Source organism: Ranitomeya imitator, chromosome 5 (genome assembly GCF_032444005.1).
Source record: "Ranitomeya imitator isolate aRanImi1 chromosome 5, aRanImi1.pri, whole genome shotgun sequence".
Taxonomy (NCBI): domain Eukaryota; kingdom Metazoa; phylum Chordata; class Amphibia; order Anura; family Dendrobatidae; genus Ranitomeya; species Ranitomeya imitator.
This window is the reverse complement of record NC_091286.1, coordinates 680,809,175-680,881,263: the sequence shown is the minus strand read 5'-3', so window position 1 is coordinate 680,881,263 and position 72,089 is coordinate 680,809,175. Positions and strand designations below refer to the sequence as shown.

The following is a 72,089-nucleotide window of genomic DNA, read 5'->3' as shown; positions in this document are numbered from 1 at the left end:
TGGCCCCTTGGTAAAATGAATTGCCCACCCCTGCCTTTGATGATAGTGTAATTATAGAGTTAATGTTTGGGACTAGTCCATGGGGGGTGGGGTTGATGTTACAGCAAATGACTGCATCATGCGAGTTAGGTAACATAGAAGACAACTGGCATTAGCAGGACTGAGAGATGGGTGCTGGTGAAGGGTTTAGGAGCGGTAGCTGCAGGGTACCAGTAGTAGAAGAAATAGGAAGCGGTCCTGCTGAGCGAATGACCCAAGGGACAGTGATGTATTACAACTGCAGACGGGGCTTTGGTTTCGTCATTAAAAAAAAACAAGCTGGAAAATATGTATATGTAATGCTGGCTCCATTCAGGGGGCCTATTTTTCAGGAGTGTGATTGTGTCCAGTTCCTGAAAGAGAACGAACCACTTGGCTCGGTCACAGTCTCTTATATCCAGACCGAGCGAAAAGGAGAAATGGCGATCATCCAGCCTCGAGAAGCGGAGAAATCGCTCAGGATTGCCACACCCTCGAGGGCCAGGGTCCGAAAACCCAGTGGGGGAAAAGGACCCACACTATTGTGAAGCTTCCTCCGATGGCAGAGCTTTGGGACTGTTGGAGACATAGAGCAACCCAGCGGTGATGGACGTGGACCAGGGAGCGTGCTTGGCTGTGTAAGTAAGAAGAGTAAACCCACAAAAAAAAAAGTTGCTCAAAGAATTAGGCAAAAATCAATCCAATTGATTAAAAGACATTCAATTTTATTAACACACACCTAGTGTTGAGCGATACCTTCCGATATTTGAAAATATCGGTATCGGATTGGATCGGCTGATATTCGAAAAATATCGGATATCGCCGATACCGATACCCGATACCAATGCAAGTAACATAGTAACATAGTTAGTAAGGCCGAAAAAAGACATTTGTCCATCCAGTTCAGCCTATATTCCATCATAATAAATCCCCAGATCTACGTCCTTCTACAGAACCTAATTGTATGATACAATATTGTTCTGCTCCAGGAAGACATCCAGGCCTCTCTTGAACCCCTCGACTGAGTTCGCCATCACCACCTCCTCAGGCAAGCAATTCCAGATTCTCACTGCCCTAACAGTAAAGAATCCTCTTCTATGTTGGTGGAAAAACCTTCTCTCCTCCAGACGCAAAGAATGCCCCCTTGTGCCCGTCACCTTCCTTGGTATAAACAGATCCTCAGCGAGATATTTGTATTGTCCCCATATATACTTATACATGGTTATTAGATCGCCCCTCAGTCGTCTTTTTTCTAGACTAAATAATCCTAATTTCGCTAATCTATCTGGGTATTGTAGTTCTCCCATCCCCTTTATTAATTTTGTTGCCCTCCTTTGTACTCTCTCTAGTTCCATTATATCCTTCCTGAGCACCGGTGCCCAAAACTGGACACAGTACTCCATGTGCGGTCTAACTAGGGATTTGTACAGAGGCAGTATAATGCTCTCATCATGTGTATCCAGACCTCTTTTAATGCATCCCATGATCCTGTTTGCCTTGGCAGCTGCTGCCTGGCACTGGCTGCTCCAGGTAAGTTTATCATTAACTAGGATCCCCAAGTCCTTCTCCCTGTCAGATTTACCCAGTGGTTTCCCATTCAGTGTGTAATGGTGACATTGATTCCTTCTTCCCATGTGTATAACCTTACATTTATCATTGTTAAACCTCATCTGCCACCTTTCAGCCCAAGTTTCCAACTTATCCAGATCCATCTGTAGCAGAATACTATCTTCACTTGTATTAACTGCTTTACATAGTTTTGTATCATCTGCAAATATCGATATTTTACTGTGTAAACCTTCTACCAGATCATTAATGAATATGTTGAAGAGAACAGGTCCCAATACTGACCCCTGCGGTACCCCACTGGTCACAGCGACCCAGTTAGAGACTATACCATTTGTAACCACCCTCTGCTTTCTATCACTAAGCCAGTTACTAACCCATTTACACACATTTTCCCCCAGACCAAGCATTCTCATTTTGTGTACCAACCTCTTGTGCGGCACGGTATCAAACGCTTTGGAAAAATCGAGATATACCACGTCCAATGACTCACCGTGGTCCAGCCTATAGCTTACCTCTTCATAAAAACTGATTAGATTGGTTTGACAGGAGCGATTTCTCATAAACCCATGCTGATATGGAGTTAAACAGTTATTCTCATTGAGATAATCCAGAATAACATCCCTCAGAAACCCTTCAAATATTTTACCAACAATAGAGGTTAGACTTACTGGCCTATAATTTCCAGGTTCACTTTTAGAGCCCTTTTTTAATATTGGCACCACATTTGCTATGCGCTAATCCTGCGGAACAGACCCTGTCGCTATAGAGTCCCTAAAAATAAGAAATAATGGGACCAAAATATCGGAATTAAAATAAACCCTTTCTTTCCTTGTAGGTTAATTCTACATGAAAGAAAACAACTAAGAATAATGCAGGATGTATTTGGGGAGGTGGAGGAGACATTAAAGGCCTAGAGGTTTAGCCCAATCAAATGGAATAGAAGGAATTCAAAAATTTTTTAAGACATTCGGAGTTACAAAGATATTGACTATGTTAAGATTTTTTTATATTTTGTCAGATATTGATGTTTCACTAATTCCATGCTCTTCACCTTCTTTTTTACTTCTCCGACACTTTCTTCTTCTTCATCCTCAGCAGCAGCATCTTTTCCATCAACTTCTTCTTCACCTTATTAATCTTCTTCTTCACCTTCTTCCTATTATTCTTTTTTGTTACATTCTTCATATTCTTTTTATTAAACTATTATTCTTCTTCATATTCTACTTCATCATATTCTTATTTGTGACAGGCATTCCTGTAGTTGTTATCTATAAAAGTTTTAAGATTACACCTTCCGATCTGCCTGTCACAAAAGAGTTACAACAGGATTTGTCCGCATTCAGTTTGGCCTGCAGCAGGCTTTTTCCAGGGGCACCATGAGGAGGAACAGACTCACCCCCATACACTGCTTAGTCTTCTTCTGCTTATAATTTAGATAATATCTTTTGCTCTGATGTTTAGTCTTATGCTTAATGTTCTTCTGCTCTTTGTTCTGCAGCTTCTTGTTCTTCTGCTTCTTGGTCTTCAGGGTCGTCGTCTCCAGGGTCGTCGTCTCCAGGGTCGTCGTCTTCGGGGTGGTCTTCAGGGTTGTCGTCTCCAGGGTCGTCGTCTCTGGGGTCGTCGTCTTAGGGTGGTCTTCAGGGTCGTCTTTAGGGTCTTGAACTTGGAAATGTAGCAGAAGGTACAAGTAGGCTGAGGAAATGCCGAGAACCAGCTGACGGTACTGGAACCCGGATGGCTACCCGAAGGTCCAAGAGTTAAGGGAACTACCAAAGACCAGCTGACGGTACTGGAACCCGGTTACTAAGCAGGAGGTACCCGTGCCAGAAAGCACTACCAAGGACCACCTGAGGTTGGTGGAACTCGGATACCCAGTAGGAGGCACCAAAGCCAAAGGCTCTGCCCGGAACCAGCTGATGGTACTGGAACCAGGATGGGGAGCAGAAGGTATAAGAGCCAAAGACACTGCAGAGAACCAGCTGACGGAACTGGAACCCAGATGGGTAGCCGAAGGTACAAGAGCCAATGGAACAACTGAGGACCAGCTGATTTTACTGGAACCCAGTTACTAAGCAGGAGGTACACGTGCCAGAAAGCACTACCAAGGTCCACCTGATGTTGGTGGAACTTGGATACCCAGAAGGAGGCACCTAAGCTAAAGGCTCTGCCCAGAACCAGCTGACGGTACTGGAACCAGGATGGGGAGCAAAAGGTACAAGATCAAAAGACACTGCCGAGAACCAGCTGACAGTACTGGAACCCGGATGGGTAGCAGAAGGTACAAGAGCCAATGGAACAACCGAGGACCAGCTGACGTTACTGGAACCCGATTACTAAGCAGGAGGTACCCGTGCCAGAAAGCACTACCAAGGACCACCTGACATTGGTGGAACTCGGATACCCAGAAGGAGGCACCTAAGCCAAAGGCTCTGCCCGGAACCAGCTGACGGTACTGGAACCAGGTGGACCTATTCAAGATTGTCTTCCTAAGAACCAGCTAATGGTGCTGGAACTCAGATAGGCAGCAGAAGGTCCACAGGAAAAACAAAAGTTGCTAGGCCGCGAGCCGGCCAAAGTTACCGAAAATCCACAGTCCTACAATGGGAGCTTGTCCTATTGGCACTACGGAACCAGCCTTGATTGCCAGTTCCCACAGCCCACATAGGAAGCACCTAAACTGCATGCACTATAGAGTCGGCTAACCTGACCGCAACATGACAGGACAAGGTATTGGAGGCAAAGTGACCTTGACACCACCTGGCGTGCTGGAACCGGGCTGGGGAGGAGGGAGTACCCGTGCCAAAGACACTTCAGAGCAGCAACTAGCGGTGTTGGAGCCCAGGGATTACATGACAAACAGAGTGTAGGCTGAGGCCTAATTGGAGCAAATTGAAAGGGAACCTTTAACCCCCCCCCCCAGGCTTTAGCAACTAGAAGAGCCACCTTGTGCAGCAGTAATGCTGCACAAGGAAAAGGTGGCTCTTTTAATTATGCTCCTTGCACACGCTGAACAAAACACTTATAAAATTTGGCCCCTCATACCGTGAAACCGTCCCGGAGGCGGGACTTTCCTACTTAATGAGACGCAGCATAGCTGTCATTCATACCCCCTTGGTGCCGGGCGCAGCCTCCTGAGCATTGTTTGTTTGTGTACCGGAGTCTGCGCTGTTATGTTATCCCTTGGCCATGCGCAGTTAGCGCTGCTCATTTTCTGACATCATTTGATGTCAGCGTGACTGCGCCTGTGCGGTCGCGCTGCCCTAGATCCCGCCCTGCAGTATCTTCTGATTTATTCACACTGCGGGGCTGGGATTCATGGCCTTGCACAGTGCATATCTTCGCCTCTCAATCATCTCCTTCCGCCTTCTTCAGACTGTGCGGCATCAGCTGATCCCTAATCACATGCCACGGCCGTGATGCCGCACAGTCTGAAGAAGGCGGAAGGAGATGATTGAGAGGCGAAGATATGCACTGCGCATGCCCATGAATCCCAGCCCCGCAGTGTCTTCTGATTTATTCGCACTGCGGGGCTGGGATTCATGGCCTTGCGCAGTGCATATCTCCGCCTCTCACTCATCTCCTTCCGCCTTCTTCAGACTGTGCGGCGTCAGCTGATCCCTAATCACATGCCACGGCCGTGACGCCACAGAGTCTGAAGAAGCGGGAAGGAGATGAGTGAGAAGCGAAGATATGCACTGCGCATGCGCATGAATCCCAGCCCCGCAGTGTGAATTAACTAAGATACTGCTGGGCGTGATCTCGGGCAGGGCGGCCGCACAGGCGCAGCCAGACTGACAACAAATGATGTCAGAAGATGGGCATCGCTAACTGCGCATGGCCAAGGGATAACATAACAGCGCAGGCTCCGGGACAGATTGAAACAACACTGAGGAGGCGGCGCCCGGCGCCAAGGGAGTAGGAATGACGGCTGTGCTGCATCTCATTAAGAAGGAAAGTACCATCTCCGGGACGGTTTGAAGGTAGGAGGGGACACATTTTATAAGTGTTAACTTCAGCGTGTGCAAGGAGAATAACTAAAAGAGCCACCTTGTCCAAATGCAGCATTAGTGCTGCACAAGGTGGTTCTTCTAGTTACAAATGCCTGGGGGGACAGGTTCCCTTTAATTTCTGTTGTGTCAGCGTGGAGGTCGCAGGACACATTGCCGGATATATAGCAGGGGAGCAGCTGACGCTACTGAACCCTAATAACACGGCACTTCTAGGCAGCAACTGGCAGTGTTGGAGCCCAGGGATTACATGAGAAACACAGTGTAGGCCGAGGCCTAATTTGAGCAAGTTTCAAATCTGTAGTAGTGTGAATGTGGAGGGAGCAGGTGAAATTGCCGCACACACAGCAGGGGAGCAGCTGGTGTTACTGAACTTCAATAACAGAGGAGCAACTGTTGACTGTGCAGACAGCACTTCCGAGCAGCAACTGGCGGTGTTGGAGCCATGGGACAGCAGGAGGAGCAGACTTGAGTTATTGCCGCACACACAGATGGGGATCAGCTGGCGTTACTGAACCCCAATAACAGAGGAGCAACTGTTGACTGTGCAGACAGCACTTCCAAGCAGCAACTGGCGGTGTTGGAGCCCAGGGAATGCAGGAGAATCAGAGTGTAGGCCGAGGCCTGCACTTGAGGCAGTTTAATATCTGTTGTAGTGTCAGCGTGGAGGTAGCAGGCCACATTGTCGGATACACAGCTGACGTTACTGAACCCCAATAGCACAGCAGCAAGTGTTGACTGTGCAAACGGCACTTCCAGGCAGCAACTGGCTGTGTTGGAGCCCAGGGATTACATGAGAAACACAGTGTGGGCCGAGGCCTAATTTGAGCCAGTTTCAAATCTGTAGTAGTGTGAATTGCCGCACACACAGCAGGGGAGCAGCTGGCGTTATTGAACCCCAATAAAAGAGGAGCAACTGTTGACTGTGCAAACGGCACTTCTGAGTAGCAACTGGCGGTGTTGGAGCCCAGGAACAGCAGGAGTAGAAGACTAGAGTTATTGCTGCACACACAGCAGGGGAGCAGCTGGCGTTACTGAACCCCAATAACAGAGGAGCAACTGTTGACTGTGCAGACAGCGCTTCCGAGCAGCAACTGGCGGTGTTGAAGCCCAGGGACAGCAGGAGGAGCAGACTTGAGTTACTGCCACACACACAGCAGGGGAGCAGCTGGCGTTAATGAACACCAATAACAGAGGAGCAACTGTTGACTGTGCAGACAGCCCTTCCGAGCAGCAACTGGCGGTGTTGGAGCCCAGGGACAGCAGGAGGAGCAGACTTGAGTTATTGCCGCACACACAGCAGGGGAGCAGCTGGTGTTACTGAACCCCAATAACAGAGGAGCAACTGTTGACTGTGCAGACAGCATTTCGGAGCAGCAACTGGTGGTGTTGGAGCCCAGGGACAGCAGGAGGAGCAGACTAGAGTTATTGCCGCACACACAGCAGGGGAGCAGCTGACGTTACTGAACCCCAATAACAGAGGAGCAACTTTTGACTGTGCAGACAGCACTTCCGAGCAGCAACTGGCAGTATTGGAGCCCAGGGAATGCAGGAGAAGCAGAGTGTAGGCCAAGGCCTGCACTCGAGGCAGTTTAATATCTGTTGTAGTGTCAGCGTGGCAGTCCCAGGACACATTGCCGGATACACAGCAGGGGAGCAGCTGACGTTATGGAAACCCAATAACACGGCAGCAAGTGTTGACTGTGCAAACGGCACTTCCGGGCAGCAACTGGTGGTGTTGGAGCCCAGAGAATGCAGCAGAAGCAGAGTGTAGGCTGAGGCCTAATTGGAGCATGTTGAAAGGGAACCTTTAACCCCCCAGGCATTTGTAACTGAAAGAGCCACCTTGTGCAGCACTAATGCTGCACAAGGAAAAGGTGGCTCTTTTAATTATGCTCCTTGCAAATGCAGAACTAAACACTTATAAAATGTGTCACCTTGTGCATTAATGCTGCACAAGGTGGCTCTTTCAGTAGCAAATGCCTGAGGGGGGGGGGACAGGTTCCCTTAAATTTCTGTTGTAGTGTCAGCGTGGAGGTAGCAGGACACATTGCCGGATACACAGCTGGGGATCAGCTGATGTTACTGAAGCCCAATAACACTGGGTCATGTGTTGACTGTGCAGACGGCACTTCTGAGCAGCAAGCGGCAGTGTTGGAGCCCAGGGATTACAGTTCAGGTGGTAGAAACATGAACAGAGCCCAGAGATTACAGTTCAGGTGGTAGAAACATGAACACAACAGGAGACCTGGATACTGTAGCCAACCAATTATTTAATCTGGAAGAGGAGTGGCAAATTCTTGCGAGATCCAGGCCTGGTTCATTTTCAGAAAAGTAAGCCGATCAACGTTATCGGAGGATAGTCGCATGGGACGGTCTGTTAGTACACCACCTGCGGCACTAAAAATGCGTTCCGATAATACACTAGCAGCAGGGCAAGCCAGCACCGCCAATGCATACTGGCTAAGCTCTGGCCATGTATCCAGCTTAGAGACCCAAAACTTGAAGGGGGAAGAGCCCTCTGGGAGTACACTGAGAGGGCAAGACATGTAGTCTGTCACCATCTGACAGAAACGTTGCCTCCTGCTGACTGGAGCCATCTGTGATGGTGTAGACATTTGTGGCGAGCACGCAAAACTTTGCCACAGTTGGGCCATACTGGTCTTGCCTTGTGCTGAGGCACAGCTTCTGCTCCCTCTTTGTGAAGAGCTTCCTCCACTGCCTCGACGCACTGAGCTGCTTTGTAAAGCACTAGCAGCACTGCTCTCGGTTGGACTGGAGAAGATGATGGACTGCACCAGTGAGTCTTGGTACTCCCGCATTTTACGCTCCCGGTTCAATGGTGTAATGAGGCTTTGAAAGTTGTCCCGGTAGCGAGGATCTAGGAGGGTGTACATTCAATAATCAGCCGTGTTGAGAATGTGGGCGATGCGGCGGTCATTTCTCAGGCACTGCAGCATGAAATCCACCATGTGCTGCAGACTGCCAAATGGCCAAGAAACGCTGTCCCCTGCTTGAGGTGTCATCTCTGCCTGCTCTGCATCACCCCACCCTCGCTCTACACACTGACTACTGGAGAATTGTGTAACTCCCTCCTCTGGACAGATGTCTTCCTCCTCCACTGACTCCTCCTCATCCTCCTCACAAAGTGTCCCCTGCCTAGGCCTTTGTGAGGAACCACGTTGCGCTGACTGTCCAGAAGCAGATGGCTTTTGTGACTCCTCATCCTCCACCTCTTCCACAACCTCATCCCTTAGCGCTTGCGGTGTTTGTTGAAGCAGGCAGATAAGGGGGCAGTCATGCTGACTAGTGCATCATCTGCACTCGCCATTCGCGAGGAATCATCGAAGGCACGCAAAACCTGGAAGACGTACTTCATAGTGGCCCACTCAGTGGTTGTGAAGTCTGAATGGTGCGCAGTACGAATTCTTTGCGTCTGATGCAGCTGGTACTCCATTACTGCTGGCTGCTGCTCACACAACCGCTCCAACATATGTAACGTGGAATTCCACCTGGTGGGTAGGGCACATATGATGTGATGTTCCGGAAGGCGGAATCGGCGCTGCAGAGCTGCAATGCGCGATCTTGCCATGCTGGAATGCTGCAAGTGAGCACACTCTAGGTGGAGTGCATCAAGATCCGGATAGTCCCTCAAAAAACTCTGCATGACCAAATTTAGCACATGTGCCAGACATGGGATGTGAGTGAGGTTGCCTAGGCCCAGAGCTGCCACCAGATTTTAGCCATTGTCACACACTACCATGCCTGGCTGGAGATTCGCTGGCACAAACCACATGTCGCTCTCCTGCTTGATGGCATTCCAGAGCTCCTGCGCTGTGTGGCTTCGATTCCCCAAAGAAATTAATTTCAATATGGCCTGTTGACGTTTAGCCACGGCTGTGCTCATATCAGTCGTAACAGGTAAACGTTCATGGGTCCATGTGGAGGTGGACTGTGACGGCTTCTGCAGCGCTGATTCAGAGGAACTTGAGTATGATGAGGAGTCAATGTGTACAGACAGGATTCCTGCAATCCTTGGAGTTGGCAGAACACGTCCTGCGCCACTCGCATGATCTGTACCCGACTCCACAACATTTACCCAATGGGCAGTGAGGGAAAGGTATCGCCCCTGTCCATGGTGACTGGTCCACGCATCGGTGGTGAGGTGGACATTGGTACTGACGGCGTTCAGTAGCGCGTGTTTAAGGTTTCCCTCCACATGCTTTTGCAGGGCAGGGACGGCTTGCCTGCTGAAATAAAAGCAGCTGGGCACATTGTATTGTGGGACTACCAATGCTATCAAGTTACAGAAGGTGTCAGTCTCCACCAGCCTGAATGACAACATTTCAAGGGACAGTAGTTTTGCAATGCCAGCATTCAGAGCCTGTGCTCGGGGGTGGTTTGCCGATAATGGCCGCCTTTTCTCCCATGTCTGTGCTACTGATGGCTGTAGATTGGGCTGGGAGTGTGAGGATGACTGGGAACGTGGTGCTGTGGGTGGAATTACACTGGGTCTCTGGACAACAGTGCCAGAGGTTCTTCCATGGCGATCCTGGAGGAAGCCGAACCAGCTGTGTGTGAGCTGGAGGAAGAGGCAACACGAGCTGAAGAGGTGGTAGGTGCCGCTGTAGGTTGGCCTAGGTCTTCAGTGTGTTTTTGTAACTCCACCGCTTGCTTGGTCCGCACATGTTTCCACATATTTGTGGTATTGAGGTTGCTGACACTTTTCCCTCTTTTGACTTTCTGATGACACACCTTGCATTTGACAAAGCAAATGTCATCTGCAACTGTGTCAAAAAAGGACCAGGCACTGCAAGTCTTGGGAGCATCCGCTTTGGCTTTTGGAAGAGGCATGCTCCTAATGAGTGCCGAAGTGGAGGCTACAGGCACCGCAGTCTTCCCCCTCCCTCTCCCTCTTTGGGCCATTCAGGGAATCTCTTCCTCAGAGCTGCTCCCACCTCCTTCCTGTACCTCATGCCATGATGTATCAAGGACCTCATCATCTACACTACCCTCTTCCACCAACTGCTTCTCCTGGGTAGTCTTGGCAGCACAGTACGCACCTGAAAGTGGCACCTGAGTCTCATTATCAGATGTGTACTGAGGTGTGCTGACCGGAGGCACTGGCCCACCCGTCTCTTCACAGTCAGAGAGACAAAGCTGTTGGGCATCACTGCATACTGCCTCTTCTTCCATTTCTCCAATGCTGCTTGGCTGGCCCCCTCTTTCCAAGCCAAGAGATTCAGAGAACAGAAGTTGAGATGGCTCCTGTCCTGAACTCTCTGACTGCCTGGGCAATTTGGCAGGTGGTGAAGAGACAGATGGGTGCTCTTCAGTGCTCTGTGCCTGAGAGGATGTGGCACTAATTGAAGTCGATGCGTTAGTTGCCATCCATCCGACAACAGCTTCAATTTGTTCGTCCCGCAGCAGCGGGGCACGGCAAGCTCCTACAAAGCTGCGCATGAAGGACTGTTCCCTGCTAAAACTGGGGGATGATGAGTCACCGGTGCCCGCAGCAGGCACAGAATCCCCATGTCCTCTCCCTGCTCCACCTCCACGCCCACACGCCTTACTCCCTGCCTTCTTCATCTTGGTAGACTGATAAAGATAGGCAGAAAAGTACTAAGGGCTTAGTGTGCTTATTCCTGAACAGCTGCTAACAGGTATATGGAACAATAATTTTATCAAGTGTGGACTAGACTTTAGCTCATATTAATGTAGCCTACACAACTCTAAAGTGGAGTGTTTGGTGAACTTTATAAACTTTTTGTTTTTCCTCAGAACAGGCTACAGAGTGAGCTGCACTCACACAGAGACCGTGCAGACAGCCATAAACGGCGCTGCAAGGCCAAAAAAAGCTCCTCTATGTATTCCTATATAGTGTTTTTCCACAATCTAGCAGGATACGGATGGAAAGCCACTAATAGGATAAGTTTGAAAAAATGTGCAGCAGGCTGCACTAATTGAGAAACGGACAATAGAACGGTATGAGGCAGTGACGCACCCTGAGCTGACTACATCCGGCTGTGGCGGCAGAACAGACTACAGAGCGATGTGCACTCACACACAGACCATGCAGACAGCCGTAAACGGCGCTGCAAGGCCAAAAAAAAGCTCCTCTATGTAATCCTATATAGTGTTTTTCCACAATCTAGCTGGATACAGGTGGAAAGCCACTAATAGGATAAATTTGAAAAAATGTGCAGCAGGCTGCCCCAATTGAAAAACGGACAATGGAACGGTATGAGGCAGTGATGCACCCTGAGCTGACTCCAACCAACGGTGGCTGCAGACCAGACTACAGAGTGAGCTGCACTCACACAGACAACTTGCAGACAGCCGTGAACAGCGCTGCAAGGCAAAAACAAGGTTCTCATACAGCGGTTGCTAAATTAGCCTGGGTAAAGCACAATGAAGCAAATCACTATCTCAAAACTGGCCCTCAGTCAGAACACAGCGTCCTGTCCCTAACTGAATTCACAGCAGAAAGAACCCAAAATGGTCTTGACCATGAACAATCGCTGTTCTAAAGTTAAAGAAAAAAAAAAGTCTTTTCTTTTTATAGTTGCATTTGGAATTTGGAACCGAGAAACATTTACTGAGACAGGAGTGATTTGGAAAACCATAGTAATTGGCTGGAGGTGGATTATACTCTAGTTTGGGGTTAGATTTAGTGATATTTCCTGAAGTCAAGGGTAAAAAGTGGAACCTGAGGCCATGTGCACACGCTGCGGATTCCATTGCGGAATTTTCCGCAGCGGATTTGCAAAATCCGCAGTGAAAAACCGCTGCGATTTTTACTGCGGATTTATCGTGGTTTCTTTTTCGGTTTTCTCTGCGGATTTTCACCTGCAGATTTCTATTGGAGCAGGTATAAATCCGCAGCGGAAACCGCACAAAGAATTGTCATGCGTAAAATAAACCGCTGCGTTTCCGCACGTTTTTTTCCTCAGCATGTGCACTGCAGATTTCGTTTCCCATAGGTTTACATTGTACTGTAAACTCATGGGAAACGGCTGCGGATCCGCAGCAAAATCCGCAGCATGTGCACATACCCTCAGGGCCGGCTCCAGGTTTTTGAGGGCCCCGGGCGAAAGAGTCTCAGTGGGCCCCCCCCTTTAACACATACCCCGATTTATGATGCACAGATACGGCAGAGAAATGTATAGTACAATGCCAGATTTCACTTCTTACATGAGTGACAGCTATTGTAACCATGTATAAGTATATAAGGGGACAATACAAATATCTCGCTGAGGATCTGTTTATACCAAGGAAGGTGACGGGCACAAGGGGGCATTCTTTGCGTCTGGAGGAGAGAAGGTTTTTCCACCAACATAGAAGAGGATTCTTTACTGTTAGGGCAGTGAGAATCTGGAATTGCTTGCCTGAGGAGGTGGTGATGGCGAACTCAGTCGAGGGGTTCAAGAGAGGCCTGGATGTCTTCCTGGAGCAGAACAATATTGTATCATACAATTATTAGGTTCTGTAGAAGGACGTAGATCTGGGTATTTATTATGATGGAATATAGGCTGAACTGGATGGACAAATGTCTTTTTTCGGCCTTACTAACTATGTTACTATGTTACTATTGTAGATTCTGCAGTGTATATATACAGGAGGAAAGGCTCTGTGCAGTGTATATATACAGGAGGAAAGGTGCTGTGCAGTGTATATATACAGGAGAGGTGCTGTGCAGTGTATATATACAGGAGGAAAGGTGCTGTGCAGTGTATATATACAGGAGAGGTGCTTTTCTGTTTTGAGTTTTTCTATGAAACAAAGACTTTTCTACATAAACAACGTTGTTTGGTTTTGCGGCCCCAACAGATCTGTGCTACAAAGTAACAGGCGGCTCGGGCATTAATGAGGGACCTGATGCTGAATCCTTTCCACAAACCCTAATGACCCAATTAGTGCCCTGTCATTAGAAGCTCATTAAACGCCTCCCTGTCCCGAGCAGTCATGTACAGTATGGGGGGATCCTGCAGCCCACCCCCTGACTGCTCCATACCATACACTGCCCTCTGTCGCTCTCACTATTATCCTGTGCATTTCTCCGTCATCGGTACCCCATGTTACACTTGTCACCCCCCACTACTGAGTAGCAGGGCAGCCAATGTCACCCCCTCCCGGACCCTAATGGCAGCAGGAAATGTCTGCTCCTCTATTGGGTTGGAACCTGATTTAATCAAGGAATAATGTGGATTTGATGCCGGTGGCTGCAGGGGAAGGGTTAAGTGATGCCATGTCCTTGGTGGAAGCAGTGGCAGCTGCTGGGACCTGGACAGAGACAACCAATGTTGCTGTGACTGCACAGTGTGATGTGGAGGAGAGAAGCTGAGACTCCAGAGCAGAAATCACCCACATGCCAGCACTGGGCAGAGTCCCTCCAGTCACCAGCCTGGGGCCCCGGGGCCCCAACGTACAGCCCACAGCTCAGTTTTATCCATGGCAGCAGCTCCCCTTCCTCCTGGCATCTGGTTAACCCCATTTATGCGGGTCGGATTGTTATCTTTAAGGTTCAGCAATAACCTTCATACAGATGGGAAGGGGTTAAGCTTCTTCCTACCCCACTGGTGCAGGTTTGGTGCAGCATGCATGTATTCTGGGTGAGCTGGGCGGCTAAAGGCTGCACCCCACCAGCTGCTCCTCCAGACATCACCCACATTTTTAGGCAGTGGAGAAGGACAGCAGCAGACTGAGCCACAACTGCAACCACTGCTGGATACCATAACACTCACTCAGGCACTAGTAGGACGGAGCTCCGGAATCTGCCTGATAAACTTCAGCACTGTCTGCAGCCACCCAGGGGGGAGAGCAGAGAACGTGCTCTCTCCGCCCACAATGTCACACTGGCTGCCTTCTGTTAACCCCTATGTGTGCCTGCCTGGCTGCACTGACTGAGTGAGAAGATGCTTGTGTCAGAGCTGGCACATAGGGGTTAAGAGAACGCAGCCAGCAGTGACTTTGTGGGGGGAGAGAGCATGTTATCTCCTGCTCTGCTCTCCCAGCTGTATCTATGACAGCTAAGTGGGCCCCCCCCTCTCCCCAGGGCCCCGGCATTTGCCCGCTGTGCCGGCTGCTGACGCCGGCCCTGCATACCCTGACACGAACCTTGTGTTGAATGCGAACTGTCCGGCAATGTGTGCGCTCTCCATTATGGACTGAAAATGGACTCAATGGTGTAAGTGGCACCAAGGTAGGAAAAGCATAGTCGAGAGAAATCCAAGTAGAGGATTCTCGGCACTGACACCAAAGCCACAGATATCGGGAGAGCCCGGTTAGGACAGCATAGCTTTGCAAAATATGGTTGAATAGGGTTGCCAACTGCTCAGAAATTCCAAGACAATCTGTAAAGCAAATTGGGCATTTTTTTGCCCTGTCCATAAAAAGCACAATCCAGAGAAATCCAAGCAGACCTTTGCCCAAGGTCGCAAGATTTGGCCCAACTGAGCCTATGATTATTAAAACAAAGCAGTACTTCAGCGAGACCACTAAGTCTTCAGGGTAATTTTGCAATGCATCTCTGGGAACGGAAGCTGGCGGCAGCCGCGCGTGCCTGGGCGGACTTCGGAAGGTGAGAATAGCAGGTTTTTTGTTTTTTAATTATTTTTAACATGACATCTTTTTACTATTAAAAAGTTGGGGACACACAGGGTTAATAGCAGCGTTAACGGAGTGCATTACCCGTGGCATAACGCGGTCCGTTAACGGTGGCATTAACCCTGTGTGAGCGCTGACTGGAGGGGATTATGCAGACGCCGGGCCCTGACTGCAGGGGAGTAGGGAAGGACTAATTCTCGGCCGGACTGTGCCCGTCGCTGATTGGTCGTGGCAGACAGGACAGGCAGCTGGCGAGACCAATCAGCAATGCGGGATTTCCGTGACGGAAATTGCCGACAGACAGACAGAAGGACAGACAGAAATATGGAAGTACCCCTTAGACAATTATATAGTAGATATATATACATACAGTACAGACCAAAAGTTTGGACACACCTTCTCATTTAAAGATTTTTCTGTATTTTCATGACTATGAAAATTGCACATTCACACTGAAGGCATCAAAACTATGAATTAACACATGTGGAATTATATACTTAACAAAAAAGTGTGAAGCAACTGAAATTATGTCTTATATTCTAGGTTCTTCGAAGAGAATGCCCAGAGTATGCAAAGCAGTCACCAAAGCAAAAGGTGGCTACTTTGAAGAACCAATAATATAAGACATAACAAAAAAGTGTGAAACAACTGAAATTAAGTAGATAATTCCACATGTGTTAAATTCATAGTTTTGTTGCCTTCAGTGTGAATGTACAATTTTCATAGTCATGAAAATACAGAAAAACCTTTAAATGAGGTGTGTCCAAACTTTTGGTCTGTACTGTACATACACATACATACATACATACACATACACACACGCTGCTCAAAAAAATAAAGGGAACACTAAAATACCACATCCTAGATATCTCTAAATGAAATATTCCAGTTGCAAATTTTTATTAATTGCATAGTGGAATGTGTTCAGAACAATAAAACATAACAATTATCAATGTAAATCAAAATGAATATCCCATGGAGGTCTGCATTTGGAATGATACTCAAAATCAAAGTGGAAAATCAAATTACAGGCTGATCCAACTTCAGTGGAAATGCCTCATGACAAGGAAATGATGCTCAGTAGTGTGTGACCTCCACGTGCCTGTACGACCTCCCTACAACGCCTGGGCATGCTCCTGATGAGGCGGTGGATGGTCTCCTGAGGGATCTCCTCCCAGACCTGGACTAAAGCATCTGCCAATTCCTGGACAGTCTGTGGTGCAATGTGACGTTGGTAGATGGAGCGAGACATGACCCAAACATGTCCCAGATGTGCTCAATCGGATTCAGGTCTGGGGAACGGACGGGCCAGTCCATAGCTTCAACGCCTTCATCTTGTAGGAACTGCTGACACACTCCAGCCACATGAGGTCTGGCATTGTCATGTATCAGATGGAACCCGGGGCCAACTGCACCAGCATATGGTCTCACAAGGGGTCTGAGGATCTCATCTCGGTACCTAATGGCAGTCAGGCTACTTCTGGCGAGCTTTGGGCAGAAATATGCAACAGGTCCAACAATAGGGATGTTCAATAATAAACCATCAGCCTAAATACTCTTTTTTTACTCTAGTCTGTATATGATTATGATGTGCAGAGGAATATTTCTATATATGACCTCTAAGCAACTGTGCTTACTATATATCAGAGGTGTCAAACTGCATTCCTCGAGGGCTGCAAACAGGTCATGTTTTCAGGATCTCCTTGTATTGCACAGGTGATAATTTAATCACCTGCACAGAATGATTCCAGCACCTTGTCCAATGCTAAGGAAATCCTGAAAACATGACCTGTATGAAGCCCTCAAGGAATGCAGTTTGACACCTCTGCTATATATTACTGAATTTGTTGTACCCAGATCCTTGTTTGTTAATGGTCCTTATGCATATGCACTTTACCACTTGTGTCACTTTCGAGCATTGTGCAATTTATTTCTGATGGTTTATTATTGAATATCACTATTGTTGGACCTGTTGCATATTTCTGCCCAATGTTTGCTTGTCCTTTTTGTACAAATGTCATCCCTTTTTTAATTATATTTTAATATGGCTTAATAAAAACTACTTTTATATGATCTCTTTTCTTTGGAGGACAATTTTGTAGGTTGACCTTATTCTCACGGTCCTCCATGGTTGTAATTGAGGGCTTATTTGGTATGCTACCTCTGGCGAGCATATGTGTTATGACCTGGTGGTCAGGACAATAATGGACCTGGTGGTTAAGAGCACACGGAATGACCTGATAGTTTCTGATAATAAAGGATGAGCTCTGGGACGTGGGAACTCTGCTGACCGCAATCCCTAATCCTATCAAACACACTAGAAATAGCCGTGGATTGCGCCTAATGCTCCCTATGCAACTCGGCACAGCCTAAGGAACTAGCTAGCCCTGAAGATAGAAAAATAAAGCCTACCTTGCCTCAGAGAAATTCCCCAAAGGAAAAGGCAGCCCCCCACATATAATGACTGTGAGTAAAGATGAAAATACAAACACAGAGATGAAATAGATTTAGCAAAGTGAGGCCCGACTTACTGAACAGACCGAGGATAGGAAAGGTTACTTTGCGGTCAGCACAAAAACCTACAAAAAGACCACGCAGGGGGCGCAAAAAGACCCTCCGCACCGTGAGTCGGTGCGGAGGCGCTCCCTCTGCGTCCCAGAGCTTCCAGCAAGCAAGACAACAATAAGAATAGCGAGCTGGACAGAAAAATAGCAAACCCAAGAAATACAAGCTGGAACTTAGCTTTTGCTGGGAAGACAGGTCACGAGAACGATCCAGGAGTGAACTAGACCAATACTGGAACATTGACAGGTGGCATGGAGCAAAGATCTAAGTGGAGTTAAATAGAGCAGCCAGCTAACGAATTAACCTCGTCACCTGAGGAAGGAAACTCAGAAACACCCACCAGAGGAAGTCCATGGACAGAACCAGCCGAAGTACCATTCATGACCACAGGAGGGAGCCCGACAACAGAATTCACAACACATATGGAGGGCTGTGTGGCCCTCCAAAGAAATGCCACCCCACACCATTACTGACCCACTGCCAAACCGATCATGCTGAAGGATGTTGCAGGCAGCAGATCGCTCTCCACAGCATCTCCAGACTCTGTCACATGTGCTCAGTGTGAACCTGCTTTTATCTGTGAAGAGCACAGGGCGCCAGTGGCGAATTTGCCAATCCTGGTGTTCTGTGGCAAATGCCAAACGTCCTGAACAGTGTTGGGCTGTGAGCACAACCTCCATATGTGGATGTTGGGCCCTCAGAACATCCTCATGGAGTCGGTTTCTAACCGTTTGTGCAGACACATGCACATTTGTGGCCTGCTGGAGGTCACTTTACAGGGCTCTGGCAGTGTTCCTCCATGCACAAAGGTGGAGGTAGCAGTCCTGCTGCTGTTATTGCCCTTATATGGCCCCCTCCACGTCTCCTCGCCGCGCCTCTAGCCACTACACTGACAGATACAGCAAACCTTCTTACCACAGCTCGCATTGATGTGCCATCCTGGATGAGCTGCACTTCCTGAGCCACTTGTGTGGGTTGTAGAGTCCGTCTCATGCTACCACGAGTGTGAAAGCACAACCAACATTCAAAAGTGACCAAAACATCAGCCAAAAAGCATTGGTACTGAGATGTGGTCTGTGGTCCCCACCTGCAGAACCACTCCTTTATTGAGGGTGTCTTGATAATTGCCAATAATTTCCATCTGTTGTCTATTCCATTTCCACAACAGCATGTGAAATAGGAAGCAACACTGAGTGACAATCAAAGTGGACAGTTTGATTTCACGAAGTTTGATTTACTTGGAGTTAGATTCTGTTGTTTAAGTATTCCCTTTATTTTTTTATTGAGCAGTGTATCTATCTCAGGATAACCTCAAGCACATTTATTATGAGCACCTTACACATGCGATTATGCTGATACTGGTGCCACGGTCGGCTCCTGCCTACAGAAGGTTTTTTTTTCAGTATGTATAATATTCATTATGTAAACTAGAGGCAGGTCAGTGAGGGATCAGTATACAAAAAAAGGTTGCACTTTATCATGCTAAAGCATGTCAATGTGAAATATATGAAATATGAATAGCAATACGGCTTTTTAAAATTAGGGGGAAAAAAATGAACTAAACACTTTTTGCACAAAATTTGGCCAAATAATGTCAGCCCATCAACCAATGTCAAGGTGGTCTCAGGTAACTGATGGGTCCCTAACCAGTGTGAACACCTCTTAGGTCTGGGTTACACTTGAGTGCAATGCGAGAAACTCGCACAAGTCTCTCGCAACAATACCCGGCACTGCCACAGGCAGTTCGGACCAGAGCGTTCAGCTGCATAGAAATACATGCAGCCGCACACTCTGGTCTCGAGTGCCGGGTATTGATGCGAGAGACTCATGCGAGTTTCTCGCATTACACTTGCAAGTATGACCCAAGCCTTAGGCTGATGTCTGAATTCCTGGGTGAATGCGGACGCCTCTCAGTAATGCCTGCATTTATGGGTAGATAGGAACCTATCAACAAATGTCAAAATGTGGACTATATACGGCACTTCAACTAACTATATCAACACAAAGCGGATTTAGATTCAATTTACCGCACAAAGAGATCCATACAATATTAAAAAAACCTTTTTATTGAAATTACAGTATAAAAACATACAACAGACAGGATTAGATACATGCCAAACAAAGTGTCCTACGAGGGGAGAGACAGCAACCACATCCACCACTATATAGAACACACTGTAACCAATACATGTATGGGTACCTATAACTCTAACCACTATAGAGGTTACTGAAACATAACAAAGAGAAAGGGATGGGCAAACATATGTAAATGCCTAAAATAAGGTGCAGGAAGGAAAAATCCAAGGAGGAGCTACAAATACTCCCATACACCAGCGAAATGCCCTTGTCCAGATACCAAGCACTATGTAACATCCCCAAATATCCTAACTACATAGAAAGCAGCAAACCAACTATACAGTGGAATAGGTATATTACCTCGTGGAGCGGTGTGTCTCGATTCCCCAAGCGCCCCGACGCGCGTTTCGCCCAAGCTTCTTCCGGGGGCGTGGTTAGTGTGAGGACGTAACTGATTTTAAAGAATGCCCACCACCAATGGCAGAACGGAAGGATAACCAGAGGGTGTGACCATTCCCGACGCGCCAGCCTCCCCCTTAAGCAACGGCGCATGCGGCCCTGGTCCACTCCGGATGTAGAAAGAGGCACTTCCGGGTCAGCGCTCATTGGAACGCAAGCTGAATCGCAAGCGTATCCAGAGTAGAGCGCACCCGGAATGCGCAGAGTGAAAACCATAGGACGCATGCGCACAGTCTCGGGGGACGAGGCGAGCTACTAGCGGAGAAGCATAGCGTTTGAATGGCTCCATGGAATGAACGGAGCCATGACAGAAACATAAGTCTACCTGTTACTACAAAGGAGTCACAACAATGGAATAATAAAGGAGGGCTTCTAATGACCAACTATGCAAAGGGACATTAGATCCAATAAAATATAATATAAGAAGAAATCATGCATTTTACAATGTAGGACATGAATAAATAAAAACCATGTATTTCACAATGTAGGACATAAACAAATACATATGGTAGCAACTATATTATAGTGAGGGCCACTAGGAGAAAACTACATTTTTTTTCTATATTTATCTGTTCCCTATATGGTAGTTTTCTCCTAGTGGCCCTCACTATAATATAGTTGCTACCATATGTATTTGTTTATGTCCTACATTGTGAAATACATGGTTTTTATTTATTCATGTCCTACATTGTAAAATGCATGATTTCTTCTTATATTATATCCGAAATATTCGGGTATATGGTGTGTAATTTACTCGGGACTTGGTAGGTCCTATGTAAGAGTTTAATGGATGTCTCAACCAACGAGGTCTGACAGCTACCCCTGGAGAGTGTATTGCAACTTCTGCGCCATTCCTCCAGAGACATCGACATATTCAGATCCGCCTCCCACTGCTCCATGAATTTAAGCTTTTAGTCTCCCTGAATGTTATTTAAAGATGAGTAAATAAGGGAGATGGTTCCTCTACCCAGGGGATCTGCTAAACATCTCTGTTCATAATTGGTAGGGCGTGGGGGAACTTTATGTTGTAGAATCTGATTGACGAAGTGGAAAATTTGACATGTGTAGTGTCTCCTCGGCTGGTGTGAGTTTTTGAATAAATTCTTGTCGGGAAAGTAGTGTATGGAAGGGGGTGCAAAGCTGTCTCAAGGTGGTTATGCCATTAGAGGTCCACCAGGAGAAAGGACGGGGGTCCAGCCCTAGTATAAAATCGGGATTATGGAAGAAGTGGGTCAGTAGGGAGGGTCTAGATTGTAGGCCATGCTTAAACCTCACTTTTCGCCAGATGATCAGGGAGTGGAAAGAGAATGGTGAGGTTATATGAAGACCTTTCGGAAGTTTCTGCATAGTCCAGAGCAGACCTGATAAAGAGAAGGGTGCCATAAAGAAAGATTCCAGACCAATCCACCTAGGCTGGCTATCTTTGTCAGTACAGGTATTAATTAACTGGGCCAGTTGAGCCGACCTGTAATATAACATAAAATTGGGCAGGGACAATCCTCCCAATCTCCTGTGCATAAATAAGGTTTTCTGTCGGATCCGGGGTTTCTTACCCTGCCACAGGAATTTTGAAATCATGGTATGGATCTCATGTAATGTCCTGGATAGTAACAGGATAGGCAGAGACCGGAAGAGGTAAATGAATTTTGGGAGGGAGACCATCTTAATGGCGTGCAACCTACCGAGCCAAGATAGTGTCATGGATGACCATCTGGTGAGGTCGGACTGGAGGCTTTTTAATAATGGGAGGTAGTTCCATTTAAATAGAGACGACCTATGGGAGGTCAAGTTAACTCCCAGGTAGGTCAGGTAGTGCTCTTTTTTAGTAAATTTAAATTGGGAGACTATGTTAGTTTGTGCTTCTTTTGGGGTATTGATAAACAGGGCTTCCGATTTGTCTACGTTAATTTTAAGGACTGAAATTAGCTCGAATTCGTGAAGGACAGTGAATAGATTCGGGAGCGTGGTAATTGGATCGGTAAGGGTCAAAAGTAGGTCATCCGCGAAGAGGCTCGTCTTATATTGCTCTCCCAGGTCCCGGGGTCCGTGGATATTAGGGTTGACTCGAATGGCTTCCGCCAGGGGCTCCATAGCCAGGGCAAACAAAGCTGGCGATAACGGGCAACCCTGCCTCGTGCCTCGCTGTATGTTGATAGGGATAGGTTGATTGGAAGGTAATTTTAAATAAGCCGTAGGGCTATCATATAGTAATTTAAGGCTTGATAGCAAAATTTGGCATCCCACCAAGTATTATAAGACTTCAAATAGGTAAGACCAGGAGACTGAGTCAAAAGCTTTTTCTATGTCGAGAGCCAGCACCAAGAGGGACTGTTTGTGGTGGTTAGCTGAGTGTATGAGATTCAGGTTCCTTCTAATGTTGTCTGGGCCCTGCCTTAGGTATAAATCCTACTTGGTCACGGTGGACCAATGTAGGTAGGATTGTATTGAGCCTGGCTGTAATGATGGATGTAAATATTTTTAGGTCTACATTCAGTAGGGAAATGGGTCTGAAATTCTTGGGGTATAAATGATCTTTCTTAGGCTTGGGGATTATTGTCACATGAGCAGTATAAAATTCGGGCGGCATTTGAGTCCCGTTTAGAAGGGCGTTACATAAGTGTTGAATGTGAGGTGTAAGTATGTCATCAAATTTTTTATAATATAATGCCGTGAGGCTGTCAGGTCCAGGGGCTTCATTTTTCTTGAGGCTCTTAATTGTTGACGTTACCTCCTCTGTGGTGATGGGCGTTTGGAGGTGATCAATGGTTGAGATTCCTTAGGGAGTGTCAAATTTTCTAAGAAGGACTGGAGGTGCTGCTGGGGGGGGGGGGGGGATTGGGGGTGGTGTAGAGTGTTTGGTAATATTTGTGAAATGTATTGTAGATAACTTCTGGGTGGGCTGTAATTTGGCCAGTTGGGTCTTTAATAGAGGGGATATTGTTTAGAAGTTCCTTATTTCTGAGCTTACGAGCTAGCATGTTGCTAGGTTTGTTAGCGTGTTTGTAAAAGGATGATATTAGGATTAGGAAGTGGACCCTCTGGGTCACAACTTCAGAGCCCCCGAGGGCGAGTGGACCAGATGGCACGACCCACTGTACAGGGAGTGTTAGGGACAGGCCCAAGGAGGGTGAAGTCGCGACAGCCGGAGCCAAAGGGACGACTGAGAAAGCACAGAGGAAGAACAGAAGAAGCTAGGATGGCGGCGGTACTGTGGACAGACGGAGAAAGCAAAGAGTGGTACTAACCGGTAGGATGCTAGTACTTGACAGAAGGAGACCATGGAGACTCTGGACTAGCGGAATACGGCAGACCCAAAAGCAGCGGCTAGGTAGGACAGGAACGCGGAGCCGACTGGATTCAGCAGGAACGATGGAGACAGGAACGCTGGACTGGCAGGACACAGTCGGGATGCAGGAACATAAGACTGGCAGGACACGACTGGAACACAGGACTGGCAGGACACGGCGGGATCACAGGACAGGCAGGACCCGGCAGGATCACAGGACACGGCAGGATCACAGGACTGGCAGGACACGGCGGGATCACAGGACTGGCAGAACACGGCATGATCACAGGACAGGCAGGACATGGCAGGATCACAGGACTGGCAGGATCACAGGACTGGCGGGACACGGCAGGATCACAGGACTGGCAGGACACGGCAGGAACAAAGGAGAAAAGAGACTCAGCAAAGATAGCAGGGAACAGAGCCAGGGAACCTAAAGGAATGCTGGCAGCAGACCAGCAAATGCAATAGACGCAAAGGCGTCTTACCCGGTGCGGTGCAGGGGAGAAATACCCGATGGGCGCCGCCATATTGGGGGCGGAGCCAGCGGGTCACGACCTTCCAGAAGTCCCGGCGGTGAGAAGAGTGCGTCTGCGCATGCAAGGGCCGCCGAAGGGACGAACACCAGGAAATCCAGAGAGAGAGGAGCGAGGAGGAGCATCGGGAGCGCGCCGGCCGGACAGGTAAGTATAGCGTGGTGTAACCTATGACTTGGTCCATGTTAATGCTTTTTCAGTTCTGTTCGTTAGTAACGCATTTAATTGTAATTTAGTGTCATGGATCTGTTTAATTAAGTAGAGTGACGTGGTGATTTGGTTTGCCTGCTCCAACCTAGAAAGTTTGCTTTCCAGTTGTAACTGTTGCTCTGATCTTTGTTTCTTCTTGGTGGATGCAATTTTAATTAATGATCCGGTTATGAACTTTTTATGTGCCATCCACACAGAACCGGGCGAGACGTCACTAGTGGTATTGCTTTCAAAGTAAATATTTAGATCTTTTTTGATGTTTGTTAAAATGGAGGGGTCAGTAAGTAGGGATTCATTTAGTCTAGAAGAGATGGTGTTAAACTTGAACATCGATAAGACTACATCATGATCTGACCATGATGATGGAATATGTCGGGAGAACAGAACCGAAGGGAGTGTTGCGGCAGAGGTTAGGTGAAAATCTATTCTTGAATAGGATTTTTGTGCTGGGGAGTAGTAGGTATACCCCCTTGTGGGCCCATTCATTTCTCTCCATATGTCTGCAATATGACTCTTTCATCAGCTGGAGGATTTTTTTCCTATCAGCTTTTGTTATGTCTGTTCGTTTCAGGGAACTGCTATTGAGTGATGGGTTTATGGTAAGGTTGAAGTCTCCACACCAAACAAGGTGGTGGTATGTGAGTGAGGCTAGTCTTGATAGGATTATTTGGAAGGTGCGGGTCTCAGCAGATGCGGGGGAGTAAGGGTACCGTCACACAGTGCCATTTCGATCGCTACGACGGTACGATTCGTGATGTTCCAGCGATATCGTTACGATATCACTGTGTCTGACACGCAGCAGCGATCAGGGATCCTGCTGAGAATCGTACGTCGTAGCAGATCGTTTGGAACTTTCTTTCGTCGCTGGATCTCCCGCTGTCATCGCTAGATCGGTGTGTGTGACACCGATCTAGCGATGCGTTCGCTTGTAACCAGGGTAAACATCGGGTTACTAAGCGCAGGGCCGCGCTTAGTAACCCGATGTTTACCCTGGTTACCAGCGTAAATGTAAAAAAAAAAAAAAACAGCACATACTTACATTCCGGTGTCCGTCAGGTCCCTTGCCGTCTGCTTCCCGCACTCACTGACTGCCGGCCGTAAAGTGAAAGCAGAGCACAGCGGTGACGTCACCGCTGTGCTGTGCTTTCACTTTACGGCCGGCAGTCAGTGAGTGCGGGAAGCAGACAGCAAGGGACAGACACCGGAATGTAAGTATGTGCTGTTTGTTTTTTTTTACGCTGGTAACCAGGGTAAACATCGGGTTACTAAGCGCGGCCCTGCGCTTAGTAACCCGATGTTTACCCTGGTTACCCGGGGACCTCGGCATCGTTGGTCGCTGGAGAGCTGTCTGTGTGACAGCTCCCCAGCGACCACACTACGATTTACCTACGATCACGGCCAGGTCGTATCGCTGGTCGTGATCGTAGGTAAATCGTATAGTGTGACGGTACCCTAACTATTGACGATGCAGATATTGAGGCCTTGGGATGTTCCAAGAAGGATGATGAATCTACCCTCGGGGTCCAAGTATGTGCTAGTGTGGTGGAATAGGAAGCTATTTTTAATAAAGATGGCTACACCTCTCCTCTTGCGGTCCCAGGACGACAGGTAATGTTGTGAGTAGTGGGTATCAAAGTACCTGGGATACGAGGAGTTGGTGAAATGGGTCTCCTGTAAGCAGATTATATCGGGCTTGTGTTTCTGGTAATCAAGGAAGGCCTTTTTACGCTTTAATGGCGAATTGAATCCCCGGACATTGTGAGAGATAATTAAATGTATGACTATTGCTGTTAAGTGTGAGGCTAAGGACTAGAATCATAGCTAAACCCACCCTGTCACAGCATTTGATTATTCTGTAATCAAAATAGTTATTTCTACAAGGTAACAATAGGTGAGAGACAAACAGGGGGGAAGACAACAACAATCAGAACAGATAACACTTTCAAAAGGACACCAAGTCCAACAAGTATGGCGATCTGAGTTCCCATATTAAATAGTAGACCAGGGGTCGCCAGTTCTGGGCAGCATGTCATAATCCCGTGAGTCCCAACCCCTGATATAATTTAAAATAAAAAAAGGGGGGGGGGAGAAAGGAGGGAAAAAGGGAGAGGGGGGAAATGGGGAAAGTATGGGACGATGGAGGGGAAAGGCGAAGGACGAAGGGTGGGGTGGGGGGAGAGGAGGGGTAAGAGGGGGTAGTTGGGGTTTGGGTGGGAATGATAGGCCTGTGAGAGATAAATCAGGCACAGATTGGTTAAAACTCATCCGGATCCGATATATATTAAGCAGGAAGAGTTCGGGTAATAAGGAGGTCGCAGTTTTCCAGGAAGACGACCTCATCAGACGTGATTTTCTTTTATATTACTGTTCAGACGGGTCAGGTGATCCGTACATTTTGGCTTCTTGTTCTGGGGGAGTCCTTCCATTCCCTTACCGGTCTAGATTTTCTTTGGGGGAGAGAAGGGGTATCGGCAGTGATCGGTATTCCTGCTTTGATTAGTGCCTGTTTTCCCTCCTCCAGTGACCGGCAGGTAAACGATTGGGAGTTAGCTGTGAAATTTAGGGCGAAAGGAAATCCCCAACAGTATTTAACCTGAGCCACCTGAAGAGAGGCCGTGATGGGTCTGAGGGATCTCCTTCTGGCAAGCGTGGCTGTTGCAATATCGGCGTATATATGTACAGAGTTTGGTAAGCAAGGTAGAGAGGGGCGGTTTCTGGCCGCCATCAGGATCAGATCCCGCGTTTCCTCATAATGCAGTTTTAATATTACATCTCTAGGCATGTCATTAGAGCGAGGCTTACCCAGGGCCCTGTGGATTCTGGTGATATGGAGGTGGGTCGGGGCCAAGTCAGGTAGGAGTGCTGTAAAGAGAGCGGCTGCTGTATCCTTGAGAGCAACTATATGCTCAGGGAGACCTCTTATTCTTAAGTTGCTCCTACGGGACCTGTTTTCGTAATCTTCGCATCGGAGTTCCAGTTCGGTGATGCGTTGTGTGGCGCTTGAGTGCATCATGGTCCTCCTCTAAGGCATCTGTCATGGCCTCCATTTTCTCCTCCAGGCAGTTTGTGCGCTGCATGATGTCTTGCAGATGTGACGCTATGCATAGCAGAGGAGAGCTCTGCCCGAAGTCTCCTGCAACGATTTTGTGAGCGCCGCTGTGGATATCATAGCCTCCATGTTTGAGGCAGTTTCTTCCTGCTCTGCGTCCCCCTCGGCTTGTAGTGCTGTGGCTGGGGATGAGACTGTTGCGGCGGCCATTTTGGGTGTATTGCCGCTCAGGAGGAGATCCGTGATGGTGCGGCCTGCAGGCTTAGTTGCGCTTCCTTTTTTCAGCATCACCGGCGGCGCCACTCCCGGGGATATAAGTGATCCGGTGGTGGGGAGTTTGCTGTGCTCTGACCGCTAAATGGGGTTGTTTGGGATCATTCGGGTAGCGGAGCTCAGCACGACATGTCCGTCGCTACCAAGGTCCGCGCATGCGCCCCCATTTAAAATGGAGGTGCAGAAAAGATTGGTGCAGTCTTTACATGGGGGCATTTGAGTCTCTCTTCATCGCGCAGTCTGACCTGGCACTGGGCAACATAGCCCTTTATCGATGCTTCATAGACGATCTATTCATTATCTGAACCCGCACAGAGAAGGGAGCTCTTGAATTCATCCGCAATCTAAATTTGAATACCTGGGGCCTCCTCTTCACAGCTAGCACCTCCACCACGTCCATCCAATTGCTGGACCTGTTGGTACATGTTGACAAATTGGGCCAGTTTTCCACCACCACACAGTTTAAAGAAGTAGATGTGAACAGTTACCTTAGCTTCAGCAGTGGTCATCTTACCCAAGTGGATTCAGAACATCCCATATGGGAAATATTGGCGTATAGAAAAAAAATGCACAGAGGATACGGATTTTATTGCTGTATTAGCAAGATTGAGTAAAAAAAAAAAATAACTGCTTGTTCTTCTGGTACGGAGCTAAGGTAGATGGAGTTTCGTTACCACTTTCAACCAATCCTATGGGTTGATTAAGAAGCTCCTTACCAAGTACTGGTTCATCCTGAAAGGGGACCCAATTTTTTCCAAGCATATTCCTCCCCGACCTAGAATGGTATTCCGCAGAAACCGCACGTTACAGAACCTTGTTGCATCTAGCAACACCACCTTGAAGTCAGGTTCCCTACCCGCTCTCCCAATTTTTCTGAACCCTGGTTTTTATGCATGTAGAGCCCCCAAATGTCTTTACTGCACCTCCATTTGAATTGGGGTACATGAGTTTAAATCCAACACTACAGGTACCTCATAAAATTCAAGCTTGGCACACTTGCCCCTGAAGGTCTGAATCTAACGATTGATAAAGTGACCAGATAACCTTATTTGCCTTTTTTTTATCATCTGTCCGTTTTATTTATGTGCTTCTGGTCTTATTTTGTCTACTAACCTGTTAACATTTTATATCTATCTATTTTATACATTTAAAACATGGTTAATTCATGCTTTTTTATCTTACGTTTTATATGCTTTTTTCTCCCCTCTCTCCTTTTTGATTATAATATATGATGTCATCTTAACATGTGACTATGATTATATCATGTGCCTGTTTTGACTGCTGTGAATGGCTGCTTCCCATTTAAATACCCCATCCCCTTTGTCATTAATAAACATCCACCTGATGAAGACGGATCCTCCGTCGATACGCGTTGTGGTCTAACCCCATCTCATCTCTTTCCTGCACTCCTAAGACAGTTTTTCACTGTCTTATTACGGCATGAATTAGACTCAATGGATCCCTCACAGACTCATTCCAAATCTTCAACGGAACGAGGCAGGGCTGCCCACTGTCTCCACTGCTTTTTGTCATGACATTGGAACCACTCTTACAGGCAATTCAGCAATGTGCAGAGGTAGAACGCCTACAAATTCAAGGCACCCATCATAAAACAGCAGCTTTCGCGGACGAGCTCTTGCTGGTCTTGTCTAAACCGCTGAGGGGCATTCCTGCCATGATGAAAACTCTGGAACGCTACAGGAAGCTTTCTAATTTTAAAATAAATGAGACCAATTCAGAAATGTTGAGCCTGGGCTTGCACGATGGCACTGTAAGCCAACTCAAATCTAATTTTCCCTTTCTCTGGCAAACTAGAAGTTAACGTACTCAATGACAGCTTGCCTATGCTCCTGGAAAGATACATTTCTATCCTGGATCGGAAGGAAGAACATCCTAAAAAAAAAAATCTAATTCTACCAAAATTTATTTACATTTTCAAGTTTATCCTAGTTAATGATAAACTTACCTGGAGCAGCCAGTGCCAGGCAGCAGCTGCCAAGGCAAACCGGATCATGGGGTGCATTAATAGAGGTCTGGATACAGATGAGAGCATTATACTGCCTCTGTACAAATCCCTAGTTAGACCGCACATGGAGTACTGTGTCCAGTTTTGGGCACCGGTGCTCAGGAAGGATATAATGGAACTAGAGAGAGTACAAAGGAGGGCAACAAAATTAATAAAGGGGATGGGAGAACTACAATACCCAGATAGATTAGCGAAATTAGGATTATTTAGTCTAGAAAAAAGACGACTGAGGGGCGATCTAATAACCATGTATAAGTATATAAGGGGACAATACAAATATCTCGCTGAGGATCTGTTTATACCAAGGAATGTGACGGGCACAAGGGGGAATTCTTTGCGTCTGGAGGAGAGAAGGTTTTTCCACCAACATAAAAGAGGATTCTTTACTGTTAGGGCAGTGAGAATCTGGAATTGCTTGCCTGAGGAGGTGGTGATGGCGAACTCAGTCGAGGGGTTCAAGAGAGGCCTGGATGTCTTCCTGGAGCAGAACAATATTGTATCATACAATTAGGTTCTGTAGAAGGACGTAGATCTGGGTATTTATTATGATGGAATATAGGCTGAACTGGATGGACAAATGTCTTTTTTCGGCCTTACTAACTATGTTAATATGCTCCCCATTCAAATCCCCACCTCATCTCTTACTAAATTACAGTCCCTACTCTATTATATTTGCCAAAAACGTTTACCACGTATTAATTAATTCGAAATCACTCACCTTACCAAAAAAATATGGGCAGGATGGGGGCACCAGACATTATAAAATACTATCAGGCTGCACATCTAACTAGAACAGTCAATTGGATCAGAGACAGTTGATAAACAGTGGCTTAGCATATAAGAAGCGATGTCTCCTCTTCCCTTGCGCTCCACACTACTAGGACACAATAAAGACCTGATGCCAACTGAATGCAAAAATATTCACACGCTAGCCACAATTATAATCTGGAAGAAATCATGTAGTGCTCTAGCCCCTCCTATCTCACCATTAACTAAAAATCACTGACCTAATAGAAACCCTTCCTCATCAGGCCACACATTACGATTCCGCAGCTATTCGAAGATGGTGCCCTTATCACACAACAAGACTACGTAAAATCCCTGGGCTATCAGGCCTTAGTTTCCTGCGGCATGGAAAGCATGCCTACCCTCTTTGCCAACGAAATCACCCGATTGCTCTCACTAGACCTTTAACCCCGAAGTCTTATGTGCCAGGACAAATACCCCTACCAAAACTCAATTTACCAGTCTCTACTTAAGACAGATATACCTCTGAAATGGTCTTATCTAACCCAATGGGGAAAAAAAAAAAAAAACGACGAGTACCTCCTTTTCTGAATCACAGATTAAGCAAATCTACAGAAACTCCCATGGTCCATCGAACGGTGTACGAATTCAGGAAAAAAACCTGTTCAAAATTACTACCAGATGGTATATTACGCCCAAACAGATCCACAGATGGCACCATGCTATAGCTACTAACTGTTGGAGATGTGGAGCGAATGATGGCAGCTATATCCACATCTGGTGGTCTTGTCTGATACTTCGTCCATTTTGGAATAAGGTATCCTCAACCATACATAAGTTGTTGGGCAAGCACACCATCTTGAAACCTGAAAATATCTTATTAAACCTTCCACTTTAGTAGCATATCTATCATTTTGCCAAACTGGCTTAATTCATTCTGGTGGCCGGGAAATCATTGGTCCCGACAAATTGGAACTCCACTACCACCATACAACAACTCTACTCCAAAAATCGAATATATCATATAGAAGAATTAGCAACAAGAGTTAATCATAATTCTGCTAATTTTCATAACAGCTGGAGGAGCTGGATCCAATTTAGGACACAATCTTCTATTTAACAATTACGCCATAATTATTAAAATTATCCCCAAGGTGCTTCTATGACTTCTTCTACCCTTCCTCTCCTATCCTCTTTCACTCTACACCTGCTTCTATCCTTCCATCTGTTCTGATGCTCACCTCATTCTTAAAAAAAAAAAAAAAAAAAAAATAATATATATCTATATATCTATATATATCTATCTATCTATCTATCTATCTCCACTGATTACGGTAATTAAGTTTCTGTATGCTGGATATCAGCTATACATTTTGCTGGAAACACCAATTCAATTTGTTATTTGTTACGGTTTCTCTCTCTCTCTCTCTCTCTCTAAGGGCTCATCTCCACTTGTGTGAGAAAAAAATGGTCCGATTTACGGACCGAAAAAACTGATGTAATGTCTGCGAGTGCCATGCGATTTTTTTTATCGCAACATCCGTATGACATCCGTATTGCTGTCTGATTTTTACGCACGGGTCTCCTTTGAAAAGCCGGCAATTCAGCGCAGAGTACAGTAAAATCACAGTGACAGGTTAGATGAGAGTAGATATATACACATATAAATATATATATATTTTTATTCTATGTCAGGGAGACACATATATATATATATATTTTATATTTAATGCAGCGCGAGACAGCTTAAAAGCTGGTAATTCAATTACCGGCTTTTGCTTTCTCCTTCCTAAACCAGACATGATATGAGACCTGGTTTACATACAGTAAACCATCTCATATCACCATTTTTTTTTGCAGATTCCACACTACTAATGTCAGTACTGTGTATATGCAAAATTTTGGCGTTCTAGCTATTATATTTAAGGGTTAAATGGCGGAAAAAATTGGCGTGGGCTCCCGCTCAATTTTCTCCGCCAGAGTAGTAAAGCCAGTGACTGAGGGCAGATATTAATAGCCTGGAGAGGGTCCATGGTTATTGGCCCCCCCCTGGCTAAAAATATCTGCCCCCAGCCACCCCAGAAAAGGCACATCTGGAAGATGCACCTATTCTGGCACTTGGCCACTCTCTTCCCATTCCCGTGTAGCGGTGGGATATGGGGTAATGAAGGGTTAATGCCACCTTGCTATTGTAAGGTGACATTATTGGATTAATAATGGATAGGTGTCATAATTGACGCCTCTCCATTATTAATTAGGCTTAATGTCACCTTACAATAGCAAGGTGGCATTAACCCTTCATTACCCCATATCCCACCGCTACACGGGAATGGGAAGAGAGTGGCCAAGTGCCAGAATAGGCGCATCTTCCAGATGTGCCTGTTCTGGGGTGGCTGGGGCAGGTGTTTTTAGCCGGGGGGGGGCCAATAACCATGGACCCTCTCCAGGCTATTAATATCTGCCCTCAGTCACTGGCTTTACTACTCTGGCGGAGAAAATTGCGCGGGAGCCCACGCCAATTTTTTCCGCCATTTAACCCTTTAATTTAGTAAATAGAACGGCCAAATTTTGCATATACACACTACTGACATTAGTAGTGTGGAATATGCAAAAAAAAAAAAAAAAAAAAAATGGTGATATGAGATGGTTTACTGTATGTAAACCAGGTCTCATATCATGTCGGGTTTAGGAAGGAGAAAGCAAAAGCCGGTAATTGAATTACCAGCTTTAAAGCTCTCTCATGCTGCAATATATATACCGTATATATATATATCCCCCTGACATATACCTATTCTATGTGTATATATCTACTCTAATCTAACTGGTCAGTGTGATTTTACTGTACTCTGCGCTGAATTGCCGGCTTTTCTAAGGACACGGGTGCGTAAAAATCGGACAGCACTCGCATGGTGCGAGTGCTGTGCGTTTTTTTTCTCGCACCCATTGGCGAGTCTCGTCCGAGAATCTCAGCAATACGCAGCATGCTGCAATTTTTTTCTCAGCCGACAGATTTCTCAGTCCGATTTCGGCTGGAAAAAAAAAAAAAAAAAAAAAAAAAAAAAAAAAAAAAAAAATCGCTAATGGATTGTCACCTATTGAAAAACATTGGTCCGAGTGCAATCCGATTTTTTATCGGATTGCACTCGTCCGTTTTTCTCACAAGTGGAGATGAGCCCTAACTCTGTTATACATTAATTGCTCAATAAAAGAACATTGAAAGAAGACATGCTTTAGGAGTCCAGCACAAGTGTGCAGCGGTGCTGAAAGAAGCCAAAAACTCGCAAATATAGGGACTTAACCGATTTTTGCAACACGTATTAATTTGGTGGTCTATGTTAGGGTTCAATGCCCACCCGAAGGCATTTTCTTCTCATCTGTAATCATAGAACCAAAAACACATGGGCTACTTGCATAGTGAACAAGTCTGTAGAAACCTGTTCACACCAAAGAACTTGAAGACACAAGCACACAGAGAGGTCAAAAATACTCTGTTGTAAAAAAGTCACAGTAAATAAGCAAGATCAGGTTTTTAAATACATCAGATAGGGATTATATACATTAGATAGGACTGCTCTATTATGGGTATACCTTGGCGATTGGTGAAGCAGATTAACATACATTTTTTTGCAAAAAAACGTATTAACTAAATACCCTGTATTTTTTTCATTTTTTGACTAGCACTTGCTTATTTACTGTGACTTTTTTTTTTTACAACAGAGTATTTTTGACCTCTCTGTGCGTTTTTGTGTCTTAATCTGTAATCATGTAGCCAAATTCTCTCTTCCCCACATGAATATAATCAAACTTGGATCGGCCACCTGGCAGAGCGGTGCATTCCCCGGTGGGCCCCTAAGGCCCGCGTCACACTATTGAGTTTTACAGACGAATGAGAGGAGCTGAAAATACGGATTGCATCATTGTACAATGATTCTCTATGGCCCAGCTCCTATCAGCCGTATTTTACGGCCGTAGAAAAATCGCAGCATGCTGCGTTTGTCACCGTATTACGCAAAAAAAAAAAAAAAGCTCCAATGAAAGTCATGGGGGGGGGGGGGGGGGGCGAGAAAAATACGGATTACACACGGACCAGCAGTGTGACTTGTGAGAAATACGCAGCGGTGTTCTATAGAAAATCCGGTAATTCAATTGCCGACTTTTCTCATCTCCTTCCTAAACCCGACATGATATGAGACATGATTACATACAGTAAACCATCTCATATCCCTTTTTTGCATATTCAACACTACTAATGTTAGTGTGTATGTGCAAAATTTGGGCGCTCTAGCTATTAAATTAAAGCGTTAAATGGCGGAAAAGATTGGCGTGGGCTCCCGCGCAATTTTCTCCGCCAGAGTAGTAAAGCCAGTGACTGAGGGCAGATATTAATAGCCTGGAGAGGGTCCACGGTTATTGGCGCCCCCCCTGGCTAAAAACACCTGCCCCCAGCCACCCCAGAAAAGGCACATCTGGAAGATGCGCCTATTCTGGCACTTGGCCACTCTTCCCATTCCCGTGTAGCGGTGGGATATGGGGTAATGAAGGGTTAATGTCACCTTGCTATTGTAAGGTGACATTAAGCCAAATTAATAATGGAGAGGCGTCAATTCTGACACCTATCCATTATTAATACAATAGTACGAAATAGTTAATAAAACATTAGTAGTGTGGAATATGCAAAAAAAAAAAGAAAAAGGGATACGAGATGGTTTACTGTATGTAATCATGTCTCATATCATGTCGGGTTTGTAAAGGAGAAAGCAAAAGCCGGTAATTCAATTGCCGGCTTTTCCTGTCTCATGCTGAATTAAATATAAATCCAGTATGTATGTATATTTTATACACACACTGTATATATGTTTTAGCGAACATTTGAGCCCATAAATCCATTAAATGTCGGTTTTGCAAGCTGGCGAGAAAATGTCGCAGTACGGATGCCATGCGGATTACATACGGAGGATGAGATGCGCAAAATACGCTGCCACACCCTGCCTACGGATGACATAAGGATCACTATTTTGGGAACATTTCTGCGTATTACGGCCGTGAAAAAAACGGACCTTATTTTCATACGCTGAGTGTGACGCCGGCCTAACTCAGACTGAGTAGGTTCCCTTCACCCCCAAAATTAATAAATCAGATGAAGTCATATTAAAAAATGAAAAGAAGGCATTTTATTGGCAAAACAAAGTTACATTTTTTTTTTTTTTAAAGATAAAATCTAGAAATCAAATGGTTTATTGTGCAATCAGCTCTTTGTATAAAAACAAAATCAAAACAGGCGGCCATTGTACAAGTCAGCTGCTAGCAGATATATGGGCTCAGTGGGTAAGAGTTCAGACTTGTTCTCTAGGATATAAAAGCCGTGCCGGCCGCCAGTTCTTTTTTTGTGCAGGCAGACAGACGTGGCACCTTATGTAGAAGAACGGAGCCATAGATTTCTAATCCTCAACAATCCCTTTCCACAATTACTACTTCGGGCAACTGCAAATTAATTTTTTTTTTTTACCCACTGTAAAGTGGCCTCATGCATTAAGACATCCTGACAATGAATGAATTGCAGTCTTATTAGTTGAGATGACCAACACTTATGTTTTTTGCCCACAGGTGAAAAAGAAACCAAACCACCACTTAGATTTTGGCTTGGAAGGATCTGAACAATGGTTGTACATAAGGACAATTAAAACAAGCTGACACGCCTGCCCACAATTACCAGCTTCCAGGGGAGTAGTGCGTTATTGCCCAGAAGAACTAGTTAGCCTTTATCAGTTTCACAGAGTCACAATGAACCTTAAAACAAAAATCACCTTTAGAACCCAAATTTCTGTGCCAGTTCTACCACCTTCTATTTCCATGGCAGTCAGATCACAATTTTCATATAGAAAATTTTTAAAAAAAAAATTTTTAATTCCTGCAGCTGCCACTAGGGGGAGCTCACTGTATACTTTTGGCTTTGATGTATACAGTTTGCTCCTCAGCTCCCTCTAGTGGAGGCTTTAGTCAGCCGAAATAGAAAGGAAAAAATTTTTTAGTATTCTGTGAGATGTGGAACTCCATCAGAAAAAAAAAATCTATATGGCAAGATATTAACATACTTTGAAGATGGGAATTCATTAAGACAAAATAAATGTTAAAATTTCTATTTTCCATGGTATCATCCAACAACAGCACTGGGATTCTCACTACTCTACCAGCCATGATGATCGGGGAAACATATGGAACCAATGACATAATCACATTCCATTTTCAGTTGTTGGGGAGTAAAAAAAAAAATTTAAAAATTAAAACAAATTTCAGTAAAAGAAAAAAAAAAAAAAAAAAAAAAAGTTAAAATCCATTTGGCGCTAAAAGTTTCCTTTAAGATAAGACACAATTACTGGACATTAATTTTTTGGAACTCCAGCAACGATTTCAGACTCTATCCCGCAGTGATTCTCTCCACGAAGAATCTTGAAAAAACCTGTCGGGAATAAAAAAAAAAAAAGATATTTACAGATAAACATTCCGGCTCCCCAAGAAGCCATGTGTCCAGTTATACCATGCACCACTTTGCAGTCAAGCCACCGATGGTTCACTTTCTTCAAGGACTTCTATATCGGCCCGATACCTGGGTGCAGGACACTCTTGCCGAACAGATCATGGATTAATGGAGGTTACTGGTCTACACTGGGTTTCCATCTCAATGGTTACTCATGATCCCACATAATTCATAAATAACTATGGCCAGAACCAGAGTGCTCAAGTTAGGGCTCTATAGGGACTGTGTGGTGCCATATGGTGCCCCAGGAGTGATTCTTCCCTACTATTAAAAGGTTAACGTAGAACAAGTCCATACGGCAGATAGTGGAACATATAGAAGGAGTAGGATGTAGAAGGTCCACCCCTAGACTTCTATGCCGTATTAAGGCATTACACAATTTGTATAGCACCCTCGTGGGCCAGCATTTTAAATTCTGGACCTCTTACAAATGATCAGGTCAAGATCATGACCAGTCCTCCACATCTACATGGATCAGAGGACCACAAAACCTTAAAAATGTAGTAATCTGGAAGCCTCTATGGGAGGAATTGAGGAATACGATATCCAAGCCTCTTGTAGATCCATACAATATATTTGGTGGTTGGGAGACAGAAGGCGGAGGCCTAGGGAGAAATTAATGTGCCCGATGTTTGCTTGGTTATCAAAGGGCTGCTCCTCAGAGGAGGGTCATAACTCTTGGCTAAACCATAATATTCTAGTGTGTATGTGGTCCAACTTCTAAACCCCCCTAAGATTGAGCATTACGAGGCCACAGCACTAGTTTATAGTGTCCAGCCATGACTAGGAGTTTAGGGATCCGACATCACTAAACACCCTTGTGATACGCTTTTTCCCTTTGATAGGGGGGTGGGACATGTCAGTTGCACATGTAGCCGGGTTGAATTCACCTGAAGCTTCTACAGTACTACACAATGCCAGAAGAACAAGACAAATGCAGCCATACCCTTATCGCCCCAGTCAGTATTCCAAGAGTTGGCACAGAGCCAGTAGGGAGTACCGTCCTCCACACCCCATCCAAGGATCTTAATAGCGTGACCTCCGATCTCCTCACCGGTCATGTGACGGTACACTCCTACAGAAGAAAATATAATGCGAAGACGTCATCGGCGTTTCCACAGCTGGAGGAACAGCTACCAACAACCACGAATTCCATAGATGCCCACCTGACTTGTATGTAGGGAAGTCCTCAAAAACCAAGAAAGCACCTTCTACTGGACCATTCTTGTAGATCTCGGCCTTGATTTCTTCCTGGCTGCTTGGGACATTGTAGGAATCAGAACCTAAAAAAGGTGAAGATAAAGATGTTACCACCATCTATGATATGTCGCAGGACAGAGCCACTTTCTAATGGAGATTGGTCAGGATCATCCAACCATGCCTGTGGGGAACGAGACAGACAAAACCTGTGGTCTATGCAATTTACACCAAGCCTGGCAAACGGCATGCTGTTGTGTAGTCTGTGGTTGTGCAAGTTGTACCAATATGTCCACATGTCTGGCAGGCCGTCACTCACCCAAGTGCTTGTCCTTGCTGTAGTCTTGACCGTAGCCGGGCTCGCACTTCTTCTCGCATTTCGGAGTTTCTCCTTCCTCTCCCTTACATGCGGGACGGGAGCCATTGACGTGGTGCTCGCAGGGCGGGATGGAGTATGGTCGGCAGCCTAGGTAAGAGCAAGATGTACATGACCTCACCAGAAGGAGGCGCTCTAATGTGCAGTTCAATAACGAGACTGGTTTCCTACAAGCCTGTGTGTGCTCATTATGTAAATACAAGTGTGGCTGGGGATAATAAAGGGCATGATGAGTGACTCAACTTGACCCTCTGAGGAGCTCGAAGTATGTCTAATACAGAAGCTAAAGTCTGGGGACTCAAAAAAAAAATTAAACTTTAGGGGGAAAAAAAAAAAAAAGTCACTGTAGACACCAACTATAAAAGATGATAGAAAATGAATAGAGGACATAGAGAGCTGGGATATCCTAATATATGGATATATCCACAATTAAATTCCAGATCTTGTTTTGCCAAAAAGTACAAAATTATTTTATTTACCCAAACAATCACAAACAAGAGTGTAACAGTATACAGTGGGAGCGGAAAGTATTCAGACCACTTTAAATTATTCACTCTTTCATTGCAGCCATTTTGTAAATTCAAAAACAGTTCATTTTTTTTTTTATCATTAGTGTACACTGCACCCTATCTTGACTGGAAAAAAAAAAAAAGTTGTTATTTTTGCTAATTTATTAACCCCTTCATGACATTGGGATTTTCTGTTTTTCCATGTTTGTTTTTTGCTCCCCTCCTTCCCAGAGCCATAACTATTTTTTCGTCAATATGGCCATGTGAGGACTTATTTTTTGCCGAGATGCAAACTCGGCTTCGGGAAAATGGCCGCTGCGATCTCCATCTGCGCATGCACGGCATCCCGCGGCCATTTTCCTGAAGCCCTGTGCAGCAGAGCACTCCATCTGCGCACACGTGGCCTCAGGAAGATGGCCGCCCCCACCGATGACAAGGGTAAGAGCGCAGATCCCACGCTTTTTCTTCACCTGCGTGCAGTGGATTCGGCACTTGGACATGCGAACACCACTGCGCCACCAACGGAAAGCTGGGGAAGAAACAGCGATGTCACCACGCCCACCTGACCTGACCAGCCTGATTGACAGGCAAAAACGGTGACTTTGGTAATGTATTGCGCAGCATAGGTGGGGAATCAGGGTACACTACATACACTATTGTAACACACAGCGCAGGCCCTATTTAACAGTATTTTTATCTCAATCTGAAAAAACGGGGTGACAGGTTCCCTTTAACAAAAAAGTGTGAAACAGCTGAAATTATGTCTTATATTCTAGGTTCTTCAAAGAAGCCATCTTTTGCTTTGATGACTGCTTTGCACACTCTTGGCATTCTCTTGAGGAGCTTCAGGAGGTAGTCACCGGGAATGGTTTTCACTTCACAGGTGTGTCCTGTCAGGTTTAATAAGTGGGATTTCTTGCCTTATAAATGTGGTTGGGACCATGAGTTGTGTTGTGCAGAAGTCTGGTGGATACACAACTGATAGTCCTACTGCATAGACTGTTAGAATTTGTATTATGGCAAGAAAAAAGCAGCTAAAAAAGCGAGTGGCCATCATTACTTTAAGAAATTAAGGTCAGTCAGTCCGAAAAATTGGGAAAACTTTGAAAGTATCCCCAAGTGCAGTTGCAAAAACCATCAAGCGCTACAAAGAAACTGTCTCACATGAGGACCGCCCCAGGAAAGGAAGACCAAGAGTCACCTCTGCTTCTGAGGATAAGTTTATCCGAGTCACCAGCCTCAGAAATCGCAGGTTAACAGCAGCTCAGATTAGAGACCAGGTCAATGCCACACAGAGTTCTAGCAGCAGACACATCTCTACAACAACTGTTAAGAGGAGACTTTGTGCAGCAGGCCTTCATGGTAAAATAGCGGCTAGGAAACCACTGCTAAGGACAGGCAACAAGCAGAAGATACTTGTTTGGGCTAAAGAACACAAGGAATGGACATTAGACCAGTGGAAATCTGAGCTTTGGTCTGATGAGTCCAAATTTGAGATCTTTGGTTCCAACCACCGTGTCTTTGTGCGATGCAGAAAAGGTGAACGGATGGACTCTACATGCCTGGTTCCCACCGTGAAGCATGGAAGAGGATGTGTGATGGTGTGGGGGGGGGCTTTGCTGGTGACACTGTTGGGGATTTATTCAAAATCGAAGGCATAATGAACCAGCATGGCTACCACAGCATCTTACAGCGGCATGCTATTCCATCCGGTTTGCGTTTAGTTGGACCATCATTTATTTTTCAACAGGACAATGACCCCAAACACCTCCAGGCTGTGTAAATGCTACTTGACCAAGATGGAGAGTGATGGGGAGGTACGCCAGATGACCTGGCCTCCACAGTCACCAGACCTGAACCCAATCGAGATGGTTTGGGATGAGCTGGACGCAGAGTGAAGACAAAAGGGCCAACAAGTGCTAAGCATCTCTGGGAACTCCTTCAAGATTGTTGGAAGACCATTTCTGTTGTTGACTACCTCTTGAAGTTCATCAAGAGAATGCCAAGAGTGAGCAAAGCAGTCATCAAAGCAAAAGGTGGCTACTTTGAAGAACCTAGAATATAAGACATTTTCAGTTGTTTCACACTTTAAGTACCATATATACTCGAGTATAAGCCGACCCCCCTAATTTTGCCACAAAAAAAACTGAGAAAACTTAATGACTCGAGTATAAGCCTAGGGTGGGAAATGTAGCAGCTACTGGTAAATGTCAAAAGTAAAAATAGATACCAATAAAAGTAAAATTAATTGAGACATCAGTAGGTTAAGTGTTTTTGAATATCCATATTGAATCAGGAGCCCCATAAAGTTTGATGGGCCCCATAAGATGCTCCCTATTAAAATATGCCCATATAATCCTGCATAAAGGTTAATGGCCCCATAAGATGCTCCATAGACACATTTGCCCTATATAATGCTGCACAATCGTTATGGCCCCATAGATGCTCCATACAGACACTTGCCCCATTTGCTGTTGCTGCGATAAAAAAAATAAAATAAAACAAACTCACCTCTCCGTCGCTCAGACCCCAGGCACTTTCAATATTCACCTGCTCCTCGTTCCAGTGCCACTCCACCTTCAGCGTCTTCGGCACTGACGTTCAGCAGAGGGCGCGCACTATCCACGTCACCGCGCCCTCTGACCTGAGCATCACTCCAGAAGACTGAGCAGCACCCGAAACGGGGAGCAGGTGAATATCGCGCAGCGCAGCACTCCCCTCCCCGTTATGCTCACCTGCTCCTGGCGCGGTGCAGTCCCTGCTTCCCCGGCGTCGGCAGCTTCTTCCTGTATTGAGCGGTCACCGTTACAGCTCATTATGGGAGGTGGAGCCGCATATTCATTACTGTAATGAGCAGTACCATGTGACCGCACAGTACAGGAAGAAACTGGGGCACCGAGGACCTGCAGGGACCACGCTGGAAGCAGGTGAGTATAATTAGACAGCCCCCGCTCCCCCTCCTCTGCTGACCCCTGGGTATGACTCGAGTATAAGCCGAGAGGGGGACTTTCAACCCTCCCTCCCCAAAAAAAAAAAATGGGCTGAAAATCTTGGCTTATACTCCAGTATATAATTCCACATGTTTTAATTCATAGATTTGATGCCTTCAGTGTGAATTTACAATTTTCATAGTCATGAAAATACAGAAAAATCTTTAAATGAGGTGTGTCCAAACTTTTGGCCTGTACTGTAAGTATTCAGACCCTTTGCTCAGTATTGAGGAGAAGCACCTTTTGAGCTAGTACAGCCATGAGTCTTCTTGGGAACGATACAAGCTTTTCACACCTGGATTTGGGGATCCTCTTCAATTCAGTCAGGTTGGATGGTGAACAGCTAAACTGGATTTTGGTCAGGTCTCTGTGACCATTCTTGACTGGCCCAGCCAGAGTTGTTCTGAAGCCGCTCCTTTGTTATTTTAGCTGTGCTTAGGGTCTTTGTCTTGTTGGAAGGTGAACCTTCGACCAAGTCTGAAGTCCAGAGCACTCTGGAAGAGGTTTTCATCCAGGATATCTCTGAACTTGACCGCATTCATGTTTCCTTCAATGGCAACCAGTCATCCTGTCCCTGCAGCTGAAAAACACCCCTATAGCATGATGCTGCCACCACCATGTTTCACTGTTGGGATTGTATTAGGCAGGTGATGAGCATTGCCTGGTTTTCTACACACATATTGCTTACAATTATCACCAAAAAGTTTTATCTTCTTCTCATCAGACCAGAGAATCTTATTTCTGGGAGTCCTTCATGTTTTTTTAGTAGACTATGGGGGCTTTCATATGTCTTGCACTGAGGAGAGGCTTCCGTTGGGCCACTCTGCCATAAAGGCCTGACTGGTGGAGGGCTGCAGTGATAGCTGACTTTGTAGCACTTTCTCCCATCTCCCTCATGCATCTCAACCACAGTGATATTGGAGTTCTTCTTTACCTCTCACCAAGGCTCTTCTCCCACGATTGCTCAGTTTGGCTGGATGGCCAGGTCTAGGAAGACTTCTGTTGGTCCTAAACTTCTTCCATTTAAGGATTATGGAGGCCACTGTGCTCTTAGGAACCTTGAGTACTGCAGAAATTCTGTTGTAACCTTGGTCAGATCTGTGCCTTGCCACAATTCTGTCTCTGAGCTCCTTGGCCAGTTCCTTTGGCCTCATGATTCTCATTTGGTCTGACATGCACTGTGAGCTGTGAGGTCTTATATAGACAGGTGTGCGCCGCTCCAAAACAAGTCCTATCAGATTTATTACACACAGCTGGACTCCAATGAAGGAGTAGAACCATCTCAATGAGGATCACAAGGAAATGGACGGCATGTGACAAATATGAGTGTCTGAGCAAAGGGTCTGAATACTTATGACCATGGGATATTTCAGTTTCTTTAATAAATTTGCAAAAATTTCTACTTTTTTTTTCCAGTCAAGTTGGGGTGCAGAGTGTACATTAATAAGAAAAAAAATGAACTTGTTTGAATTTACCAAATGGCTGCAATGAAACAGTGAAAACTTTAAAGGGGTCTGAATATTTTCCGTATCCACCTTACGTAGATCCATATAGCAGATTACATCATAAAACCAGGCTGGCAACAATACAACCATGGAGCGAACAGATAGGCATACAATGTCAAAGGGGGAGTAGAGGGAGGCCCAAAATAGAGTCTTAAAGAGGTAGACCACACCATAAATTGCCGTGTGCTGTGTCATCCCCCTACAAAATCCTAAGAGAATGGAGGATAAATTGTGTGCTCAAGTAGTGTCCAGTCTACTCAGATTTGACAGTCTGTTAAAGCAGACAAGAGTGCATAGAATCATCCAAAAAGAAACAAGTAATGCTGACAAATGATGTAAGTGTAGTGAACCTTTTACCCATCTAATAATGGGCCTATGAATTGCACCGGGGCCCCGACGCACATTTCGCTTTGGTTTCCTCGGGAGAAACTTTTTGGACTAGACTGGACACTACTTTTGCACACAATTATCTCCTCCATTCCCTTCTTAGGATTTTCTAGGGGGGGACGACATAGAAGACGGAATTTATGGTGTCTACATTTTTGAGACCCTATTTTGGGCCTCCCCTCGCTCGTTCGCTCCATGGTTGTATTGTTGCCCGCCTGATTTTATATCAGCTATATGGATCTACATATACCGTTCCTGACTGGTTTATGTGTGTTTGGATAAATAAAATTATTTTGTACTTTTTGGCAAAACAAGATCTGGAATTTGCTTTGATATATCCATATTTATTAGGATAGCTCTTCATTTTCTACAGTTTTTGGAGACTATCCTTCGTTAAGGAATATGTTCTCTGGATTATTCTGGCCTTGTTTATATAAAGGATGATGTAGCTGTGATTAATCCAAAGCTCTGCCTCAGTCTATACGTTTAAGCCTCCACATGACGTGCTCACCGATGTGCGAATCATACAAGCCGCCGGATACAAGACCCTTCTCCGTCCAGAAATTCCATGCACCAGCCGGGTACCCTCCATTACAGCTGGAAAACAGAAGACATTTTTGGAAGTTAAACAACGCAGTAATGCAGCCCGAATCCTCAGCCGACACCACCCCGAAAACAACTAATAAGACCCAAGATTTACATAGATCACTTCCTCTCAAATCGGCAAATAAATTAGGGAAATTGGTACAATCCAACTCTCAAACGCAAGGAGACATCTGACTAAGTGGAAACTTAGGGGTCACCAAGTTCCTATACAGATAAAACGGAGGCTACAAGGAGCATTGAAAAAAAAAAAAGGGGTTTAAGAGTCTATGTACAGCCTTAGTTTTCATTTGCTTAGTAAAGCAATTTTCTAAATAGTCTGCATTACAAAAAGTGCTACAGTCTACAGATGTTACATTACAAAAAAAGTGCTACAGATGTTACACGTTTATCAGAAGTACTGCTCCTGTCTGCTCTTCCCTACCACCACTCGGGTCGTAAAAAAAAAAAAAAAAAAAAAAAAAAAAAAAAAAAAAAAAGCAGCTAGGGGCCAAGGGTCTGAACACAGATTTCCATAGTGCGGAGAGGAGATAAAGTATGTATAGTCTCAGAGAGGGCAGAGGAGGAAAAAAAAAATAAAATTGATATATATATATATATATATATATATCAAAGGAGAAAAGCACACGAAGAGGAAACTCAGGATAGAATCTGTATCCTGGATAGACAGATGCTGCCTATAACGACAAGAAAGACACTCATAAGAAAAACTGTATAATATATCATGAGAATGGAAAAAAAAAATATATAAATAAAAAAGCCAGCACCAAGCCATGGGCGCCATCTAACATTGTGCGTTGTATGCTCTGTGGGTTCTGCTTTTGATGCCCATTTTCCTCTTCCATAGGGAGAAAGTCTACTATATTCAAGACTTTCAGGTGCACTATCCGGTACTAAGACAACGTGTGCGCATGCACAATGCCATCTCACCAGGGCGAGGATACTTACCCCATTCCACACTCCGATCCGCAGCAAGACAGAAGATCTTCTGCAGATATCTCCACGTTTACCTTCCCGTTGGAGTGCACACAGAACCGGTCTGACATGGCCTCCACCGCACCAAATGCCTATGGCAGACAAACCTGGTGAGAAACATCCGAGAAGAGACAGAAAATTGGAGAGTAGTCCTGACAGAACGTTGCTTTATACTCACCCAGCAGGATCCACAGGAGCCCTGGTCTCGAATCTCCTTGATTGTAGGACAGTTTGGCCAAGCCTCCCTGGAGTCAAAGTTATCGGGCAGATTCATTTTGTCAGCAAATGAATACCTAAAAACATAAAGATACACTGCCTTTAGGAGAAGAAAAAAAAAAAACTCTTACACAAAGACATTAGGTTCTATCACCAATTGTCTCGTATCTCTTGATGCCATTCTTGGCCACCCCACTCTCCCCAAAAAATAATAAAATAAAAAGCTCCCTAATAAGTGTCATGTTACAGAGTCAGGTACACTGCAATAACTGACCCAAGCTCTATGAGAACTCTTGGGTGAAATCCATCCCATGCACTGCGGTGCATTGTGGGAGCTGCAGTGTTTGTATCAACTAGTGATCAGTAGACCAACACGATTAACTTTTTAGATATACATTGTATCTCAATCCACAACAAAAGACAAGATTTTCCAGTCACCGGCAGGAGCTGGAGCATTGCCCGAGTTGTGTTTTTCTTCATATCCAAAAAAAGGTTCAGGAAAAAAAATTAAATATAAAAAAGGGGGTTAAGGAAACGGGCTTCACGTTTGCTTTCCACCAATACAGCGACACCATGGCAGTCATTACGATGCTTGGTTATGAAGAACAGGATAAATGAACTCGGCTCCTTGAGGACTCTTGGGTGAAAGCAGTTCATTTTAACTCAAAGCCATTTTGTTTTTGGTTTAGTCAATTGTTCTCCAGAATAATAAGTGGCTTTGATTGTTTTTTTTTTTCTTTACCAATATCTAAGGTGGTGGAGAACTTTACGATTTTACGTACAGGGCTCTAATAGAGTTCCTTCTCTACCAACAGGACCGTTCCCAGCACTATGCCTAATCCCTTTGAACCAGGCATTGGCAGGGTTTATGCATGGAGCATCAGGACCCATCACCTGCCAACCTTGGACTGTTTGTGCACCAGTCACTTCGTACTTCTATGTATCAGTGCTGGATGGGTGCAAGCAGCAGGCATAGTCACATATGAGGCATAGGAGCATAGTGCTGCAACACCGGCGTCCCACTTATGCTGCTCCTTCGATCCCCTTCTTTCATTCATCTCCTCTACTACTCCAGCTTAAGTCAGCCATGTGACACTTCCCCAATACATTGTGATCTTGTGGGCACTGCCTCATTGGTCGAGACTAGAGATGAGCGGTGTTCGAGTCTAACTGTTCGCCAATTTCAAATTCGAGCTGTTTTGGGCGGTGTTCGAGTCGTTCGAGGCACTGCCTCATTGGTCAAGATGGCAAAACTGGCTTTTAGAAGTAGAATCTCACCAACCGTAAGTCGTATTTATAAAAAAAATTAAATACATTTTTAATAAAAATTTTACAAAAAAAAAAAAAATGTATTATAATTTTATCCAAAAAATGTAATAAAAAAAAGCATTAAATAATTAACCACCACCAACAAATGTTCAGGAGAAAAGGGACTTCTGAATACAAATACAAAGCACTTTTGGACTTGACAGATCCTCTTTAAGGAGCATGACCTTATAGTCACAGACCAGAGCACGGGGAGGGTATATGCGACCCTCAAAAAATCCAAACTGGTGATATCCAAGACGGGACTAATGATTTATAAAGTTAGAGAACAGAATTCTGAATGCAGAATTAGGTGCAATAATGGAGAGAACCCAATGCTGAATGATCTTATAAGACCCGCGTCCTACCTGACCGGCAGAATCTTCTTGCTTTCTCCTAGAATTGTCCCACAGAGTCCCTTCACATAACCAAAGTCAGCATTCGGAAAGTTATGTCCAGCCTAAGAAAGATGGAGTGGAGGATGACGAGTTAGGATCTAGCTTTAGTTTTCAGCAGGTAGATGTTCATTTCTTTGGCAGATTAATTTAAAAAAAATAAATAAATCAAATAGAAGTCGCTTTCCAGCTGCTTTAAAATTTTCCAATGAGCCCACCCCCCTCTGACTACATAACAGCCAGCTCGTAGTCATTGGGGAATGGAAAATGGATGGAGACATTCTAGTTTTCTTCAAGGTTGAACACTTATCTTGAGCATCTCAAATTAACACTGGCGGCTCAGTATAAGAGAAATCTGATGGACAGAATGAGTGTTAAGCATCTGGTTGTAAAACTGCTTGCTGTCAGTGAATGGAACAGAAGTAAATACTGTGAAAATGGCAAGGAAAAAATAATATTTGTATTATTTTTATTATTATTATTTTTATTATTATTAATACCATCCAGCCAGGTTTGCATTATTTCCTTATCCACATGATAAATTTCCAGTGAGTGTTTATATACATTCAACAAATATCGTTTCCCCTCCATAGCACAGCCCACCACCCTTCACGGACCCTCTCTCACCTTCCATGTAGTATTTAGCTTATTAATATAATTGACCATTTCACCGGACAGAGGCTTGAAGTATGGGACACTGCGGGCGCTGGCGCAGGAGGCCAAAACACAGAGCACGGCCAGAGATTGCCACATTGTTGCAGGATTTCTCCCTGTAGAAAGATACAATGTACCAAATTAGTTAAAAAAAAAAAAAAAAATTCAATTTAAAAAAAAAAAAAAAAAAAAAAGGGAACAGAACAAATAAAATACAAACTACTGCTCCCTGTTATCAGCCACTTTAGACAGTGGAGATGCTCATTGTTCAAGCAGAAGATTGATAGCATCAGAGACAGTTTTGGTCAACAACCCCCAGAGCCCTTCCTCCCGACTACCCAGCCCTCCACCTCCAAAACCAACTTCTCCACCATTACAGAAGATCAACTCTCCACTCTACTCTCAAGATCGCATCTCACCACCTGTGCACTTGACCCGATCATAACCCACTTCATCCCAAACCTCACCACAGTCTTCATCCAACCCTAACCCATCACTAACAACTGGTGTTTTCTCCTTATGCTTTAAACATGCCATCACACCTATCCTCAGAAAGCCCTCTCTTGACCCTTCCTCTGTATCTAGCTATCGCCCTATATCACTTCTCCCCTATGCCTCAAAACTACTGGAACAACACGTCCATCTTGAACTGTCCTCGCATCTCTCTTCTTGCTCCCTCTTCTACCGCTTACAATCAGGCTTCCGGTCACACCACTCCACTGAAACTGCCCTAACTAAGGTCACCAATGACCTATTAACCGCCAAGAGCAAGCGACACTACTCTGTCCTCCTCCTCCTCCTGGACCTGTCCTCTGCCTTTGACACAGTGGACCATTCCCTGCTGCTGCAGACCCTCTCATCCCTTGGCATCACAGACTTGGCCCTATCCTGGATCTCATCATACCTAACAGACTGGACATTCAGCGTCTCCCACTCACACACCACCTCCTCACCTCGCCCCCTATCTGTCGGAGTCCCACAAGGTTCAGTCCTTGGGCCCTTGCTCTTCTCCATTTACACCTTTGGCCTGGGACAGCTCATAGAATCTCACGGCTTTCAGTATCACCTCTATGCTGATGACACACAGATCTACATCTCTGGACCAGATATCACCTCCCTACTAACCAGAATCCCTCAATATCTATCCGCTATTTCATCCTTCTTCTCCACTAGATTTCTGAAACTTAACATGGACCAAACAGAATTCATCATCTTCCCCCCCCCCCCCCCCCCCATCTCATGTGACCCCCCCAACGAACCTATCCATTACAGTAAATGGCTGCCCACTCTCCCCAGTCCCACAAGCTCGCTGTCTTGGGGTAATCCTTGACGCTGATCTCTCCTTCACACCACAAATCCAAGCCCTTTCCACTTCCTGCCGACTTCAACTCAAAAATATTTCACGAATCCGTTCATTCCTCAACCATGAATCTGCAAAAACCCTAGTCCATGCCCAGCATCGGACTGGAGCACCTTGGGCCCACCAGAGAAAATCATTCTTGGGGCCCACTATGTAGCTACATAGAAATAGATACAAGACCACCAATTGTGCGGTAAAAAGCGCTAATATCAGGGTATAATATAAGGTAGTTCACATCTCAATAATGTAGCAAGGGTTGGGGTAGCCCCCTCACAGAATATAATGTAGCCCCCTCATAAAATATAATGCAGTCCCCTCTCATAGAATATAATGCAGCACCCCACAAAATATAATGCAACCCTCTCAGGTATGACACAGTCCCCACCATAGAATATAATGTAGCACCCCCATAGGGTATAATGCAGCCCCCCCCTCATATAGTATAATGCCACCCAGCACAGAATATAATGTAGTCGCCTGAGAGAATGCAGTTCCACCACAGAATATAATGCAGCCCCCCCATAGAGTATACTGTAGCCCCCTCATATAGTATGATGTAGCCCCCATAATATTATTTAGTCCCCTGAGAGAATAATGCAGCCCCACCACAGAATATAATGCAGCCCCCCATAGAGTATACTGTAACCCCTCATATAGTATGATGTAGCCCCCATAATATAATGTAGTACCTTGAGTATAATGCAGTCCCCCCACAGAATATAATGTAGCCCCCCAGGGCCATATTTAGAGTTTCTGCTGCCCTAGGCACTCTTAGTGCTGCCTCCCCCATTGGTGAGTATGACACTATCCGCAGTGACTTTGGCAAAAATCGCTGATGTGAAAGTCGCTTTTTGCAGCAGATTGGGCAGTTTTTCTGCATCTGCCGCGTAACGGATCACTTACAGCAACACTGCGTTCGGCCTCAGTCATTCTCTATGGGATTTGCGGCACTTGCCGTGATCTGGCAAATGTGGTACCATACCTCCCAACTTTTGAAGAAGGGAAGGAGGTATAAAGTTTGCGGCGCGCGTAGTGCGCCTCGGCAAATTTTAGGCCACGCCTCTGACTAGACCCATTTCACAACTAGTCACACCCACATCCACGTCCCAACCGCAGCCATTTAGCACTGCTGATCACACTGTTTTATATACAATAATTATAAACAAAAAAATATGGCCACACAGTGCTCCATACTGTATAATGACCGCACATGATGCTCAATACTGTATAACGGCCACCACACATGATGCTCCATAGTGTATAACGGCCACACAGTTCTCCACACTGTATAATGACCACACATGATGCTCAATACTGTATAATGACCACAAATGATGCTCAATACTGTATAACGGCCGCACATGATGCTCCATACTGTATAATGATCCCACATAATGCTCAATACTGTATAATGGCCACACATGATGCTCCATACTGTATAATGGTCACACATGGTGCTCCATACTGTATAATGGCTACACATGATGCTCTATACTGTATAATGATCCCACATAATGCTCAATACTGTATAATGACCACACATGATGCTCCATACTGTATAATGGTCACACATGGTGCTCCATACTGTATAATGACCCCCCTCCTGTATGCATGGCTCATCTCCCTCCTATCCCATATACATAGCTCATATTACCCCTCCTGTATGCATGGCTCATATTCCCCCCTGCATGGCTCATATTCCCCCCTGCATGGCTCATATCCCCCCCTGCATGGCTCACATATCCCCCCCTGCATGGCTCATATTCCCCCCTGTATGCAGGCTTATCTCTCCGCTCCTGCTCGGCGCGCCGGCTTATGTCCTCCTTCATTCCCCCCCCCCGTTCCCCCGTCCCTCATACTCACCTGTCTTCCCACTGCACGGCCGTGCCGACATCCCTCGCGCTCTGTCCCGACTCCAGGCGGCGGCGCAGCACCTTCTTCCTGCTTGAGCGGTCATGTGACACCATTCATTAAGATCATGAATATGCGCATATTCATGATCTTAATGAGCGGTGTCACGTGACCGCTCGTGCAGTGCAGACGCCGAGACCATCGCTGGAGCAGGCAGGGTGAGTATTCAAGGCGAGCAGGCGAGCGAGCGGGCAGGCGGGCGGCGGGGGGGGGGGGGGCCCTGGAGCGGGGGGAGGCCCTGCCAGCAGATGCCAGTGTCAGGGCCCACCGGAGGATCCTCCGGTTCCCCGGTGGGCCAGTCCGAGCCTGTCCATGCCCTAATCATCTCTCGCCTTGACTACTGCAACCTCCTGCTCTGTAGCCTCCCCTCTAACACTCTCGCACCCCTCCAATCTATTCTAAACTCTGCTGCCCGACTAATCCACCTGTCTCCCCGCTATTCCCCGGCCTCTCCCCTCTGTCAATCCCTTCACTGGCTCCCCATTGCCCAGAGACTCCACTACAAAACCCTAACCATGACGTACAAAGCCATCCACAACCTGTCTCCTCCATACATCTGTGACCTCGTCTCCCGGTACTTACCTGCACGCATCTTCCGATCCTCACAAGATCTCCTTCTCTACTCCCCTATTATCTCCTCTTCCCACAATCGCATACAAGATTTCTCTCGCGCATCCCCCCTACTCTGGAACTCTCAGCCCCAACATATCAGACTCTCACCTACCATCGAAACCTTCAAAAAGAACTTGAAGACCCACCTCTTCCGACAAGCCTACAACCTGCAGTAACCACCGATCGACCAAACCGCTGCACGACCTGCTCTATCCTCACCTCCTGTATCCTCACCCATCCCTTGTAGATTGTGAGCCCTCGCGGGCAGGGTCCTCATTCCTCCTGTACCAGGCGGGACTTGTATTGATTAAAATTATTGTACTTGTTTTATTATGTACACCCCTCCTCACATGTAAAGCGCCATGGAATAAATGGCGCTATAATATTATTAATGCTGAGTGACTCTTCCCAAAGTTGCAAACTGCCTCTTCAGAGCGGTAGATTACTTTAATTCTAGTGCCACCTACTGAAAGTAGCAATAGTAAAAAAAAAAACTAAAAAATCTGCCACCAGATAATCTATATGCAGACACAAGTTTCAGGCTATTCGCCTCTCATCAGTGCAAAGCAAGTGATCTGATTTGGCTGTATGAGAGGACTGACTGGTATCCAAGGGCCAAGTGGCACTACAATTCTAGCCTTATTCCTCACTGAAGAGACGATTTGCATATGTCTCAGAGGAGAAGTGCATGGCCTATAAGTCTCCTTACACAGGCATGTCACTCTCCACAAAAAGGTTGCTTCTTCCTAAAAGAAAAAAAAAAAAAAAAGTATTGCAAGACGTCAATACGCCACATCCTTCTCCAAGATCAAAGTGCCATGTCACAGATCACCAGCGATGGAAGCGCCAGAGATATTTGCCTCAAGACAGAAATTGCAATAAAGGGGGATACTATAGATCGATCCCTTACTGTGAAGATACAGGAAGGTTGTAGGAGCGGTGTACCCCTTCTCCAGGTCTCTCCTAGCCATTGACCATATGACTGAATTATATGGTCACGTATTCTTATCAATAGATGACAGGGATTAGTAGAATAAATTTAACTTGTGACAAGAACCCCTTTAATTGTCAACGGTCCAACAGACTTATGATACACTAGATGGTGGCCTGATTCTAACGCATCGGGTATTCTAGAATATGCATGTCCACGTAGTATACTGCCCAGCCACGTAGTATATTGCACAGCCACGTAGTATATTGCACAGCCACGTAGTATATTGCCCAGTCACGTAGTATATTGCCCAGCCACGTAGTATATTGCCCAGACACGTAGTATATTGCACAGCCACGTATGTCACAGGTTAAAAAATAAATATATACTCATCTTCCGAGGGCCCCTTGTAGTTCGGTCACATGATCGTGACGTCATGGCAGGTCCTTCTCCCATACTATCCTTGCCACCGGAACCTGCCGCTTGCATGGAGCGGCTACCGGAGTGTAGCGAGGAGCGTGAAAGGCGGCGGAAGGGGAGTATATAATGATTTTTTTTTAATTATTATTATTTAACATTAGATGTTTTTTTACTATTGACGCTGCATAGGCAGCATCAATAGCAAAAACTTGGTCACACAGGGTTAATAGCGGCGGTAACGGAGTGAGTTACCCGCGGCATAACGCGGTCCGTTCCCGCTGGCATTAACCCTGTGTGAGCGGTGACTGCGGGGAGTATGGAGCGGGCGCCGACTGCAGGGGAGTAGGGAGGGACTAATCGGACTGTGGCCGTCGCTGATTGGTTGCGGCAGCCATGACAGGCAGCTGGCGAGACCAATCAGCGACTTGGATTCCATGACAGATAGAGGCCGCGACCAATGAATATCCGTGACAGAAAGAAGGACAGACAGACGGAAGTGACCCTTAGACAATTACATAGTAGATAGGATTTTAGTTCCAGAATATATAGGGCAAGTCAAAAGTCATGACTCAATCATTTGGAGAAGGTTCATCATTACCCTACAGGAATCTGGAAACCACCAACATAAATTATAAAAAAAATAATCCTCCCATTTGTGTCCTAGCGTTAATGGCCGATGAAGTGGTTTTTCCTGCATTTACCATCAGGTACAATTACAGATCAGTGCATGTAGGTCACCGACGTACCAGTTACACCAGTTAAAATTGCATCTGCAGAGTAGAAGCGCAGGTCATGTCAATGGTCGATAGCTGGGATGAGCGGATGATGGTCGGGTTCAACCAAACTTTGGTTCGGGTGCGAGAGCTCTTCTCGAACCCCATAGAAGTCAATGGGGACCTGAACCTAAAAAAGGTCTCCAACATGGAGTTCTGGGAGAAGTCAGTGTTCAGGATTCCGCCACGGACAGTCTCAACTTTACAGTACAGGTTCGCTCATCTCTACTTAGGAGGAATCCTGTAAAGTTTTTATTTTTCTCTCCTCTTTTTAAGAGTTGTTTTCCTATTAGAGGGACTTATTAGGACACTATAGAGGGGGGGGGGGATGATGCCAAATGCTCCTCCTGACCCCCTGTAAGGCCAAATTTGATAACTGCCACGTAAAAATCTCATACACTTTGATGATACAGTAAAACGTTGTGTTTATCAGCATAAGCGCAATGTGTGAATAAGCCATTCGTTCTGCTCTTTGCCGAGGGTCTCCGGGACCACCCATCTCTATTGCCTTTACATGCATGACTTACAGGGATGGGTGGGGGGCGTATCATTACAGACCTCAATGATCGCACCCTTTAAGGAGGACCACCCCTTTAAGGTGTAAGCGCTGATCATATACAGTTATGTATTCACTTTAGGCTCCGGTTACGAGACGACAGACAGCGGCCAAGTGTTGTACTCGGAGCGGCGTCTGTTGTATCAACGGTCACAGGAGGTTACGTCTCACCGGTATCACAACACTGGATATCACCTTGTAGGAGGCGGAAGATCTCAGGAGGTTTATACAATCGCTGACTACATCACCATTTACTGCAATCCCCCCCCCAATTTCTGTAACCGTAATGTCTCCTTGTAGCCAAGGTCCCACCTGCAGAACTCGGGTCATTTACGGCAGCTTGTATTCTGCAGATCCCATAAGAGGAACAATTCTCAAGTAGAACCGGACAGCAAACTAAAGCCCCTGATAAGCCAAGCCTGACGTGCCAGAGTGAGGAGACTTGTAGGCCATGCTCTAGAGCAGAGGTCCCCAACTCCAGTCCTCAAGGCCCACCAACAGGTCATGTTTTCAGGATTTCCTTTGCATTGCACAGGTGATGCAATTATTACCTGGGCAAAACTAAGGAAATCCTGAAAACATGACATGTTGGTGGGCCTTGAGGACTGGAGTTGGGGACCTCTGCTCTAGAGTCACCGCCTCGACAGATCAAACACCAGCTTTTAAAATGGCTGCATCATGTCAGGACAAGCCCAAGATCAAAAGGAGAAAGTCGCTGAAGAGACACAGGATATTACAGCAAGGTCTCCACTTATTAGCTTTTAACTTAGTGTTTTCATGGTATAATGTACAAAATTAATTAAAAAAAACTTAAAAAAAAAAATTAGAGAAGTAGAGGCTCCATAGGCATGTAGGTCATCTGAAGCCGAACAAAAGGAGACCTTGTTATCCGCGATCTGATGAACGGTTCCTGAGAAATCCGTGTTTTTCTTATATGCAAATGAGCCGAATATAACTTTCTGGTCTGCCTCCAGAGATCTTTCAAACTCATTTACATATTTGGAAAAAAAACGTGTATTTTTCAGGAACCGTTCGTCGGATCGCAGACATCAAGGCGTCATTTGATTATTATTATTATTATTTATTGTTATAGCGCCATTTATTCCATGGCACTTTACATGTGAGGAGGGGTATACATAATGAAAACAAGTACAATAATCTTAAACAATACAAGTCATAACTGGTACAGGAGGAGAGGACCCTGCCCGCGAGGGCTCACAATCTACAAGGGATGGGTGAGAATACAGTAGGTGAGGGTAGAGCTGGTCATGCAGCGGTTTGGTCGATCGGTGGTAACTGCAGGTTATAGGCTTGTCGGAAGAGGTGGGTCTTCAGGTTCTTTTTGAAGGTTTCGATGGTAGGCGTGAGTCTGATATGTTGGGGTAGAGAATTCCAGAGTAGGGGTGATACGCGAGAGAAATCTTGTATACGATTGTGGGAAGAGGAGATAAGAGGGGAGTAGAGTAGGAGATCTTGTGAGGATCGGAGGTTGCGGGTAGGTAAGTACCGGGAGACGAGGTCACAGATGTATGGAGGAGACAGGTTGTGGATGGCTTTGTATGTCATGGTTAGTGTTTTGTAGTGGAGTGTCTGGGCAATGGGGAGCCAGTGAAGGGATTGACAGAGGGGAGAGGCCGGGGAATAGCGGGGGGACAGGTGGATTAGTCGGGCAGCAGAGTTTAGAATAGATTGGAGGGGTGCGAGAGTGTTAGAGGGGAGGCCACAGAGCAGGAGGTTGCAGTAGTCAAGGCGAGAGATGATGAGGGCATGGACTAGGGTTTTTGCAGATTCATGGTTGAGGAATGAACGGATTTGTGAAATATTTTTGAGTTGAAGTCGGCAGGAAGTGGAAAGGGCTTGGATATGTGGTTTGAAGAAGAGATCAGCGTCAAGGATTACCCCGAGGCAGCGAGCTTGTGGGACTGGGGAGAGTGGGCAGCCATTTACTGAAATGGATAGGTTCGTTGGGGGGGGTCGCGTGAGATGGGGGAAAGATGATGAATTCTGTTTTGTCCATGTTAAGTTTCAGAAATCTAGCGGAGAAGAAGGATGAAATAGTGGACAGACATTGAGGGATTCTGGTTAGAAGGGAGGCAATATCTGGTCCAGAGATGTAGATCTGTGTGTCGTCAGCATAGAGGTGATACTGAAAGCCATGAGATTCTATGAGCTGTCCCAGGCCAAAGGTGTAAATGGAGAAGAGCAGGGGCCCAAGGACTGAACCTTGTGGGACTCCGACAGATAGGGGGCGAGGTGAGGAGGTGGTGTGTGAGTGGGAGACGCTGAATGTCCGGTCTGTTAGGTATGATGAGATCCAGGATAGGGCCAAGTCTGTGATTCCAAGGGATGAGAGGGTTTGTAATAATAGGGAATGGTCCACTGTGTCAAAGGCAGCCGACAGGTCGAGGAGGAGGAGGACAGAGTAGTGTCGCTTGCTCTTGGCGGTTAAGAGGTCATTGGTGACTTTAGTTAGGGCAGTTTCGGTGGAATGGTGTGACCGGAAGCCAGATTGTAGGCGGTCAAAGAGGGAGCAAGACGAGAGATGGGAGGACAGTTCAAGGTAGATGTGTTGTTCCAGTAGTTTTGAGGCATAGGGGAGAAGTGATATAGGGCGATAGCTAGATACAGAGGATAGGTCAAGAGAGGGCTTTTTGAGGATAGGTGTGATGGAGGCATGTTTAAAGCTTGAGGGGAAAACACCAGTTGTTAGTGATAGGTTGAAGAGATGGGTTAGGGTTGGGATGAAGATTGTGGTGAGGTTTGGGATGAGGTGGGATGGGAGTGGGTCAAGTGCACAGATGGTGAGATGTGATCTTGAGAGTAGAGTGGAGAGTTGATCTTCTGTAATGGTGGAGAAGTTGGTTTTGGAGGTGGAGGGCTGGGAAATCGGGAGGAAGGGCTCTGGGGGTTGTTGACCAAAACTGTCTCTAATGCTATCAATCTTCTGCTTGAAAAATGAGGCAAAGTCTTCAGCAGAGATAAGTGGGGAGGGAGGAGGTGCTGGGGGACGGAGGAGAGAATTGAAGGTGTTGAATAACTGTTTAGGGTTGTGAGACAGGGAGGATATGAGAGATGAGAAGTAGGTTTGTTTAGCTGTGGCGAGTGTGGTCTTGAAAGTAGTGAGGGACTGTTTGAATGCGATGAAGTGCTCGTTAGAGTGGGATCTTTTCCATCTGCGCTCAGCAGCCCTGGAAGCTCGCCTCAGTTCTTTGGTCAGGCTGGTGTGCCAGGGCTGTCTGTTGATTCAGCTGTCTGTTGATTCAGCTTTCTATGACCTACGTGTCCATAGAGACGGTTTAGGAGGGTTGCTCCTTCTGACAGATCGCCTTAAAGTCAATCATGGGAGAAGAACACTATATGGGCTCTTCACAGTCTAATAGCTTCTCAATGCACAACCCCACCTGCTTTGCAGGTGGATATGGGGGTCCACCAATGATATATCCATCTATAAAGCAACCAGCATGAGCATAGTAGATGCACTTGAAAGAGGTCACTCAAAAAAAATATAATAATAATTAATATTTTTTTTTTTTTTTTAATAATAAAATCATGTTAAGGCAATTTCCCCTAAAGTGTCAATTCCTTTGTTAAAAAAAAAAAAACAAACAAAAAAAAACAAAACACCCTTTTGTATTTCTGTAAGTTCCTGTGCTGACGGATTAGTCCCAGTGCAGGGGTCAGCCATGGAGTAAACAAGGGTCGGGCCCAAACATGTGACTGCGCTATAATCAGTACATACAGCAGTATAAACAGGGACATAACTACAATCGGTGCAGGGGCCACAACCGTACCCTGGAGCCTAGGGGCCCCCCAGAGTCCTTAAAACTTATACAAAAAGACCAATCCTATTAAAGAGCGGCAATAATCGGGGTCCATGAGTATAAAGCTACAATAATTATATAAAAAAGGTCATTTCTTCAGAGGTCAGAGGAAGGAGGATGATGATGATGATGAATAATGATGATGACGTCAGAGGAGCTGGGGAAACCCAGGCACTGTTGTACTGTGCAGGAGGAGAGGGATTTAGGGTCTCCACAGCCAGCAATACCTAGAATTACACCAAATCCCCCTGGAACTGCACTGCCGGATACACAATACAGAAGCTCCACACTTAAAGAAGAACCAGAAGTCCCAGCCTGGATAATCACCTAGCACTTGTAGTCCTACCAGCTGGATCACCTCCCCTCCAGCACAGGCAGGAAGTGACTGGTTACATTGTATCCACAGCAAAAGTCTCTATTTGTAAACAACAAACATTCGACTCTTTCCGAAAGAAAATAATAAAAAAAAAATATGATTGAGTCCCAGCTGTAGCCCCTCGAACAGCTGCAGTTTAAAGACCCTGTAAAGAGAGACCAGCGCATGCGCAGTAACTACTCAGCTCTAATAAAGACAGAAGCAGTTGTTACATTGTATCCTGCGGTATATAGTGAGCGCACAGGACTACGCAGAGCGCACAGGACTATGCAGAGCCCACCCTGCAGGAAAAACATAAGGGGGGATACAGTACAAGAAGCAGCAGCGCCTTACCCAGGAGAGCAGCAGACACAGGAGCTGGGGAGGAGGATGTGCAGGGAGGAAGCAGCCTCCTCCTCCTTATATAAGCAGCCGTGCACCTCCCTATACAGCGCCTGACTGCTCACATGACTGCAGGGCGCCCACCCAGCACATGGCACACAGGGCACTTACCCATCAGGCTGTGTGATGCCCACAGACACTAATATTGTGTCCTCCTGTTCTGCAGCTTCTTCCCTCCATTTATTGTCTATTTTGCTGGAGATATAAAAGGGATGTTAGCAGAATTCCCATGTGTTCCCCTGGCAGTGCCCACCTGGCAGTGCCCATGCCCCCTATGACTATCACGTCCCCCCATGTCATGGTGGTGATGCACAGGGGTTCCCCGGTTTATCGACTGTTCGCCCCCAATTTATCACCTATCTACTAATACATCAATAAATCCAGATGTGGGGAGCACAGCGCACAATAGGGCGACCCCCCGATGGAGGGAAGAGCCTGGTTATCGCGCTCCGGGTGGGCGCCTACGAGGAAAAATGATGGATCAATCCTCTAGGAAATATTGAGCGACAGTCACGTCCTCACCACCCCAAATTTACCCATCATGAATGGTGGTCTGTTTTGGTATATACCCCACTAGGGTGGGCTGTGTGCATCCTCTAGGTACTGGCCCAAGGCTCACAGTATTATATGGTGATAGTAGAGAGCCTTGTGTGCATCCTGGGGACCCATCCTTAGGGGGCTTCTTACTTTGGCCCCTCGCTGTTTCTCCACCATTACAGTCAAGTAATGAACCATTTATTTATCTGTGTTTATCTACGTATGTATAGTCCAAGTACATGTATGTAGTGACCAGTGGTTAGCGCTGCAAAGCGTCAGTGTTAACCACTGAGCCACCATGCTGGCCAAAGAGTTCAGCATGCCAATGTGTGAACCTGTGTGCATTATTACCATGTATATGTGTGTACCCATGCATGCAGTGTGTGTGTGCAAAAGTGTGCATCCAAGTATATGATGGCATACATATTTGTGCCTCCATGGATGCAGTGAGCGTGCATCTGTGTGCATTCATGGAAGCCACGAGCGCGCATCTGTGTGCATTCATGGATGTTTTGAACATGCATCTGTGTACATTCATAAATGTAGTGAGTGTGCATCTGTGTGCATTCATGGATGTAATGAGCGTGCATCTGTGCATTCATGGATGTAGTGAGCGTGCATCTGTGTGCATTCATGGATGTAGTGAGCGTGCATCTGTGTGCATTCATGGATGTAGTGAGAGTGCATCTGTGTGCATTCATTGATGTAGTGAGCGTGCGTCTGTGTGCATTCATTGATGTAGTGAGCGTGCGTCTGTGTGCATTTATGGATGTAGTGAGCGTGCATCTGTGTGCATTCATGGATGTAGTGAGAGTGCATCTGTGTGCATTCATTGATGTAGTGAGCGTGCGTCTGTGTGCATTTATGGATGTAGTGAGCGTGCGTCCGTGTGCATTCATGGATGTAGTGAGCGTGCATCTGTGTGCATTCATGGATGTAGTGAGAGTGCATCTGTGTGCATTCATGGATGTAGTGAGCGTGCTTCTGTGCATTCATGGATGTAGTGAGCGTGCATCTGTGTACATTCATGGATGTAGTGAGCGTGCGTCTGTGTGCATTCATGGATGTAGTGAGCACGCATCTGTGTGCATTCATGGATGTAGTGAGCATGCATCTGTGTGCATTCATGTATGTAGTGAGCGTGCGTCTGTGTGCATTCATGGATGTAGTGAGCGTGCATCTGATATGTACCGGTAATTATTTGACCTAATTTTCATATCAGTTATTAGAGTCCTTTGAAAATGTAATAGTAACACCTGATAATCTCAGTAATGACTAAACACTTGTGCTCAGGGTCAGTGCTACTTGCGTAATTCTGGGCGACTTAATCCCTTTACCCCCGGAGGTGGTTTGCATGTTAATGACCGGGCCAATTTTTACAATTCTGACCACTGTCCCTTTATGAGGTTATACCTCTGGAACGCTTCAACGGATCCCGTGATTCTGACATCGTTTTCTCGTGACATATTGTACTTCATGATAGTGGTAACATTTCTTTGATATGATTTGTGTTTGTGAAAAAAATGAAATTTTTTAAAATTTAGCAAATGTCAAACTTGAAATTTTCATGCCCTTAAATCACAGAGATATGTCACACAAAATACTTACGTAACATTTCCCACATGTCGACTTCAGCACAATTTTGGAACCAACATTTTTTTTTGTTAGGAAGTTATGAGGATTAAAAGTTGACCAGCGAATTTTCAGTTTTCAAACAAAATTTACAAAACCATTTTTTTAGGGACCACATCACATTTGAAGTCACTATGGGGGGTCTATCTGACAGAAAATCCAAAGAGGGACACCATTCTAAAAACTGCACCCCTCAAGGTGCTCAAAACCACATTTACAAAGTTTATTAACTCTTCACGCACTTTAAAGCAATTAATGGAATGTGAAAGGGAAAATGAACATTTAACTTTTTTCACTAAAATGTTACTTTAGACCCCAATTTTATTATTTTCACAAAAGTAACAGGAGAAATTGGCCCTCAAAGGTTGTTGTGTAATTTCTGATGAGTACGCTGATACCCCATATGTGGGAGAAAACCATTGTTTGGGCGCACGTCAGGGCATGGAAAGCAAGGAGCACCGTTTGACTTTTTCAACGCAAAACTCTCTGGAATTGAGAGCTGACGTCATGTCGCGTTGCGTTTGGAGAGCCCCTGATGTGCTTAAATCCCCCACAAGTGACCCCATTTTTGGAAACTAGACCCCTTAAGGAACTTATCTAGATGTGTGGTGAGCACTTTGAACCCCCAAGTGTTTCACAAAAGTTTATAACGTAGAGCCGTGAAAATAAAAAATCAATTTTTTTTCCACAAAGATGATCTTTTAGCCTCAATGTATTTACTTTCAGAAGGGTAACGTGAGAAATTAGACTCCAAAAGTTGTTGTGCAATTTTTCCTGTGTACGCTGATACCCCAAATGTGGGAGAAAACAATTGCAAGGCTCGGAAAGGAAGGAGTGACGTTTTGAAATGCACTTTGATGGAATGGTCTGCATACGTCATGTCGCGTTTGCAGAGCCCTTGATGTAGTGGCATACATGAGTTGTGTAGTGTTTGTCAAGTTGTCATACCTCAGTTGGGTAAGTCAGAAATGAATTTAGTAGTGCATGGATGTGTGATACAGTCTGAAGCAATTTTTCATACACAGGCCAAGTTTATCAGGGCAGGTGTCGCATTGATAAATGGTGTCCTTGTGTTTTCCCCTTCTGTAACACACTCAGCACCCGTTTTACGATTTACCTTTTTTTCCACTTGACGGGACCTTCCCCGGGAAATATTGACTTGGTGCGATATGAGCACCATCAGTTCCGAACGTACTGGTGTCCACTCCTTGCTGATCTCCAAAGATTACGGCCTTGTTCACTACCTCTTGGAACTGAAGGTACGACGTATCAGTGTGGCGTGCACTTCGTGACAGCAGGAAAGCGTTGAGCATTGCCACCTATACGATGGGCACGGCCAGCTTCTCTTACCACACCTTGGCCTTTCTCAAGGCACTCTATGGCTGGAGGATTAGATCAGAGAGATCAACGCCCCCCATGTTTTTGTTGGACCTTGGGCACAGTCTTATTTGCTGACCTCTGTAAAGGTACCTCGTACAGTGCTGTGGGTGCTGCCATCACCGTATATGATGGTCAAGAAAAATACATCCTTCTTGGCCTTGTACTTGACCTCCAGCAGGTGGTCGCTACATTGGGCTCTGCTGTCACCCCTTCTGAGCATCTGCCCAAGTAGCGTTTTCGAGAGGCCTCTCTGATTTTTGTGGACAGTACTGCAGGCTGCGGTACCTCGCACAGAAAGGGACTTGAAGAGTGGGATGCTGGTATAAAAGTTATCGGTGTAGAGGGGATAACCTTTATCCAGCAGTGGGTGCACCAAAACCCACACAATTTTCCCCTCACTCCAAGGACAGGGGGGCATTCAGGTGGTTCAATCCTGGTGTCCTTTCCTTCGTATACTCTAAAGCTTTTAGAGGTTGATTCCGTACCTAGCCCTCTTACTGGGCAGGTACTGACGGAATCTGAGCCTCCCCTTAAAATGAACTAAGGACTCATCCACGCAGATGACCCTTTGAGGAATGTACACTTTTATTGAAGTGTTCGATGACAGGCCGAACTTTGAACAGACGGTCAAAGTTGGTGTCATCTCGGGGAGGACACCATGCATTATTGGAATATGCAGGAATTTGTGGATAGCCTCACAACGTGCCCGGGCCATGACCAATAGGAACACTGGAGTGTCATATCAACAGTCGAATATTGCCGAAGTTCTGGCTTCTTCAGGATCCCCATGTGAAGGACCAGGCCCCAAAACTGCATCATTTCTACTGCGTCTACAGTAGACCAGTTAGAATATGATGAATCGCAGTTTTGTGACAAAAATTGATGAGCGTACAAATCAGTTTGGCCCACCATGAGGTTAATAAAATCTTCAGAGAAAAAGACTTTGAAAAAGTCTAATTCTGTGAGGCCGAAGGTGTCAAACTTGATTCCTGATTGTGTCACAAAATCAGGAATCAGTGGCTCGTAATTTTTGGGGGACGAGGTCCATTCGGGGTCAGCAATGGGGGGGTACTGGTTCACCTTCTCTCTTGGGGCGTCATTGTGCTGGGTCACCTTCTGTCCTGGAGCATCTTCGTGGCAGTTCAGCAGCATCTGAGGAGGAGGACGAGGTGTAAGAGTCTGAAAAATAAACAAAGGTGGGATCCTCTCCCTCACTGTCGGTGTCGGAGGCAAGAAAAGCGTATGCCTCCTCCACTGAATAGCGTTTTTGGGACTTTTTTTATGTATGTGGCGCTTGCATCAGTAATTTATTTAGTTGTGTGTGTGAGAGACTGCTTGGTGTAAACTTTTTTTTTTTTTTTAAAGAAAAAGATAAAAGAAAAAAGCAGCAACTGGGGAGAAAAAAAGTCAGTGAAAATAAAAAAAAAAGTGAACAACAGCAGGCACAAGTGCTGATCAGTGAACTCGTCACTAATCAATGCTTGGTTGCTACTGGATGTGCGCACAGAGGTGGTGCAAAGGGGAGGTGGAAGGGGTAAAAAGAGAGGGGAAGGGGGGAGAGGATTGGGGTGTATGAGGAGAGATTAGGCAGGGATCTTCTTACAGATATTTTCTGTCTTCTCTCTTCCCTCATCTTTAGCAGCGAGCGATTGTGGTGTCAAAGGCTTCTGTGGCAACACAAGGCCCCGCACGGCGCAGATCGACTGCCCTGTACATATCCTCAGCTACTGTGAGGATGTGCCGGGCGGTCACAGACAGGTCACAGAGCGGTCACACCGCGATGGGTGCGGATCGATGTAATCGTCGATTGCACCAACCTCAGTGGGTCCAGGCCATGCGTGGCGTTGTCAGGCAGCAGCACCGATCATAGGCTGGGACATTATTGTTTCAGGCAATCTGATTGCCTTAAACACTAGAAAAGCTGCAATTCACAGCGATTGTAGTTGCGGGGGGGTGGGGGGGGCGAGACCCCCCAGGATAATGGCACCATCTACCCTGAGATAAGATGGCGTCAGAACTTTAATGTGATTACAGTGACTTCGGTCGAAAAAATGCCATAATAATCCATCCCGCGTCCATAAGTACCAGGGCACAGGGATGTATAATTACGGACCACGTTGGAAAGTGGTTAAAGCGATGCCTTGTCTTTGATTCACTGTCCAGTCAATGGATTAGACAGTGAATTAATCATTGATTTTCTGAGACACTTATGTAACTGTTCGTCAGTGAATCGATGCTTTATCGTTGGCGAAAGGGGCTGTCCGATGACATGAAGATGTCGTCCATTCACCGGATAGGTGATAACTTACAAATCGTGGAAATCCAACTGCCGGGACCCCCAGAGACAGACAGGAGAGGGCACTTTTATCCTCATTAGGGTGCATGCTTGACTGCTGCTCCATCTATTCCATTTTGGGTGTTGGAAAAGCCGAGTGCTGGATTGGGAAGACCCCATGAGCATGAGCGTAGCAGGAATGGAGTATGGAGCGCATGTACTGATGCTTATCTGTGATGCCCCATTCTGTCGCTCGGTGCAGGTATCAGCGGTTGGATCTCCCACGGATCTATAGGTTGGCCTTTATCCAATGGAGAGGTGATCATTTGATTCCACCGGACGACCCATTTATAGCACTGCATACATCTCATCTGGGGAACCAGAGGGTCGGACCTCACTAACCATACACTGAGGAATCCAAATTGCCTGGGCATGCAAATTGCAGAGGCCGACCATGTGGCTGGGAGACATGAGGTTAATCTCATCCACTTTACTCCTAGACAATAAAAACCTAAACAAAGTCCTCTTGTTAGCAATGAAAGGGGGCACAGGTCATAAAAAAGGAACCAAGTATGAGGAAACTAGAAAAATCCAGAACAATAAGTTAACACACACACTCACTCCTGTGCACATCATTGGATCTAACCCTTAGCTTCACCATTTCTACTTGATGATGTTGAGGGTTGTAGTCCATGTGTGGAGTAGTGCTCACCACCTGCGGCTGCTGTGATTCCGAGGTACATGGAGAAACCTCTTATATATTCCTGCACACAAGGAATGCTGCTCAATACAACAAATCAAAGCAAGACATCAATATATGAAGGACCCTAGAGAATAAATGGAGCAGAAAGCCTCTCACTGCCAGAAGCACAAACACAAGCAGCAAAGTGTGCAAATAGTTATTCTGATGGTTTAGGGTCCGCGCCCACAATCAGGAATTACTGCGGGTTTTGACGCTGCGGCATATTGTGCGTGTATGTGCGCCCGCGAATCACCCGCAGAGATTGACATGGGGCATGGGCTTACGAGCCGCAGCATGTCAATTTCTCTTGCGTTGATGAAAGTCTCCACAACAGAAGTTTCAACAATAGAAATGTATTTGGATGCGGTAAATCGGCATTATTCAGTGTCAGTAGCATAGGTATAAGGTGGAAGACCAGGCTGTAAGTACCTGCATTGAGCCGTGTCCGGAACTACTGAGGCTGCATCCCGTTTCCTGGGAGAAGGAATAGGGGACCGGACAGACCCCATGATTCAGGAAGAGGGGCGTGTTTAGAGAGGGAACCAAGCCGGAAGCAGAGGGAGAAAGTGCGCAAAGCTGCAGAGAGGCCCCCCGCCATCAGCGTGTGAGCAGTAGGGCAGGCAGCGCGCTCTGCACCCGACCCGCCGGCGCTGCGACTGACTGCAGCAGGCCGACCCGGTGGCCTAGAGAGAGACTTGACGGGAACAGACAGCGCGCAGCAGGGGGACGTTAGTGCTCCAGCACTTGAGCATCCATACAGCGCAGGCCCGTGCCCAAGCACCGCCACCGCTGACAGAGACTGTGAGAAGAGGTGTGCAGGGTGCCCGGTGGTCACCATGGAGTGAGGTGTTGAACGTTCCGGGTTAGTGAGTACTGCGTGCCTGCTGCCAGAGAGAGATCGGGTGCTGCAGGACTGCCATCTGCACCCCTATTCACCGGGGTATATCTGCCGGTCCACGTTGGGCTCAGACAGTGCCGTGGCCCACGCTCCTCTGGCCACATCAGTATATGGACTAGGGGCCCAGCGGAAGCTACCGGTCACTGACCACTGCCACCAGAAGACAGACTACCGTTACCAGCAGGTCCTTCTTGGACAAACACAGAGCCAGCTGTTGTCGGCACTACTCACTTTCAAGGAGCATCTTCAGTTGGAGAAACTTCTGACACGATAAGTGTACAACAGAACTGCTGTAACAGTGTTCCTTCTGTTTGTCACTGCATCCCGCAACCTGCTCACACTTGGCATAGTCGGCAGGATGCAGTCTACGGGCATGGAAGTGGCAGACCAAGCGGATAGGGGTGCTCCAAGGGCCAGCATCTCATTGGGGACAATGTTGAGTAACCTCCCAAAATTTACAGGGAACAGCGCCCTACTATGGGACTACTGAACGGGCCAGGGGTATGTTGAGGATGTACCCCATGACCGCTGCAATGGAGGCAGAGATTGCCATGATGGCCCTGGACGGAGAAGCAAGGTGATACATCATGCTATGGCCCAAGCATGTGTGAAACACCTTTACCAAGGTGTTACAAATCCTAGAAGAGATGCACGGGGACCCCACAGATGTTGGGGAGTTACGCTTGTTTAGTCATCTTCAAATGGAGGAGGAGACTGTGACTCAATACATGAACGTGCTGCAAGAAATCCACGCTGCGATTGTGAGGCAGGATGATGTAGGCGTAGGACCCCCTGGCATAATTCTAAGAGACCAGTTTGTGGCGGGGCTCAGAGATGTGCCTCTTAAGCTAGCTTTGCGGAGCGCCTGCGTGCTAACTTTTGTAGAAATTGGGACAGAAGCGCACAAAAGGGTACAGGGCCAGGGGACTGCAGCCTTGGCAGGGATGGTCTGGAGCCACGAAGTACCAACCCCGAACGAGGGAGAGCCGGAGTGGTCCCGCGAACTACGGCAGGGAATGTGAAAAATGAGGGCAGAAATCAAGAGCCTAAAGGAAGCCCTTGCTGCTGCCATGGAGTCCGATCCCATACCTTGGGGTAACTTACAGCAATTGTTAAGAGAAGTCAGAGGAGAGAAACGGAGCGTAAGAGCAACTCCAACAGCAGCCCCAGAATCTAGTTCCATAACCTGGGATGAAGGGCGATTACAGAGGGGGTATGCCTCTCGTGGAGAATGGCGATCCAGACCGAAGCACCCACCAGACAGGCGCAGACGTGAATGTTGGATGTGTGGAAGAATGGAACACCTGTCAAGAAGTTGCCCTACAAGAGACAGCCGACAGCGAAGAATCGCTCACCGTCCCGATAGTCATGCCAACTGGAGATAGCGCTGCCCCTGGAAGAAGTGGTACAGTGAGAGGAGGGGAACCTCATCCAGAGCAAGGCAGAGCCCTGGCATCGGACACTGAGAAGAGAGGGAGAAAGTGCCAAGTGTCCCTGAAACGCTCACTCCCATGGTTCCTGATGGTGATGAGGAAGAACCACTTGCCTCGTTCTCTGAAATGGATAGTACGCCACCCACCAGTCCAAGGGAAGTATGTAGGCCTGAAACTCCAGAGATAGCTGCTCCATTGAGCCCGGACATACTCCCATCCTCTACGACTCAAATTGAAGTTCTGAGTACTCCTAACAAGGAGGAGCCTCAAAGTACTCAGTGTGACCACGCTGGTGTTCCACCTCTGTGGTATGAGCAGAACAATTTTCTTCTGCAAAATGTAGCACAAGAAAGGCAGAAATGGGTGCGAAAATTGTGGTCATCTGACCCACCTCCGAAGAACATAAAGGAGCACAAAGAGTTGTGGAATGACGAGCTAAAGGAGAGGGGAAGTGTAAGGAGGAAGACCAGACTGCAAGTACCTGTATTGAGCCGGGTCCAGAACTTCTGAGGCTGCATCCCCTGTTTCCTGGGGGAAGGAATAGGGGACCAGACAGACCCCATGACCCAGGAAAAGGGGGCATGTTTAGAGAGGGAGAAAGCGCGCAATATTGCAGAGGCCCCCACCGTCAATGTGCGAGCAGTAGGGCAGGCAGCGCGCTCTGCACCTGACCCGCCAGCACTGTGACGGACTGCAGCCGACAGACCCGGTGGCCTAGAGAGAGACTTGGTGGGAACAGACAGCGCACAGCAGATACCAGTCAGTGCTAAGGCCTCGGAGCATCCGTACAGCGCAGGCCTGCGCTCAAGCACCGCCACCGCTGACAGCGCCGCCACCGCTGAGGAGAGGTGTGCAGGGTGCCCGTTGGTCACCACGGAGCGAGATGTTGAACATTCCGGGCTAGTGAGTATTGCGTGCGTGCTGCCAGAGAGAGATCGGGTGCAGGACTGCCATCTGCACACCTATTCACCAGGGTATTTCTGCCAGGCCAAGTCGGGCCCAGACAGTGCGGTCGCCCAAGCTCCTCCAGCCACATCAATATATGGACTAGGGGTCCAGTGGAAGTTACCGGACAACGACCACTGTTACCAGCAGGACCTCCTTGGACAAGCACCGCGCCAGCTGTTGTTGGCGCTACTGGCTTTCAAGGAACATCTACAGTCAGAGAAACTTCTGACATGATAAGTGTACAACAGAACTGCCATTAACTTGTTCATTATCTCTGCATATTATTTACACCTGAACTATTTACGCCCCCGATGACCATTTATCTCCCTGCATGGAGTATTCCCTGTTAAGTAAAGTTGTTAACCCTTGCTCTGCCTTCTGTCTGTCACTGCATCCCGCAACCTGCTCACATAGGTACCGGGGCCCCGCGCTCTGAGGTGGCCCACCCAGAGCTAGGCTACTGTAACTGTATCAGCGTGCACTGTATCGGTCTCCCTGCACTGCCACCCGGTCCCTATGGGACCCCTGAGCAGGCAAGGGGCCTAGTGCCAGCAGTGGGACCCCCAGATGTTATGGGGCCCCTGAGCAGGCAAGGAGCCCAGTGCCAGCAATGGGCCACCCAGGGACTATGGGGCCCCTGAGCAGGAGGGAGGTCCGGTGCCAGCATTGGCCCCCATCTGTCATTGCAAGTGCGACTGTATTGGCTAGATGCCAATACTGCTGACCGCATAGATGAGAGAGGGAGCGTTACGGTCCCTCTTCCATCATCCTCCTTTCAGTGTCTGACTTTACTGACGCAGACACTGACAGCCGGTGCGATGACGCCACTACTTGGCACCTGCTGTCCAGAGATGTGCTGGTGCTCGGAGCAGAGGGGGAATGAGGAGGAGAGGTGACTATTGTATTTTTTTAAGGGGGTGCTTTTTTATTATATAGAGTGTGCCTATGAGGGGTGCATTAAACTATATAGAGTTGGCCTATGGGGAGTGAATTATACTATATGGAGTCGGCCTATGGGGAGTGCATAATACTATATAGAGTCTGCCTATGGGGAGTGCATTATGCTATATAGAGTCGGCCGATGGAGAGTACATTATACTATATAGAGTCTGCCTATGGGGAGTGCATTATACTATATAGTCAGCCTATGGGGGGTGCATTATACTATAGAGGCCTATGGGGGGTGCATTATACTATAGAGGCCTATGGGGGGTGCATTATACTGTAGAGGCCTATGGGGAGTGTATTATACTATATAGAGTCTGCCTATGGGGAGTGCATTATGCAATATAATGTCTGGCTATGGGGGGTGCATTATACTATAGAGGCCTATGGGGGGTGCATTATACTGTAGAGGCCTATGGGGGGTGCATTATACTATAGAGGCCTATGGGGGGTGCATTATACTGTAGAGGCCTACGGGGAGTGCATTATACTATATAGAGTCAGACGATGGGGAGTGCATTATACTATATAGAGTCTGCCTATGGGGAGTGCATTGTACTATATAGTGTCTTCCTATGGGGGTGCATTATACTATAGAGGCCTATGTGCATTATACTACATAGAGTCTGCCTATGGGGAGTACATTATACAATATAGTGTCTGCCTATGGGGGAGCATTATATTATAGAGGCCTATGTGTATTATACTGTATAGAGTCTGCCTATGGGGAGTGCATTATACTATTATTATTATTATTTATTGTTATAGCACCATTTATTCCATGGCGCTTTACATGTAAGGAGGGGTATACATAATAAAAACAAGTACAATAATCTTAAACAATACAAGTCACAACTGGTACATGAGGAGAGAGGACCCTGCCCGCGAAGGCTCACAATCTACTATAGAGTCTGCCTATGGGGATGCATTATACCATATAGAGTCATCCTATGGGGGGTGCATTATACTATATAGTGTCTGCCTCTCACTATTCTCCTGGTGCAGTCACTGTGTACATACATTACATTACTGATCTTGAGTTTCCTCCCGTATTATACTACAGAGCTGCACTCACTATTCTGCTGGTGCAGTCACTGTGTACATACATTACATTACTGATCCTGAGTTACCTCCTGTATTATACACCAGAGCTGCACTCACTATTCTGCTGGTGCAGTCACTGTGTACATACATTACATTACTGATCCTGAGTTACATCCAGAGCTGTACTCACTATTCTGCTGGTGCAGTCACTGTGTACATACATTACATTACTGATCCTGAGTTACATCCAGAGCTGCACTCACTATTCTGCTGGTGCAGTCACTGTGTACATACATTACATTACTGATCCTGAGTTTCCTCCCGTATTATACTACAGAGCTGCACTCACTATTCTGCTGGTGCAGTCACTGTGTACATACATTACATTACTGATCTTGAGTTTCCTCCCGTATTATACTACAGAGCTGCACTCACTATTCTGCTGGTGCAGTCACTGTGTACATACATTACATTACTGATCTTGAGTTTCCTCCCGTATTATACTACAGAGCTGCACTCACTATTCTGCTGGTGCAGTCACTGTGTACATACATTACATTACTGATCCTGAGTTACATCCTGTATTATACCCCAGAGCTGCACTCACTATTCTGCTGGTGCAGTCGCTGTGTACATACATTACATTACTGATCCTGAGTTACATCCTGTATTATACCCCAGAGCTGCACATCACACAGTGAACAATGTTCCTATTACTGATGGACGGTGATCACAGGCCGGTGGGTTGGGGGCATAGGCTGGCATGTATCGGCACTGGGGGGTAGCTGCAGATATTTGCAGGTCTTCGCTTCCTGCACTTTGTACTTGCAGAGCTGGTGACTCAGACAGTAAAGACCTGACAGCACAACTCTGGGAGGATTGTGCAACCTGTTTGTCTACCAAGTAAATCAGCTGACTCTAAACATGTGACCGAGAACAGGGAAGAGCGACTCTCACTTCCTCCACAGCGATCCGTGACTGTGCGATCCTCTACAGTGATATTACGTAACCTCTCTCCATGTGCGGGGGGGAGGGGGTGC

At 46.3% G+C, this 72,089-nt stretch overlaps 1 protein-coding gene across 1 annotated transcript; it reads right to left on the bottom strand.

Moving 5' to 3' along the window:
• Window positions 1-35,575: 35,575 nt before the first annotated feature.
• CTSB (cathepsin B) lies at window positions 35,576-59,204 on the bottom strand. The gene is made up of 10 exons (XM_069728364.1): window positions 59,168-59,204; window positions 48,048-48,190; window positions 47,394-47,485; window positions 45,683-45,797; window positions 45,478-45,596; window positions 44,438-44,523; window positions 38,479-38,625; window positions 38,129-38,245; window positions 37,909-38,037; window positions 35,576-36,884 (listed from the first exon to the last, which is right to left on the bottom strand). The coding sequence occupies exons 2-10, from the start codon at window positions 48,171-48,173 to the stop codon at window positions 36,808-36,810; spliced, it is 1,008 nt and encodes a 335-aa protein (XP_069584465.1). The 5' UTR covers window positions 48,174-48,190; window positions 59,168-59,204; the 3' UTR covers window positions 35,576-36,807.
• Window positions 59,205-72,089: the final 12,885 nt, after the last annotated feature.

Coding starts and splice junctions, on each gene's coding strand:
- CTSB (XM_069728364.1), bottom strand. CDS start 48,173: ATGTGGCAATCTCTGGCCGTGCTCTGTGTTTTGGCCTCCTGCGCCAGC. Junction 47,486..48,047: donor AGCTAAATACTACATGGAAG/GTGAGAGAGGGT, acceptor CATCTTTCTTAG/GCTGGACATAACTTTCCGAA. Junction 45,798..47,393: donor AAGAAGATTCTGCCGGTCAG/GTAGGACGCGGG, acceptor TTATGTTTTTAG/GTATTCATTTGCTGACAAAA.